Genomic DNA, 72089 nt, shown 5'->3' with positions numbered 1-72089 from the left:
GGTCACCAATTGAGTGCGTTGGGTCAGTGACAGCTCAGCTATTCGGACAAGTCGGACAAATTAACTAACTAAGCCTACCCTAGTTATACTGTTTTTCAGGTCAGTGTACCACCCCCCAATGTTGCAAGTGTAAGGATCCCCAATATCAATTGGACAAAAAAGGAGGAGAGGTCGTCACACCATACCAAATTTTAGGCTTATGCCGTCTCATATGCAAATTCCCGTTCCCGCCTATCAAATTCAGGTTCTCATGAAGTTTTATTCCATCCAACAATGGATGTTCTATTGACCAATACATTATTATAACATTGTATAATTCTGAGTTCATATGTGCACGTTCCCAGGAACATTCTAGTCAGTCAGCTCCTTGGCTATAGTCCAAAGGTCACTGTTCCAAAGACTTGAGACTTTCGCGCAGCCTCAGTTTCAACAAAGATTTAGTACAGCAGTAGAAGCCAGGCCAGTTTTCAAAGTGTAACATAAAATGGAAAAGAAACAGTTTTAGAACGCAGAATAACTGAATACACTGTATACCATGCATTTCTCCTCTATACCCATTATCTTAATGTTAACTATAGCATTAGGATTAGGCAGAACGAACAGCTTAGTAAAAGCAGCAGTGCAAGCTTCTCACATGTGAAAAACACAAAACAGCCATTTTAGCACTAGGGCGCAGATGTGACAGATTCCCTCCAAAGCAAAGAATACGCCATGTCACGTGAGTATGACAGACTCATGCGCAGTAGAAACCCTCGCGTAGCAGCAGCCATTTTAATTGCAAGCGTATTATGATTAGTAAAAACACATAAGCAAGCTTCTCTCGGACACCCGATTTTGATGTAAAATGTGCAAAATTAGTAAAACAAACATGTTGGTTACTTTATTAACGTTATTCGAGGTTCATGAATACAAGCAAGTCGCTCCATGTGCGAATCCTTGCTCCATCACAGGGGCTTTGGGGTTTGGCAAATTCTCCACTAAGGCTGCATAATACAGCCTGTGGAGAACATGCACACTGCACATAATGGGTTGGCTGACCCGAGACAGCCAGCCAAACCTTCATGCTCACTTTAGTTGCAGCCACCACTTCTCCTCTGGCCTCGACGTCAGGTGAGGTCGGCCTGCCCCGCCCTATCAACTGGGCTGCACGTCAAATGATAAAAACGGATGGCCGTTATTATAAACATTTAATTTTTACTTTGCACTGCTTTAAAACAGTGGGCCGACCCTCTTGCAACTTAGCAGAGGAGCCGCCCGTGCTAAAATAGGATAATAGTGAAAAAATGAGAACTCAGGGGTGAAAAAGAATCTTTAACAGTGAAATAAGACAGCAAGTATAGAGTGCTGAAATAAAAAGGCATGAAGTGGAATCAAGAATAGCCAGCCTCGATATTCAGCGTACGCGTAATTCAGCAGTATCCGTGACCTACTTCTCAGAAAAGCCTTAGACCTTGCATTTTTATTTACTTTTTACAAATTAAGTACTGCGTATGTGTGTATAAACAAATATACGTAGGTTTGTGAAGCCAGTTGTAGGCACTCTGACCCTCATAACGCGAGGGGAATATTATATCCCTTGCCCTGTTTGATCCTTAGTTTTTACAATGGAATAGATACAGGTCTTTTTCTTAAATCCAGCAAACTAGCTTGGCTCTCACGTGTCATCAATTAAAATAAGTTGCAGACAATTTGCTATATTTCAAAAAATTAGAAAATTTGCAATGTTTATTGGTGCTTTTCATGCAGTAAGAGGTAAGAAGATCAAATTCTGATCCATATTTCCCATACTGCTTTGGACAAGCGTGCATGCACCAAGCACCATCTGTCTCTGCACAACATGAATTTATGATTTTAAATAACATGAAACGAAATACTATTGGTACAAGTGGAGCTTCCCCTGGCTATCAATGTTGAGACAATATTTTTTTTGGACCAGATGAGGCTGAGAGCCGAAATGCTATTGTGTCCATAAATATTCAAACCCTGGGCTATATCCTGAACCTCCTGTTTCTTTTTTGATAAAGGACTTTGAATCCTGTTTACCCACGGTTAAACGCGGAGTCCCCGCAGAGAGGCAGCATGCGCTTTTTTGTTACTTTCTCAAGCTTTTGCGTTTTGTATAAAGGTCACTTTTTTGACAATGACAGCCATTTTCCTACCAAACTCCCGTGGGCAACTCTCAGATGAATGGACATACATCTGCAATTCATACTGCTACAAGTCAGAACGATAGAGATGTTTCTTTACAATAAATATTATCATGTTTTGATGTTTGTTTCTCTTCATTTATTGAAAAAGAAATTAAACTAAATTTGAACCACCACCTTTTTTAAATCTAGGTAAATTATTGCTTAGTATTTTTCGTTTGTCAAAGAAACATCAATCATATATCGCTTTATGGGCAAGCTATTACAATAGGTCAGCGTTGCCATAGCAAAATCCTTTTTTGTTTAATAGCAAATGTCTTTTTTTTATTGATGATTACTTTGTTGCCGTTTGAGGAACCTTTATGCAACTTTTCAAAAAGTGCTCTTTTTGCCTAGATTCTTCGTTGAAAGTTGAAGGGGGGCCGAGAAAAAGCGTGGTTTCAAAAGGCAAAATCCCCATGCATTTTCCATTGATTTTTTTTTAAATGTGATATTGCAAAAACTGCGTAACGGAATGACACCAAATTTTGCAGGAAGTTAGATTTTTGTCCAGAAAGTAGATTTTTGTGATTTGGGGTAAATCGGGTAAGTAGTTTTGGAGAAATTCGGGATCAAACATATTTGTGCGTCTGGGCCGTCGGGTTCAAGGAACTCTCGCTAGAGACACTCAAATCCAATTTCTTTAAAAAAGAGAGGTTTCTGATTGGCCTGTTTTTTTCTCTTGGGCCAACTTGCTCCAGTGAGAAGTAAGTCTCCAGTGGGAGTAAGTGCTCTAATTGGCTGGCTGCAATATGAGAGAAAAAGTTGCAGGCAGCCATTACAGAATTCTGGCACTTAGTCCCCTGTCCTAAGATTATTCAATAGAAATACATAAGGGGGCAGAGTAGGGATACCCTGCTGTCTTAGCCCTTGTGGTAGGGTACCAGAGGGCCACCCCCTAGGGATAAATAAAAATAAAAATGTTTTGTTAAAGCCTGTCTCCTGTTGGAATATATATATATATATATATATATATATATATATATATATATATATATATATATATAAAAAAAGAAATGGTAAGCTGGGCCTTCTATGTATAACAATGGGGGGCGTGGTCCCCTCCCTGAGCCTCGTCAAGGCCACAGGAACACAATTTCCCAGGGCCAAAATATAATAATAAAGGAGAAGGGAGCACAACTCACCTCCCTGGGATGATTATGGCCCCAAAGACCCTATCCCATGGGTCTGGCTCAATATGAAAGAAGAGGGGAAGCGAGGCCCCCTCCGCGAACTTCACTGTTGCCCCAAGGATCACATCTACCAGTGCCGATTTGAAAGTAAAAGAGAAAGGGGGCATGCGTCACCCCTTCCAGATCCTCTGAAGGCTCCGGTGACCACACCCCCCTAGGTTGACATTTGATTATAGGTAATGGTGAAGGGCCCCCTTCCCACAGCCTCTAAATGCCCCGGGGACTCCATCCACCTGGGCCGGCTCTTAAATGGTGTTCCAGGGAGCCCACTCCAGGAGCATCTTTTCTCTGCCAACAAAAGTGCAGCTTTCAAAATGGTTGGGCAGGGTTGGAGCAGGCATGTGTTTCCATGCCCGCACTCTTGTGGGCAGGGAAACTTAGATTTCTTCTGCCCAGCATGGGTAAGCTAAAACAGCTGCTCCAACTGGGCTGGAGCAATTCAGCTCCTGCTACACCCAGGATGGGTGCATGGGTAGCTGGCGGGGGCCCAGGACCCTGTGGCTCTTCTCACAGCCCCCAGCATAGTGTGCTGGGGTGCCCTGGGTTGGCACAGAGGAAGCCACTTAAGGGCCTGGTATATCCAGGGGCCACTATTAACTCAGGGAGAGAAGTGCATGTTAACATATGTTGATAACAATTTGCTTTACTTTTTGAACCCAAGAGTTTTTGTTTCCCAAAACGTTCAAGTTCAACTAGATATAAAGGATATTGGCTTTTTGGAAAAAATTAGGCATCGTCAGATATTTGTCTTTAGTCAGGGTTTGACTTTGCCAAACGTGGGGGAATCCTTCTTATGAGGAAGTGCATGACCTAAATATGTTTAAAGTTGTATCAAGACTTGATAAATGAGTTAACTTCTGAATGTGATACAATGTTGCATTGGAAAGGTGGAGGAGTCATCATGTAGGCCAAAGCTGTAACTACATGGACTTTATATAAAGGGGTGGCTGCTCCTACAACAAGTTTGCCCTTTAGTATCTCTGACATTGACCATGCCAAGTTGCCATCATTGATCTCAGAAAGCATGAAGGCAGAGGCAGGAGAAAGAAACCAACCTTCATCTAGGAAGATTTGAAATCATGCAATAAACACTTTGGTACCATTTCAGATTTGACAGGAATCTTGCATCCGTTTTGCCACAGCAACATTGCTGAAACTATAACTATCTGTAAGTATGGTATGTACGAATAACATTTTATTGTGATATGGGGAATTACTGTGAGTTACTGTACTCTGCTCCAGCAGTTATTTCTCCCTTTTGGCCCTTTCTCTTCCCAGAAATGAAATCAGGGTTCACCTTTAACATCTCTAGGGGATTTTGGGGTGTTAGAGGCAATTGGGCATATTTATAAGCCCCTATCGCCACCACAACGTCACTTTTAGTGCAGCACACATGGAAACAGGAAAATGAGAATGGTTGTTTATGTGCAGGAAGGTCTCCCTTCTCACATATAAAAAAATTATTAAAGTAAATTACATTTTTATTGCATTAAGCAGCACACATAAAAGTTACAAAACCCCATTTAAAGATTGTTTATGTGCAGGAAGGGAGACCTTGGAAACGCAGGGCTGCACCATATTCTTGGAAACATGGTGCAGCCCTGCATTTCTAAAGTGATGGAGCGTGTCATTAGCCTTCTTGCCTTAACGACACGCTTCGCCACTTTGTTGTAAATATGCCCCTATTTTTGGCCAAAATGCTCTCAGAACATGGTTCGTTAACTTTGGAGTCTATGAAGCAGTGTGGAAATTTACATTTAAAATGTGGGTTTTATTGCAAAAATAGCACGTGAAATGTGGGTTTACTTTGTTGCTGTATGTTGTTAAAGCCTCGCAAAACTAGATTAATAACTACGCAGGCTGTACAGTTATTATACACCTATTTGCAGAATGAGTATCCAGTACATATAATAATAATAATATTAATAATAATAATAATAATAATAATAATAATAATAATAACTAAAGGTAAAAAGTTAATAGGAGGATGACATTAACCCCTTGCATGCTGATGACGACCCCCAGCCGTCATGCACTACGGCACTTGTGTGCTGATGACGGCTGGGGGCCGTCATAAACCCGCCCACTTGCGATTTTGCCGCACAGGCGCAGAATCTCAGCTGCATGCAAGGGGTTAAAAAAATAATAATAATAAAAAAACAACTCTAATGTAGGATATGCATGACCACAATAATTAAAAAGTACTAAAATGTTAGTAATTTATATAAAATAATGGTGGCCACATGTTTGAATTTAAACAAAATTTCCCTCCACATTGATTTCACATACTGTACTTCTGAAATAGAGATTAACTGTGAATTTAAATACTTCTCAGAGCACAGTAATAATACTGCTATACATGCCACTCACTCTCATGGTCTGAGTCACAGAGCAGACTTGGACTGGCTGGTCCAGCAGCTAAACTCATATCGGGCAGGAAGCACGGCCACAGATTTCATTTAGCCTGATACCGCTGAACTTTAGAGGATTCAGGAAGAAAAGTGAGGTTGTGAGCAGCACAACTCAGGTGTCTGAACCAACAGGCCATGACTGTCTGTGTTATTTCCACCGGGCATTTCCCTGGTAGTTTTTTATATAGGGCACTTCTGTTGGCACCATTGCCACTTGCTCCAGCTTCTCCAGGTTATTTCAGCAAGGGCAGGGGTTAGAGGGGGAGTTCAGAAGAGAGAGAGAGAGAGAGAGAGAGAGAGAGAGAGAGAGAGAGAGAAAGAGAAAGAGATGACAGGAGAAAGGGACTGATTTTGATTACCCGCTCCGAGAATTGGACATTGTTCATGCTCAGTAGGCGTCAGAGAAGAAGCCCTTGCAATAGTGGCAGACCTGACCCCTGAGCGTGAGGTGGTCACTTGCAGTGGCATGTGCTTGTATAGCCCTCTCATGACACATAGGATTGTGTTTTACCAACTGTAATGTTGTACACATTTGCAATTTTATGACTGTATGCCTGATGTTTGCCTTGTGGCAAGGCTTACACTCAATACAGTGGGTTGGTTATGGCGACATGCCAATGATAACAGCAATATGCTTAATTGGTGTGCAGGGAAATGTCATGACAGGTACCATAGGTATTGCTTGTGCATATGGCAATTTAATACAGGCACTAGACCTGGCTTATTTATTTTGAAAAACATATGGTAAATCCAATAGGCCTCTATCAGTAAATTGCTGTCACACTATTTTTCAGTCTGTTTAAAAATATTTAGTTACATGGACTATCACAGATAACCATAACAGCCAAGGGGTTTGTTGTTGATTACCCACTCTGAGCAGAATTTCACTTACTGACTCTTCATTGGCCCTATTGAGTGTTGCATATTATTTTGCCAATTGCAATTTTGTACATATTTGTATATTTTTACAACTGTATGCATGATTGTCAGTTCATGCTCACTTCAGTAGGCCTGCGTTGTGAATAGTGTCAGGCCATTGGTAAAGACTAGAGGCCGTTTGGTTCATTGGAAAAAATGATGTCAGATTTCTTAGGTGTGATCGGCTTAAAAGGAAATGTTATAACATATCAAGTAGCTCTTACTTAATTATTGTGAAGAACATTTGTTAAAGGCGATAAGCTTTTAAGGATGAATTGTTATTACACTCAGCTAAAGCCTAGAGGCAAGTGTTTTGTTTCATGGAAACTTGCAGATTTCATTAATAGGCAAGCGCTTTGGTGTTGGTGACCCAACCCAACAAACCATTGGTATAAACGAGTTGCACTATTCTTATTAGGCTCCATTAGTAGGGATTAAAAATGTGTTTAGGCAAATGTTTTTGGTACATATTTGCAATTTGACCATGGGATACCTTTCAAGATACTTATTACCAACTTAGTAGGTTGGAGTTAGCTATGGTGTCAAGCCAAAGATAACAGCTAGAGGCCTGATTGATTCACTAGAAAAACATATTTTCACTGCCATAGATTTGATCTATTTATTATGGAAAGTTATGATAAACACAGTAGGCCTGACGTATTGTTTGTGAAACACATACGTTAAAAAGCCAATAGGCAAATTATTAAATAACACATACGTCTATATATATAAATAGATATCCATATAGGTACATAGAGGACGTTGGGTCAGCTGTATTCTGCCATTGGTCTGTCTGAGTGTCATTTACATCCATGACAGAGTCCTGCATCAGGTATTGGTTTTCTTCACATCAGTCATTGGCTTGCTTGCTCTGTGAATGAAGACACGTTCTGGTCACATGTGCATATTGATCTGAAAATGAGTGTGCTTCAGCATCAGGGCTGGTTGGTCAGTTCTTTAGTTTTTAATTGTCAGCTTTTATATTTACCCTTTCATTTCTTTGATTCTCTTTTTTTAATTTTAATATTTCTTAAGACAATACTACAGTCCTACAGGCAGAGCTAACAGGTCATTTGCTTGCCTCTCATTTCATCTGCAGTGAGCTGCCTTTCACAAGGCCACTTCCTCTAAAGCAAGAGAGATGGTATGCTACTGTTCATACTGTATCATTGTTTTACCATTCCAAGATGGCCAGCACATTGGTTTTAAATCTGGCTGCCAGGCTGGAACGTTAAAACAATGATAGGCTATTTACAATACCTCTGCAATACAGACACCCGCTGCTGCTTAGTATTGTTATTACAAGTACCTGCTTGCTGTAATTACACAGCAGCTGCATTTTTTTTAAATTTATTTCTAATTTTAATTTATTGTGCATGTGTTGTTGAATTTGTGTTTGTTTTATTGAGATTGTGTCACAGCGTTATGCAAGAAAGAGTGAGAGGATGGATGAATACATGCATGAGTAAAAAGATGAATGCTAGTAAACCTATAGAATGCTAAAACCCATCAGCGGAACAAGAGGCACCTCTATTCACGCGCCTGACCTTTTGGCATTACCAATGGTTGTTTATATTTGGAGCACTTCATGCTTATCTCTTCATAACTTGTATTCCCTAAAAGAAATCCAGTCCGAATTTGCAACCTTTTTCCCCACATGTGGGGGACTCAAAAGGTGCCAAGAATTGTAGAACAACGAGACAATAGCCAGCTCTTCAATTTTCTCAGCAGTAGTCAACATTTCCAATTTTCTGGTTTCTTTCAACTTTCAGTTTCTGCTGGCATGATGTGTCAAACCCATTAAAGTGCTTCATTTCTGAAAAATGAACACAATTCGGAATTCATGTTCATGTAGATCACTCATGTTTTTTCTAAAGAATCTTATCATTGAAAAAAAATAAAGAAAGGTATTAGGAAAAAATAGAAATAGATGACAATGATTGCATTTCTAATTTTTTCATTGATGTCCCACCTCCAGGAAATGGCATTTGGGATGCTGTGGCTCCTCCCATTCACTATGATTGGTTCATCAGCATTGGACTCCCCCACCTTTGTTATTTTGATCTCATCCTTGGTCCCCTACTTTTCCCATTACCCAACCTTTTCCATTTTACCTATTTGCTGGCGGATTGTTTAGTGGTGTGCTGCGGGTGACGTTCATCACAGTTTGTCTTTAATTGAAAGATGAAAAATTTTACTTTATGTTATTCTTATACAATAAAGGGTGAAATTGTGTATTTTATTTCTGCAAAATTTTGTAAACCACATTAACATTTTGATAAAATTCCTCTTTTTAGGCAAAATATGGTTCGCTGGTATCTCATCTGATTTTTTCACAAAAGCTTGCACTTCGGGGAAAAAAATCCATTGCCTGTGTTAGGAGATGAAAGACTACTAAGATCAACATTCCCAGAGCCCCAGGAGGTAGTCCCTGGCTATCCTGCTCAGTTGTGCAACCTGAGCACTATGAAGTGCACTAATGTTCCCCGTCAGTAAGACAGTTTTCTTTTGGGGTTTCTAGGACTTTGTTGATAATAAATTATTATTATAATATATTTGACACTAGGTTCAATGAGGTCAGGTAAGATTTGAACAGGTTCCTTTCCAAAATACTTTCTAAAGCAAATCACCAAATTTCGGTTATATGAACGGGTGATTTTGATTTGAAGCTTTGTAATTTTAGTCATACTTTGGTCTGTGCCCTAACTGCTCCAAATGGTGAAATAATTACTCACTTTTTGCATATGCTGAGGTTTTAAATAAGATCTTTACCAAACATCAATTGCTTTTTGTCTGAAACTTTTTCTTTAAACCTTGTTCGCTAGCTCCTACCTTCCATGGAAAAGCCATGACCCGCTCAATTGAATATATTATAGTCACAATCGATCTCACAGCCTTAATCAGTGACTTCTTTATTGTGAGCAATTGTGCGAGTGACTATAGTTTATTGAATATTATTTTGAATTTGGATTTAGGGAGGGCACAAGGAAAGATATGGAAGACTTGACTTTCCCAATTTTGGCATGAGATTAAAATGGCATAAAGTAAATGTCAATCAGTTCATGCAGGATCTAATACAGGGACAACAGTCAGTAATTGCTACTTGCCTGTACTTAGATATTGACCCAGAGGTGATTATGATGATGTTTGTTTCACTTTTTCTTAAGGCCTCCACTCTATGAGCTGCTAAAAAGTCTAAGCGTGCTACTGAGGCGTGTGGCTGGTAAATAATGATGTAGTGTTGCCCACTGTAACCTGAAAAGTGCACTTAAATCTACCCCAAGGTACAAGGACTAAATTACGTTGGCCATGAACCTTTTTGAAGAAACCCTAGCCTCCCAAAAGATTGATTAGAAAAATCAGAGTGGGATGAACTAGAAGCAGCAATAAGGTCAAAGGACCACTCTCGCCTCTGGGAAATTGTAAATCACCTTTTTTTTTCAGCGCGTAATTCAGTCAATATCGATTGTGTAATACCATCTGAATCCTGAGTCGCTCATTACTCCAAACGTTTTGGCCAAGAATATATTTTGGAAAGCAGCGGTGGAGAGGCCTTGAGTGCACCTATAAATGTGAGTGCCCTTGATGCACTTAGCCTCTCCATAGATAAAAAGAGTTTGTCACATAAAGTTCTGGGTCTAGTTTGAGTTCCTATGGACCTATTTAAGTCCTACCTAGAATTATGGATCCCTCTTAATACAAATGTTTTACATGCTATTGCAATTGATCCATATACCACCCTCTTGGAAGAAGTCGGACAATATCCCTATTTTTAAAAGGGGGGGGGGGCAAATCCAGCACAGGTTGCTATAGACCTATTTCTTTATTGGATACCTCTCCAAGATTTTAGGGCAGCTTCTTCTCACACCCCTAGGTAACTGGGTTGAATCTAATAATATTGTTTCACCTGGCCAATTTGGCTTCCGCCTAAGGGTGGGGACGGTGGAGCAATGTTTAAACTTGTCTCATCTAGTCAGGAAGTATGTAAAAGCCAGGGAAGGTGACTTACAATTGGCATTCATGGACCTCTCCTGTGCTGTTGATAATGTAAATTGTTCCAAGCTGTGGAACCTGATGGAATCTATGGGGTGGAGCAGGCTTTAGAGGATATCCTCAAGAGATTGCACCCGAACAACCCCATCAAAATCCGATATGGACAAATAGGGGAATGCACTGATCAAATTAAATTGAGAAGAGGAATTAGGCAAGTATGCATTTTGCTCCCCTTTCTCTTTCTTTTATATATCAGTGGTTTGGTATATACATTTGATCAAGACGTGGAAAGATAAACCTGTCGTAGGTGCATGCCCTGTGCCGTTCCATCTCTATGCAAATGGGCTCTGGTCATAGCACAAACACCAAATGGGTTACAGCAGCTTTTGGAATCCTTTATGACCTTCATGGGCAATTTGGATTTAAAAGTTAATTTTACTAAATCTTTTATGATGGTTATGGGCCCCAGGAAGATGATATCTAGGTTGCATGTGGTGGGAACTATTCACAGAGTCCCACCTTCAACTATTTGAGCATTCCTTTTGATATCTCTCAAATTAGACTCATTTACTTTGGACCGGAGTACACCAAATTCATGGTACCATTGAAGCAATTTTCCAATTTTCTTCAAGGTTGGGTGCAAAAATGGTAACTGAAAGTTCCTTCTGTCTAAAATGAAATGTATTCCGGTGGGGGTCTATGGTGCAGAAGTGTGGGCAGGGCTTTAAGTGGGCTAGATCTCACCAGTGCCGGGCACCAGCAGTTTTTTAAAGGGGGTCTCGTAATGGGTCTTTATCAGGCTCTGTTTTGTGCTCAGGCACAGGCGGTCTGTTCTGTCCGGATTGCAATGACAGAAGGCACATTGATGTGGGCGTGCTCACATTGCTCATTTCTCAGCAAAATACAAGTGGGGCAGCACACTAAGCTAAGCACAGATTTGTAGCTTACGTGTTATTAAGCCATGCCCCTTTGAGAGACCCCCTAGTTTTTTCATCCCACTTGAAACCCTGAGTGTGGGGACATGTTGATGTTGAAATCCTCCAGACCCTGGAAAATTGAGAGGACCATGATGTCATAATCGTGGGCGACTTCAATCATAGAGGCCTGGGTCTAACTTCGGAGGCACCATCAAGCAAGAAGTCAGCCCTACTGACTGAATTTCTCGCTAATTTTAAGCTGCACTCCACTCACAGAATACAAAAAAGACCCACCCTGAATGGAACACCAACCTGACCTTTAGAAATATCTCTACTGTACACTACATCTTTATCAACGAAGGGCTTGCCCACAATCTTTGCAACTTCACAGTGGACGACAGAGAGGAAAGCGATCATAGGCCCCTCCTCACCACATTCAATCTGGCGCGGGCACAAGCAGAATCACAAGTAGTTATTGGAACCACCACGGGGGAAGAACACCATAAAGTGCTTAAAAGAATAAAATGGTCAACCAATCTCCGTCATAGCCTGCTAGTTTATGTATCTAGAAGGGAGGAAGAACCTAACCCAGTCCATACTAAGAACATCATCTACCTCTGGGAAACTCTGACCTCCGACTTATTGGAATGTCTGGGCAATAACCACCATTTAAGAAGTTGCCATTTCAACTCTGGGCCTCGCTGCGCAAAATCGTGGTGCCTGTCACAGAGCAAGCGTGCTCTTAATAAGGCAATCAGGGCACAAAAGAAAGGCACTCGCTTGTCAGGGATGCACTCCATTGCTGCCTTGCGAACTGACTATAAAAGAAAGACTGGGCTCATAAAAAACTGCAGACCGAACAGAATTGGTTGACAGTGTCCTCCTTAATTAAAGGAAATGATAACAGCAAGCTTTGGCGCTTTATTAACAGTCTGACCCCCAGAGGAGCGCAAAAGGAAAACAGTGTTGCAGGGAAAGTGTGGGAACAGTATGCCACGGGGCTGTACACCTGTGAGTCAAATCGTCCCACTGCAGGAAGCCTTGCGTGGACCAAGGTGGCAGCGGAAATTATCGAACCTGAAAGTTCCACGACAGAAGTCCTAAATTCGACCTGCCCCGGAACGTTCACAGAGGTGGAGGTACTAAAATGCATCAAGGCCATTAGAACTGATGGCGCTCCAAGCCCAAATGGGATTCCGGCCCAGGTTCTGAAAACTGCCCCAGCCTTTTTTGCACCCAGACTCACCCCTTTATTCAACCATTCTTATGCCACTGCAATTTTGCCATCCTCGTGGAAAGGATCTATTCTATTCCCTATCCACAAAAAGGGGGACCACACAAACCCGGCTAATTACAGGCTTATAGCCCTCCTCGATATGGAAGCAAAGATATATGCCCGCCTTCTTCTCAGGGATTTGGAGGACTGGGTGGACAAGAACGACATTCTTCCGCCCACACAGACCGGCTTTAGGGCTCATAGCTCCACCCTCGATAAAATCTTAACCCTTTCCTACCTTGCGAAGAAGGCCAATACGAGGAACAAGCCGCCCCTGTTCTGCTGTTTCATAGACTACTCCACAGACTTTGACCGAGTGAACAGAGGCCGGCTCTGGGCAAAACTTGATTCCTGGGGGCTACCACAGGCTCTGCTAAAAGCCATAAAAGTGCTCTATGAGGGTACCTGGGTCAAGGTGAAGCTAAGTCCTACAATAACAACTGCTAGAATTGATACCAATTTGGGCCTTAAGCAGGGGTGCATCTTGGCCCCCATCCTTTTTAACTTGTATACTGCGGAAATGGGGACAGCTCTGAAAGATGCCAACTTAGTACCCCCAAAATTGGGGAAGCTCGTCTTGGGAACGCTCCAGTATGCAGATGACACGGTGATCATGGACCACACTAGGGTGGGGCTCCAAAAAGCCTTAAGTAGCTTGGCCTCATATAACAAGGCAAATGATTTACGGATCAACGTGTGTAAGACTAAAATCGTCATTTTTGGCAAATACCCCCATAAAAAAGAAGCTACATGGACTCTGGGGGAGCACCGTATTGTCATTGCCCCATCCTACAACTATCTGGGCACCTGGGTCTCTGAGAGTGCCACTGCAGTTAAACACCTGAAGGAGCTTAAACCAAAAACTGTCAAAACCATTCTGTCGTTAAGATGCCTAAGTCACCGCTTGGACAGTCCATCTGCAGAACCAATGTTGACAGTGCTTAGGGCTAAACTGATCCCTGCCATCTCGTATGGGCATATAGCCCATCCAGGGGCATTTGACAAAGTGGTCAATGCGGCCCAGGCGAAAGCCTATAAGATGGTGTTACAGGCCCCCAGATACGCAAGGAACAACAGATTAAGGCTAGAAATAGGCCTCAAGCGACCAGAGCTGGCATTACTGGGGGACCTGTTAAAATTCTTAATTAGAGTTTTGAAAGCGCCAGAACATATCCTAAAACACTCCCTAAAATCAATCTTTGATGAGGTGGGCTCTCCCTGGCACTTAAAGGTAGAACAAGCTATTGAAGTATTGAAAATCGAGAGAAGGAGTTTACCCCTGCACGAAATTCCATTTTCAGCCTGGGCCCAAGCTGTCAAGCGCCAAGTCCAGACCATTTCTTTTGGGCTTGACCTTGCATCTCTTCGGCAAAATCCACTAACTCAGGCTCTGGGCAGATCATATATCCCAGGTAAACCTCAACCTTACCTGCAAGACCCAGTATCCACTTATGCGAGAAAGAAAATTCTGTACTTTTGCCTTTTGGCCCTCAGGATCGCAGACTTCAACCCCAAATGGGCCCGTACGGATGGCACCATAGCCTGTCGTCTATGCAACTACCGTAGAGAATCCTGGCTACGCTTGTTGTGCTGCTGCACAAAGTTGGCCAATGACCGCCATTGTTTGTTGCTTCCGATCTTACGGAACACGGACTCTAGAACTTGCAGAGAGGCTTCAGACTGGTGCTTCTCAGTTCCACGACCTGTTTGACAGCCAGAGTTGGGAAATTCATACACCAGGTAAAAATGGCAATTGACTCCCTCTTAACGGCAGTGTCTGCATAGTAACTGGATTCCTTCGGCCTCAGTCATCTCTCCTGGGCTGGTTTTAAGCATCACGAGGAATCCATCTATTGTCAACCGCCCTTGGTGCACAAATTGACTTTACCGAACTTTCATGTGCCTCCCCTTACCAGTTGGGAAACATTGGTGCAACCTACACTCTACTTCTTTTAAAAGAATTCTGATTTGGACAACTAAACAGCACTAATTTGTCAGTAATTTAACTTAAAGTGATATTTACTCTCATGAGTGGATGGGACACGTGGGGGGGGGATGGGATGTTCATCAAGTTTTCTCTCTCATACTGTAAAGATTTTAAGTAATCATGCAGTTTATTATTAAATTGTCAAATTGCCTTGGAAAACAGATTTGTAAACTGTATTTTTTCCACCCCTCCCTCTTTGACCTAATTCATTGGCCATCACAAATTGTAACTACATTATCTTGAGAATGTGGTCCATCTCACCTCATTACTTTAGTGGGTTAAAATCTGGTCTTCTCCAGAAACAGCCTTTTCAAGACTAGTACTGGAAGATTGCCTAGCGTTGGATGGGACAGATAGGATTCGCTGGCTGACTTACGCAAAACATTCTTTTGAGTAATTGGGTCCTAAAGATGTTTATGTTAACCCCACAATGGCAACTCCTCATACTAAGGAAAGGGTTAAATCCCTACTTCTTGACTTTACTTCCACAAATAGGCTATTGAAAGCTTTCAACGTGCTTAAAGTGAGGGAATATCTAGACCTGGGTCTATCCAATACCTTGGAACCGTATGTTGCCTTGTTCCGCAGCACTCAATTTAGGTTTTATTCGCGTAGATTGAGGTTGAGCACTATTTGTTTTACATTTGCTTTTCTTATCCAGGGCACTTGGTTTGAATTTGCACCCAATTGCCCATGGACAACGTTGCTCCACAAAGCACTATACATTTTATGTTATTCCGTTCATTGTATGCAGCCTCTCGGAAAGGTTTTTAATACCGGTTTTAACATTGTCAAATATTAGACAATACAGAAGACCTCTAACTTTTTTAGAGCAATTAGGCTCCGTAGAGAAATGTTCTTTAGTTGTGAATTTTATTAGAAGTGCTTGTCTATCAGACGTCGATATGCACATGTTTCTGTAGTCTAGTCTTTTTAAATGCATCCATATTGAAAGATGGATGTAAATATATAGGAGATTGGAAATGTTTGGTTATGTGATTTGCATAATGAGGAATTGAAAATCATTTTGAGAATTCCACTTAATGCAAAATTCTGAAATTGTGTGAATTTCTCCAGCATTATTAACATTTCTCCCCAATCTATTTGTATGTACTTAATTGATTCTTAATTTCACTGGTCTGCCCTAGGTTGCCCCAACTATCAGAGGAGAGACAGTAAAGGCCATCCTCAAGCCGAGAACTGACGTCCCTCTGTACCAGTCCTAAGCTGTGTGTAAGTTTCCTTTTTTCGGTTTGTTTTATTTCTTCCTTTCCTATGGTGCCTGCACTAGTGAGCAAAACAAAGCTGCAGTGTAAGACTCTGTTGGAAGGGTGGGATTTACATTGAAGCTCCCTTGACAGACAGCCTAGATAGAGAAGAGGATGTGTGTGTATATGTCTCAGGCTGTCAATCAGTGGCGGCTGATAGGGAACGGGTGTAGATAGAAAGTTTTAAAAAAAAGAAAGAAAACTTACCTGCGGTCACAGCTGCTGCCTCCATCGCAGGAAGCACCCGGGTTCCTTTAGCCAATTACAATGCTGCATTGCAGCATTGTTATTGGTTCCCCTAACAAACCACGGAGATCAAGTAGATGATGGAGGGAGCTCACTTTGCCACCCCAGTTCAGAAACAGCTATATGCAAATCAGTCTTGACCCTGTGTCTCACAGGAACAGTCCTGCCCAAACTGCCAATCCATCGCTTCCTTGGGCCGGAAACAAGCATCCTGGGACTGGTTTCAGGCTAACAGCCCTCATCTGCCAGGCTAGCTTTAATCCAGTTGCAAAGTGAGTAAGGCACCCACGTCTGGGCATACCCTGCCAATTTACGGTGAGCAACGCGAACACAAGGAGATGATGGACAGAGCGCTTAAACCTTTCAGACCCTCAACCCCAGTCACAGATCTGGGTTCAATCCATCATCATTCATCATTCAAGCTCACATATCTGACGATTCAGCATTGTGATTTCTAAGAAAATGCAGGCGGTAGTCAGAAAGATAACACAAGGAGATGATGGACTGAGTGCTGGAACTTTTCAGTCACAGATCTGTGTTGAATCCGCCATCGTTCTTTAGCTCACTTTGCCACCCCAGTTGAGACACAGCTATATGCAAATCAGTCTTGACCCTGTGTCTCACAGGAACAGTCCCGCCCAAACTGCCAATCCATGTCTTCCCTGGGCCGGAAACAAGCATCCAAGGACCGGTTTCGGCTAACAGCCCTCATCAGCCAGGCTAGCTTGAATCCAGTGTCAAAGTGAGCAAGGCACCCACGTCTGGGCATACCCTGCCAACTTACGGTGAGCAAAGCGAACACAAGGAGATGATGGACGAAGCACTTAAACTTTTCAAACACTCACCCTCGGTCACAGATCTGAGTTACATCCATCATCGTTCTTTAGAGCACTTCGCCACCCCAGCTCAGACACAGGTATATGCAAATCAGTCTGGTCCCCGTGCCTCATGGAAATAGTCCAGCCCGAACTGCCAAGCCATGTTTTCCCTGGACTGGAAGCAAATATCCTGGGACCGGTTTCGGGCTAACAGCCCTCATCAGGCAGGCTAGCTTGAATCCAGTGCAAAGTGAGCAAGGGACCCACGTCTGGGCATACCCTGCCATCTTATGGCGAATAAACCAAACACAAGGAGATGATGGACCGAGCATTGAAACCTTTCAGACACTCACCCCCAGTCACAGATCTGGGCTCAATCCATCATTGTTCATCATTCAAGCTCACATATCTGACAGAAATGCAGGCGGTAGTCAGAAAGCTAACACAAGGAGATGATGGATGGAGTGCTGGAACTTTTCAGTCACAGATCTGTGTTGAATTCACCATCGTTCTTTAGCTCACTTTGCCACCCAGTTCAGACACATCCAGCACTCCGTCCATCACCTCCTTGTGTTAGCTTTCTGACTACCGCCTGCATTTTCCTAGCTTGTCTGACTCAACAATTGGGATTTAGGAATTCTGATTGGCTTGCAGCTTTTACAGGTAGCCAAAATGTCAGACTGAGATTTGTGCATTCTATTGGGGTTGTGAAGTTTTTTGAAATAACAAAAATCACCCATGGCTGCTCAGACAGTAATCTTCCTATGTTAATTTAATCCTGAAATAAGAACTTAACATAGGGGATACATTCTGCACCTGATTCACAAAGCACAACATTTTAAATTTTAGAAACTTTCTCCACAGGAATGCCTCTTATGTTCTTAGGACATTTCTGGCATTGGTGAGATTCACAAAGGATGCCAATAGTCAGGATAGCTGTTCATTTCCTTAATTGAAATACATTACGCTCATGCAAGCAGAGTATCCACTGGAAAACAAACTTTCATGCATACATCTAATGCAAGCTTGTATTAGTACATTTGCCATTTTTGTGTCTCTCTGTTGCGAGACATATTGTTAGCTTACAGTGGGGTAAGAGCCCGTCCTTTGATTACCATTGTTTGGCTTAACTGCAACTCTCTTTTGCTTGCTTGTTGAGCTTCTGTTGGCTTCCCTTCCTCTGTTTATCTCTCCCTTGTGGTATGAACACATTACTTGTGTTGTTCCCTTAAGCACACTCTGAGAGTGTGTGTTTCCCTGCTGCCTACCTCATGAACTTGTACCTCACCATATTCCTCTTTCATGTTCTTCATCAGTTGCTGTTCTTTCTTCCTCCTTGCCCTTGCCATTCTTGTTTCCCCATCACTCCATTATTTGTTTACTCCCCAAAGCCTACCCGGCAATCCTACATTATCCCTTTGCTTGCCAAGACCCTACAGCCCTTTCTCCACTCCACGTGTACTACCGTCATCACCTGCTGTCCACCCTTGATTCTCTGTATGCTCCACTTTCCCCTCTGGACCAGGCTCTGTTGTCAGTGTGCTGCCCCAGTCCTGCAAGCCTTCCACTGTCAGCTTGCTGCTCAATCGCCTCCTGACTATCCTCCTTGTCAAACTGATGCTCATCACCTCCCATCCACCTCCTGTTGTCAGCTTGTTGCCTCATCCCCTCCTGCAACCCTCTGCTGTCAGTTTGCAGCCCATGAATCATTGTCAGCTTGGTGTCCTGTCCACTCCCTCTTACCCTGCATTGTCCATTTGTCTCCTTATACCCCTTGCCCATCCTCCATTGTCTGTATGCTCCCTCCTTTAACTGCTGCTCTGGCGCTTAGCGCGAACCTTCATTAATTGTGCCTACCTTTAGTGGAACGCTGCTCTGCACTGTGCACTTTTGATTTTTGCGTATTTGCACATTTCCGGTCACTCCCGCTCTCAGCGCTCGGCCCCAGCGGTTCCCGGATGTGAGGCGGGACCGCATTGCACCGGGGTTGGCGCTCTAGTTTCCTGAATCGCCCGCCCCTATTTCACGCGTCAATGCGTCGAGCGCGCAGCGGTCGCGCGCTGCGGGCGCGCCGTCTGCGCGCCGAAGGAGCGCCAAAGGAGGGCCCGTCTGTGCCCGTCCGTGTCCCGGACGGGCCCAGGGCCCCGCCACCTCCTTACTCACCTCGATGTGTTCGTGGTGGCTCTCTGAAGTATACTTCTGAGGAGCTAGTTGCCCTCAATACTCTCAGCTGCGATGCCACTAAACACTGGGAGGTGCTTGAGACTACGCTGCATTGTTGTCCGGCATGCGGGTTCCGTTTTATACACCAACCTACCCCTGTTCCTATACCCAGGACCAATTTAGATAATATCAAAGCTGGACTGATTAATTCAAGATCTATGGTCAGCCACGCAGCCGATATCTTTGAGCTGCTCGATGGCCAGGAGCTTGATCTCCTTTTTATTACCGAAACCTGGCTCACTGAGTCATGCATGCCGGTGATCGAACTTGCTATTCCACGCGGATTTAGGATCGCGAGGATGGATCGACCATCTGGCAGGGGTGGCGGTGTGGCTGTAATCTATCGTGACCACTGGGTAGTGGTGAGTGAACCGCCAGATTTACTTGGCGATTCAGAAATGCTACACTTTGCTGTGGTTCTTTCCCCCCACTTCACTTTGGGAGGCACCCTACTCTACCGCCCCCCGTCTATGCCGGTAGCTTCGTGGGCAATATTGAAGAGGTTATTGTTCCCCGGGCCCTCAATTTTTCTCGCTATCTCCTGCTGGGTGATTTTAACATCCATATGGACACTGGGGATTTGCCTGAATCAAGGGGTTTGGCTGATGTCCTTGCGCTGGCGAACCTGACACAATGGGTGAACTTTCCCACTCATAAGGCTGGTCATTGGTTAGATTTGGTCTGCTCTAACTTTGAGATCACTATGTCACCCCCTATGAAGGTTACCTGGTCGGACCATGCCTTAATTTTGTTCACTTGGCCCTTAGGTTCTAAAGTGCTGAGGGATTTGCCTGCCCCTCAAGCTCACGCCCAGAGAATAAATGTAACCACCTTCTCAGATTCGCTTCTGGCTAACCGGCCAACGTTGCCATCTAACCTAGAGTCTGCAGTGGATCTATTCAATGCTTGGGTAAAACAAAGCGCCGTTGTGCCCTCCAATAAAGGTGGCAGTAAACGGGTCAGGTCATCGCCCTCTAAACCCTGGTTCTACCACGCTCTCAGGGAACTTAAATCCGGTTGCAAAAAACTGGAGCGAGCCTGGCGCCGTGAATTCCGCCCTGATTTGAAGAGTGATCTGCGGAAGGCGCAGAAGGTTTACTATGCCGAAATTAAAGCTGCCAAAAGTAGGTACTTCTCAGAAAGGATAGAGAAGGCGGACAACAATGGCAAAGAAGTCTTTGCCATTGTTCAAAGTTTCCTTTCTCCCTGTGCTGCCTTACCAGCTCTTCCGGCCTCCGATCTCTGGTGTGAAGAACTGGCCTGCTTTTTTGATAATAAAATCATCAAAATTCAAGAGGAGCTCCAAAATTCCAGTGGGCTTCTTCGGCCCTTGTCACCCTTTGCTTGTTCTGGGGGGAAGCAACCTACTAGCCAATTTACCACCTTTGAGCCAGCTGTGCAAGCGGACGTGCTGGCCATCTTGGAGTCACTAAAGTCGGGTTCACCCTCTGACCCTTGCCCCGCCAGGGTTCTGGGGGGAGCTGCGAGCTTGGTATATCAGGAGGCCACTCAGGTGGTCAATTTGTCTCTGTCCTCTGTCTCTGTGCCACCTTGCTGGAAACAGGCGAAATTGCTTCCCCTCCTTAAGAAGCCTGGCCTGGACCCTCTAGCCACGTCCAGCTATCGTCCGATATCGCTGCTCCCGGCACTGGCGAAGGTCTGTGAAAAGGTTGTCTATAGGCAGCTGAATAATTTTATTGAGTCCTCTCAGGCCCTGCACCCGGCTCAATCGGGTTTCAGGGCGGCTTTCAGCACCGAGACGGCTCTGGTGGAAGTTTCGGAGGCCATCAGGGAGTGTCTGGACGGAGGCGGCAGAGCGGTCCTGGTTTTGCTGGACTTATCTGCCGCCTTCGATACGGTTCCCCACGCTCTGCTGCTGAATCGGTTGGCAGAGGTGGGACTGTCAGGCGCGGTTCTGGCTTGGCTGTCCTCGTTTCTGTCGGAACGGACGCAGCAAGTTTGGATGCCTCCTTACGCCTCGTCTCCCAAGAAGCTCAGCACAGGGGTCCCCCAGGGGTCGACGTTAAGCCCCCTGTTGTTTAACGTTTATATGACCCCGCTGATCTATCTGGCTGAGCAGTGGGGAGCCAAAATAATGGCGTACGCCGACGACACTCAGCTGTTGTTTACCTGGCCTAAGAATTGCCTAGATGCTAGTGTCGTCTGCTCCTGTCTATCCAATGTCTTTCGGTGGCTCCTGTCAGCCCAACTTAAATGCAACGAGGACAAGACAGAGCTGTTGTTTTATGGCAACTTTCCGGCCAATTTTAAGGATCTCATTTGGCCGCCTGATTTTGCTTGTCCCAGCTCTCGTGGAGGCCCGGCCAAAAACTTGGGGGTCTGGTTCGGACAGGATCTTAAGTTTGAAGTACATCTAAAAAAACTTACGGCGACCTGTTTTGCGACCCTCAAGTCACTAAAAAGGTTCCTTCCACTGCTCCATAGGGAAGCAAAAGAGACGGTTCTGCGTGCTCTGATTCTATCAATAACAAAAATTCTGATGCCCCTAAAGGAATTATTCAATTAAATTCTTTTTTGATAATGTCACAGTCGTGATCAGTATTTTAGTAAAGCAGGAAAAACAGTTAACCAATTAAAACAATCAACTGTATCAAAACATAAATTTTATTCTCATGATTTCTTATTATATTATTATACTTTTTCTTTTTGGCAACAACAAAACTGAAAGGATTACATTTAGTTACAGTCTTGCAACATCACCATTTGCCAACAAAATGGATTTCTCAAATACCATAGTATGTGACACAGTCACAAATGATATAACAGTTTTTTATGTATCCAAATTATAACATAATAAGCAAAATGGCGATATTATGTCGACGTTTCGGTCCTCCCTTGGTCAGAAGATCCTTAGGACCATCATCAGGACGATGTAGTTGCACATATATATCTAATGGAAAAATATATATATATAAGCTTGTGCTTTAATAATATACCTGCACGTCAATGTTTAAAGTTGCTTCACACAGCTGAACAACAAATAAACCTTATAAACCGGGCTACCCAGTGAATGAAGACAAATCACACCACGTGAAAATATATAAATAGGTATAATAACCTATAATAAAAAGATTAAAAACGTGTCACCCGAGCTACGAGTGTAATAGGTGTATTCACCTGTGTTTGAAAAAGCTCGATCTATCTGGAGAAGGAAAACCTTGTCTCTATTCTGATTTTCGGATATCGTCTGTAACGAAATGTAAGATAAATCAGAGTCACCTTGACCTACTATTGTCTCGGGACACCCGCCATTTGTATTTACAATATGCAAAATACTTACAATGGCAGTTTGAAAACCGACCAAGACCTGCAGAGACATGAATTAAACAGAATGTTTCAATTGATAAATGCGCCAAGTGATCGTATATAAGCCAGCTCACCAGTCTAACAACACACCCAAAGTGTCAATGCAAAATAACTCACTCGATGGAAAGTGTCGACTGTCGATCACCTAAACACAAACGTAAAGGTCAGTAAAGACGATACCGCAAAACGAAGATTTAATTCTATCGTAAAAGCGTCTAAATACCAGGAGTTGCGAGTCAATTCTCACTTACTTTAGTGGATTCTCGGAAGCGTCTTGAAAATCGCTCCGCCGGCTCAGCTGTTCAAAGACCGAGTAACAAAAGTCGCGATCTCACCATGTTTAAAAAACGGACGTTCACTACTCCGATGACGTCAATGTGTAGTCTGGCGTGGCGGCCATCTTGTAGATGCTAGGTAGTAATACAAATCTACAGCTATACGCAGAAAAATAATACTAAGAGCAATGTATATAAGCATCACTAATGCATTCAACCATGTGGTACCTTATAAATTATCAAACCAATGAAATATTCATGTGTCTGGGGCCGTCGACAATGTGGTCAATAGTGTCTAATCCTTAAGTCCAACACAAAATGTCAGTACAATCTGTCCCTTGATAATTAATGTAAGGTAGCCAGAGTATGCCACTCAATAAATGAATTTAATCCTTTTTCTACCGTACCGCATGACCAGATCCATTTGTTCTCCCTCCGTGTGAGCAAATGATCTATATTCGTGCATCTTCTTGAGGTTTTTACAACTTCAATCACAAACCATTTCATTTGTGTAGGTGTATGGCTTAGTGTTTGATAGTGCTCAACTAAAGGTGCAGTCTGTACATTGCACCGTATACGAGATTGGTGCTGCAGAATACGTTTCTTTACTGCTTGTGTTGTTTTTCCAATGTAGGATAGGTCACAAGGACACTGCACACAGTAAATTACATTTCTAGTCAGACAGTTAGAATGTTCCCGTAGAATGATTTCTTTTCCATTTACATTGCACATTTTCATAGACACAGTAGTTTCACATGCAATACAATTTCCACAGGCATAGTGTCCTACTATTGGTGGTAAACCCCATATATTGTGTATTGTGGTGGGTACTGGATCTTTATATGCCCTCACTAAATAGTCACGTAAATTTCTGCCTCTTTTGAAGGCAAAACGTGGTATTTTTAATTGTGGTTCCACTTTACTTATCAGATGCCAGTTGTGTTTTATTATTTTGACTATGGCATTCGATTCAGTTCCAAAGGTAGTGACACATGTAATAGGTTGTTGCACCTGTGTACTTTCATCAGAATTATTTTCTTTATGTAGCAGTGATTGTCTGTCGTAATACCACGCACGTTTCATTGCGTGTTTAGTTAGCCTGTATGGGTATGCTCTTTTGACAAGTTTGGTTTGTAGCAGCTTTGCCTCTCTGAAATAATCCTCCCTTTTGGTACAATTCCGTCGTAATCGCAGAAACTGTCCAAAAGGGAGGTTATCCCGTAGGTTCCTGGGATGATGGCTGCTATACTTCAATAATGTATTACGAGCAGTGGGTTTGGTGTAAAGGCTCATCGAAAGATGGCCTAGGTCATGTGTAATTTTGAGATCCAGAAAACTAATTGTCTGTGAGTCACTGTCCAGTGTAAAATTCAGATGTTCATTTTGTTCATTTAGCCAAACATGAAATTTTATTAAATCAGTCTCAGAGCCTTCCCACAAGATACAGATGTCATCTATGTACCTTAGGTATTCTGTCAAATTGTGACTAAAAGGATTGTTGTTATAGATTATATCTTCTTCAAAAGCGGCCACGTACAAGTTCGCTATATCAGGTGCGAAAATCGCGCCCATGGCAACGCCTTTTATTTGGGCATAAAAATCTGTATTAAATAGGAAATAGTTCTCTTCCAACGCTATTCGGGCACAGTCAACGATAAAATTTGTAGGGACTTGATGAGGACGGGGTCTTTTTTCTAGCACATTTTTAATAACATACAGTGCTTGATCTTGAGGAATGCTTGTGTACAAGCTTTCTATGTCCATTGTGGCCAGAATATGGCACTGTGGATTGAACTCTCTCCCTTCTAATTTGTTGATTACCTCTCTACTGTCTTGTGTGTACGAGCGTGTTTTTGCCACAAAAGGTTTGATGAAAAAGTCCACATACTCAGCCAATGGTTCTAATATTGACTGGCATCCTGCCACAATTGGTCGTCCTGGTGGTTTTTGGCTGCATTTATGAATTTTTGGCAGGGTGTAAAATGCCGGAATGGTATAGTCCTTTTTGTTTAAATAATCAAATTCTTTTTTATTGAGCCATAGACCTTCTAATCCATAAGTAGTTAGTGTCAGAATGTCCTTTCTGATTCTAGACGTGGGGTCACTCAGCAGTTTTTTATAATGTGAGCGATTCTCTAGTTGTCTTAACGCTTCATGGTCGTAATCGGTTTTATTTTGTAGGATTATTCCACCCCCCTTGTCCGCCGGTTTGAAAATTAAATCATCGCGGCTTGAAAGAGATTGGAGTATATCACGTTCCTCTTTTGAAAAGTTAAACTTCACAAACTTTTTGTTCTGAAATATGTGTTCTACTTCTGTTAGGATGACATTTTCAAAAGTAATTATTTCCTTAGGCATAGTATTACTTGCTGGAAAAAAGGTTGAGGGGCATCTAAGGCCACTCGTACCCTGACTCGTTAAAGTAGGAGATATTTTTGAGAAGAAGTGTTTGAGACGTATAGTTCGGAAGAACTTGTGCATTTCAACCATAGTGATGAAAGCATCATTCCTATTTGTAGGGACAAATGACAACCCATGGCTTAATACTGCAATTTCCTTACTGCTTAATTCATGGGAGGACAGATTGAAGATTGGCACTACCTCTAGGTTTCGGTTTTCCATTGCCATCACAGGTACAGTATTTACCACTCGTAATAATTGTTGCGAGTCTGTCGAAAACCCGGAGTATACTGGTTCCTGTACCAGCCTCTCCTGGGGTTCCGAGAGCGCCCTCTCTGTGGCTGTTGGCCCCTGGATAAAAAAGGAGTAGACTGATTGCCAGATGGATTGTGGCCTCTTGCTGGTCTATAGTTTGAGCCAGCCCCCCGAGGATTATTATCTTCTGAACTGGATGAACCTGTTTCTGAGAATGTCGTATGTTTTGGGGCCCAGTTAGATTGATTACCAGATTGTTGGAAAAAGTCTTTTTTTAAAAAAGGATAGGTACGTTCCCTATGGTAGTTTTTTATGTCCTTTTGTAATTTTTCAGTTTTCTTTAGAATGTTGTTTCTCTGGAAATCAATAATCACTGTGTCTAACTTTTTGAGGAATTCATCTGTGTCAGTGGCAGTGGAATCCTCTCGGATTTGCTTTTCTAATTCTGCAATTTCAAGCTTTAACTTCTCAATATGTTTCAGTGCCGTCTCGATACTCAACACCATCCAACTCCTTGAACATTTGTTGGAAACGAAGCTAAAACCAGTTTTATAATCTTCGTCTTCTACAAAAATAAGTGGTATATTACGCACTTGGAGACCGATGGGGATGATATTGTTGTTGAGGCAGTCAGTTAAGAACTTTGCATGAAGCTCAGTCCTAATGAGTTTTTTGTGAAGTCTTTCAAGGTTACCCCTCGCTGTACTTTGTTGTGTGTTGAGATTAGATATGTTGGATTGAGGTCCTAATAAAGAGGGCCCTCCAGCTATCTTAGCTATATACTCATCTGTATAGGTTAAGGTCTCCTGTTCAGACATTCAAATACACCAGAAATCTCAGAAAACACGTATTTATATCATAAATACAACCATAAATAGTGCGTAATTCAAATAAATATATGTGTAAGTGAAGCAACAAAAAAAACGTGTATCAAACAACCGCTAAATCTTTTCAGATAGGGCCCTTGCAGAACAGCGTCTGCGCTTACAATCTAGGAAATATAGAGCCACCCAATTATCCCCCAGGGACTGGGTAATTTCAATAACAAAAATTCTGATGCCCCTAAAGGAATTATTCAATTAAATTCTTTTTTGATAATGTCACAGTCGTGATCAGTATTTTAGTAAAGCAGGAAAAACAGTTAACCAATTAAAACAATCAACTGTATCAAAACATAAATTTTATTCTCATGATTTCTTATTATATTATTATACTTTTTCTTTTTGGCAACAACAAAACTGAAAGGATTACATTTAGTTACAGTCTTGCAACATCACCATTTGCCAACAAAATGGATTTCTCAAATACCATAGTATGTGACACAGTCACAAATGATATAACAGTTTTTTATGTATCCAAATTATAACATAATAAGCAAAATGGCGATATTATGTCGACGTTTCGGTCCTCCCTTGGTCAGAAGATCCTTAGGACCATCATCAGGACGATGTAGTTGCACATATATATCTAATGGAAAAATATATATATATAAGCTTGTGCTTTAATAATATACCTGCACGTCAATGTTTAAAGTTGCTTCACACAGCTGAACAACAAATAAACCTTATAAACCGGGCTACCCAGTGAATGAAGACAAATCACACCACGTGAAAATATATAAATAGGTATAATAACCTATAATAAAAAGATTAAAAACGTGTCACCCGAGCTACGAGTGTAATAGGTGTATTCACCTGTGTTTGAAAAAGCTCGATCTATCTGGAGAAGGAAAACCTTGTCTCTATTCTGATTTTCGGATATCGTCTGTAACGAAATGTAAGATAAATCAGAGTCACCTTGACCTACTATTGTCTCGGGACACCCGCCATTTGTATTTACAATATGCAAAATACTTACAATGGCAGTTTGAAAACCGACCAAGACCTGCAGATACATGAATTAAACAGAATGTTTCAATTGATAAATGCGCCAAGTGATCGTATATAAGCCAGCTCACCAGTCTAACAACACACCCAAAGTGTCAATGCAAAATAACTCACTCGATGGAAAGTGTCGACTGTCGATCACCTAAACACAAACGTAAAGGTCAGTAAAGACGATACCGCAAAACGAAGATTTAATTCTATCGTAAAAGCGTCTAAATACCAGGAGTTGCGAGTCAATTCTCACTTACTTTAGTGGATTCTCGGAAGCGTCTTGAAAATCGCTCCGCCGGCTCAGCTGTTCAAAGACCGAGTAACAAAAGTCGCGATCTCACCATGTTTAAAAAACGGACGTTCACTACTCCGATGACGTCAATGTGTAGTCTGGCGTGGCGGCCATCTTGTAGATGCTAGGTAGTAATACAAATCTACAGCTATACGCAGAAAAATAATACTAAGAGCAATGTATATAAGCATCACTAATGCATTCAACCATGTGGTACCTTATAAATTATCAAACCAATGAAATATTCATGTGTCTGGGGCCGTCGACAATGTGGTCAATAGTGTCTAATGTTCAAGGAGTTGGATGGTGTTGAGTATCGAGACGGCACTGAAACATATTGAGAAGTTAAAGCTTGAAATTGCAGAATTAGAAAAGCAAATCCGAGAGGATTCCACTGCCACTGACACAGATGAATTCCTCAAAAAGTTAGACACAGTGATTATTGATTTCCAGAGAAACAACATTCTAAAGAAAACTGAAAAATTACAAAAGGACATAAAAAACTACCATAGGGAACGTACCTATCCTTTTTTAAAAAAAGACTTTTTCCAACAATCTGGTAATCAATCTAACTGGGCCCCAAAACATACGACATTCTCAGAAACAGGTTCATCCAGTTCAGAAGATAATAATCCTCGGGGGGCTGGCTCAAACTATAGACCAGCAAGAGGCCACAATCCATCTGGCAATCAGTCTACTCCTTTTTTATCCAGGGGCCAACAGCCACAGAGAGGGCGCTCTCGGAACCCCAGGAGAGGCTGGTACAGGAACCAGTATACTCCGGGTTTTCGACAGACTCGCAACAATTATTACGAGTGGTAAATACTGTACCTGTGATGGCAATGGAAAACCGAAACCTAGAGGTAGTGCCAATCTTCAATCTGTCCTCCCATGAATTAAGCAGTAAGGAAATTGCAGTATTAAGCCATGGGTTGTCATTTGTCCCTACAAATAGGAATGATGCTTTCATCACTATGGTTGAAATGCACAAGTTCTTCCGAACTATACGTCTCAAACACTTCTTCTCAAAAATATCTCCTACTTTAACGAGTCAGGGTACGAGTGGCCTTAGATGCCCCTCAACCTTTTTTCCAGCAAGTAATACTATGCCTAAGGAAATAATTACTTTTGAAAATGTCATCCTAACAGAAGTAGAACACATATTTCAGAACAAAAAGTTTGTGAAGTTTAACTTTTCAAAAGAGGAACGTGATATACTCCAATCTCTTTCAAGCCGCGATGATTTAATTTTCAAACCGGCGGACAAGGGGGGTGGAATAATCCTACAAAATAAAACCGATTACGACCATGAAGCGTTAAGACAACTAGAGAATCGCTCACATTATAAAAAACTGCTGAGTGACCCCACGTCTAGAATCAGAAAGGACATTCTGACACTAACTACTTATGGATTAGAAGGTCTATGGCTCAATAAAAAAGAATTTGATTATTTAAACAAAAAGGACTATACCATTCCGGCATTTTACACCCTGCCAAAAATTCATAAATGCAGCCAAAAACCACCAGGACGACCAATTGTGGCAGGATGCCAGTCAATATTAGAACCATTGGCTGAGTATGTGGACTTTTTCATCAAACCTTTTGTGGCAAAAACACGCTCGTACACACAAGACAGTAGAGAGGTAATCAACAAATTAGAAGGGAGAGAGTTCAATCCACAGTGCCATATTCTGGCCACAATGGACATAGAAAGCTTGTACACAAGCATTCCTCAAGATCAAGCACTGTATGTTATTAAAAATGTGCTAGAAAAAAGACCCCGTCCTCATCAAGTCCCTACAAATTTTATCGTTGACTGTGCCCGAATAGCGTTGGAAGAGAACTATTTCCTATTTAATACAGATTTTTATGCCCAAATAAAAGGCGTTGCCATGGGCGCGATTTTCGCACCTGATATAGCGAACTTGTACGTGGCCGCTTTTGAAGAAGATATAATCTATAACAACAATCCTTTTAGTCACAATTTGACAGAATACCTAAGGTACATAGATGACATCTGTATCTTGTGGGAAGGCTCTGAGACTGATTTAATAAAATTTCATGTTTGGCTAAATGAACAAAATGAACATCTGAATTTTACACTGGACAGTGACTCACAGACAATTAGTTTTCTGGATCTCAAAATTACACATGACCTAGGCCATCTTTCGATGAGCCTTTACACCAAACCCACTGCTCGTAATACATTATTGAAGTATAGCAGCCATCATCCCAGGAACCTACGGGATAACCTCCCTTTTGGACAGTTTCTGCGATTACGACGGAATTGTACCAAAAGGGAGGATTATTTCAGAGAGGCAAAGCTGCTACAAACCAAACTTGTCAAAAGAGCATACCCATACAGGCTAACTAAACACGCAATGAAACGTGCGTGGTATTACGACAGACAATCACTGCTACATAAAGAAAATAATTCTGATGAAAGTACACAGGTGCAACAACCTATTACATGTGTCACTACCTTTGGAACTGAATCGAATGCCATAGTCAAAATAATAAAACACAACTGGCATCTGATAAGTAAAGTGGAACCACAATTAAAAATACCACGTTTTGCCTTCAAAAGAGGCAGAAATTTACGTGACTATTTAGTGAGGGCATATAAAGATCCAGTACCCACCACAATACACAATATATGGGGTTTACCACCAATAGTAGGACACTATGCCTGTGGAAATTGTATTGCATGTGAAACTACTGTGTCTATGAAAATGTGCAATGTAAATGGAAAAGAAATCATTCTACGGGAACATTCTAACTGTCTGACTAGAAATGTAATTTACTGTGTGCAGTGTCCTTGTGACCTATCCTACATTGGAAAAACAACACAAGCAGTAAAGAAACGTATTCTGCAGCACCAATCTCGTATACGGTGCAATGTACAGACTGCACCTTTAGTTGAGCACTATCAAACACTAAGCCATACACCTACACAAATGAAATGGTTTGTGATTGAAGTTGTAAAAACCTCAAGAAGATGCACGAATATAGATCATTTGCTCACACGGAGGGAGAACAAATGGATCTGGTCATGCGGTACGGTAGAAAAAGGATTAAATTCATTTATTGAGTGGCATACTCTGGCTACCTTACATTAATTATCAAGGGACAGATTGTACTGACATTTTGTGTTGGACTTAAGGATTAGACACTATTGACCACATTGTCGACGGCCCCAGACACATGAATATTTCATTGGTTTGATAATTTATAAGGTACCACATGGTTGAATGCATTAGTGATGCTTATATACATTGCTCTTAGTATTATTTTTCTGCGTATAGCTGTAGATTTGTATTACTACCTAGCATCTACAAGATGGCCGCCACGCCAGACTACACATTGACGTCATCGGAGTAGTGAACGTCCGTTTTTTAAACATGGTGAGATCGCGACTTTTGTTACTCGGTCTTTGAACAGCTGAGCCGACGGAGCGATTTTCAAGACGCTTCCGAGAATCCACTAAAGTAAGTGAGAATTGACTCGCAACTCCTGGTATTTAGACGCTTTTACGATAGAATTAAATCTTCGTTTTGCGGTATCGTCTTTACTGACCTTTACGTTTGTGTTTAGGTGATCGACAGTCGACACTTTCCATCGAGTGAGTTATTTTGCATTGACACTTTGGGTGTGTTGTTAGACTGGTGAGCTGGCTTATATACGATCACTTGGCGCATTTATCAATTGAAACATTCTGTTTAATTCATGTCTCTGCAGGTCTTGGTCGGTTTTCAAACTGCCATTGTAAGTATTTTGCATATTGTAAATACAAATGGCGGGTGTCCCGAGACAATAGTAGGTCAAGGTGACTCTGATTTATCTTACATTTCGTTACAGACGATATCCGAAAATCAGAATAGAGACAAGGTTTTCCTTCTCCAGATAGATCGAGCTTTTTCAAACACAGGTGAATACACCTATTACACTCGTAGCTCGGGTGACACGTTTTTAATCTTTTTATTATAGGTTATTATACCTATTTATATATTTTCACGTGGTGTGATTTGTCTTCATTCACTGGGTAGCCCGGTTTATAAGGTTTATTTGTTGTTCAGCTGTGTGAAGCAACTTTAAACATTGACGTGCAGGTATATTATTAAAGCACAAGCTTATATATATATATTTTTCCATTAGATATATATGTGCAACTACATCGTCCTGATGATGGTCCTAAGGATCTTCTGACCAAGGGAGGACCGAAACGTCGACATAATATCGCCATTTTGCTTATTATGTTATAATTTGGATACATAAAAAACTGTTATATCATTTGTGACTGTGTCACATACTATGGTATTTGAGAAATCCATTTTGTTGGCAAATGGTGATGTTGCAAGACTGTAACTAAATGTAATCCTTTCAGTTTTGTTGTTGCCAAAAAGAAAAAGTATAATAATATAATAAGAAATCATGAGAATAAAATTTATGTTTTGATACAGTTGATTGTTTTAATTGGTTAACTGTTTTTCCTGCTTTACTAAAATACTGATCACGACTGTGACATTATCAAAAAAGAATTTAATTGAATAATTCCTTTAGGGGCATCAGAATTTTTGTTATTGAAATTACCCAGTCCCTGGGGGATAATTGGGTGGCTCTATATTTCCTAGATTGTAAGCGCAGACGCTGTTCTGCAAGGGCCCTATCTGAAAAGATTTAGCGGTTGTTTGATACACGTTTTTTTTGTTGCTTCACTTACACATATATTTATTTGAATTACGCACTATTTATGGTTGTATTTATGATATAAATACGTGTTTTCTGAGATTTCTGGTGTATTTGAATGTCTGAACAGGAGACCTTAACCTATACAGTTGAGTATATAGCTAAGATAGCTGGAGGGCCCTCTTTATTAGGACCTCAATCCAACATATCTAATCTCAACACACAACAAAGTACAGCGAGGGGTAACCTTGAAAGACTTCACAAAAAACTCATTAGGACTGAGCTTCATGCGAAGTTCTTAACTGACTGCCTCAACAACAATATCATCCCCATCGGTCTCCAAGTGCGTAATATACCACTTATTTTTGTAGAAGACGAAGATTATAAAACTGGTTTTAGCTTCGTTTCCAACAAATGTTCAAGGAGTTGGATGGTGTTGAGTATCGAGACGGCACTGAAACATATTGAGAAGTTAAAGCTTGAAATTGCAGAATTAGAAAAGCAAATCCGAGAGGATTCCACTGCCACTGACACAGATGAATTCCTCAAAAAGTTAGACACAGTGATTATTGATTTCCAGAGAAACAACATTCTAAAGAAAACTGAAAAATTACAAAAGGACATAAAAAACTACCATAGGGAACGTACCTATCCTTTTTTAAAAAAAGACTTTTTCCAACAATCTGGTAATCAATCTAACTGGGCCCCAAAACATACGACATTCTCAGAAACAGGTTCATCCAGTTCAGAAGATAATAATCCTCGGGGGGCTGGCTCAAACTATAGACCAGCAAGAGGCCACAATCCATCTGGCAATCAGTCTACTCCTTTTTTATCCAGGGGCCAACAGCCACAGAGAGGGCGCTCTCGGAACCCCAGGAGAGGCTGGTACAGGAACCAGTATACTCCGGGTTTTCGACAGACTCGCAACAATTATTACGAGTGGTAAATACTGTACCTGTGATGGCAATGGAAAACCGAAACCTAGAGGTAGTGCCAATCTTCAATCTGTCCTCCCATGAATTAAGCAGTAAGGAAATTGCAGTATTAAGCCATGGGTTGTCATTTGTCCCTACAAATAGGAATGATGCTTTCATCACTATGGTTGAAATGCACAAGTTCTTCCGAACTATACGTCTCAAACACTTCTTCTCAAAAATATCTCCTACTTTAACGAGTCAGGGTACGAGTGGCCTTAGATGCCCCTCAACCTTTTTTCCAGCAAGTAATACTATGCCTAAGGAAATAATTACTTTTGAAAATGTCATCCTAACAGAAGTAGAACACATATTTCAGAACAAAAAGTTTGTGAAGTTTAACTTTTCAAAAGAGGAACGTGATATACTCCAATCTCTTTCAAGCCGCGATGATTTAATTTTCAAACCGGCGGACAAGGGGGGTGGAATAATCCTACAAAATAAAACCGATTACGACCATGAAGCGTTAAGACAACTAGAGAATCGCTCACATTATAAAAAACTGCTGAGTGACCCCACGTCTAGAATCAGAAAGGACATTCTGACACTAACTACTTATGGATTAGAAGGTCTATGGCTCAATAAAAAAGAATTTGATTATTTAAACAAAAAGGACTATACCATTCCGGCATTTTACACCCTGCCAAAAATTCATAAATGCAGCCAAAAACCACCAGGACGACCAATTGTGGCAGGATGCCAGTCAATATTAGAACCATTGGCTGAGTATGTGGACTTTTTCATCAAACCTTTTGTGGCAAAAACACGCTCGTACACACAAGACAGTAGAGAGGTAATCAACAAATTAGAAGGGAGAGAGTTCAATCCACAGTGCCATATTCTGGCCACAATGGACATAGAAAGCTTGTACACAAGCATTCCTCAAGATCAAGCACTGTATGTTATTAAAAATGTGCTAGAAAAAAGACCCCGTCCTCATCAAGTCCCTACAAATTTTATCGTTGACTGTGCCCGAATAGCGTTGGAAGAGAACTATTTCCTATTTAATACAGATTTTTATGCCCAAATTAAAGGCGTTGCCATGGGCGCGATTTTCGCACCTGATATAGCGAACTTGTACGTGGCCGCTTTTGAAGAAGATATAATCTATAACAACAATCCTTTTAGTCACAATTTGACAGAATACCTAAGGTACATAGATGACATCTGTATCTTGTGGGAAGGCTCTGAGACTGATTTAATAAAATTTCATGTTTGGCTAAATGAACAAAATGAACATCTGAATTTTACACTGGACAGTGACTCACAGACAATTAGTTTTCTGGATCTCAAAATTACACATGACCTAGGCCATCTTTCGATGAGCCTTTACACCAAACCCACTGCTCGTAATACATTATTGAAGTATAGCAGCCATCATCCCAGGAACCTACGGGATAACCTCCCTTTTGGACAGTTTCTGCGATTACGACGGAATTGTACCAAAAGGGAGGATTATTTCAGAGAGGCAAAGCTGCTACAAACCAAACTTGTCAAAAGAGCATACCCATACAGGCTAACTAAACACGCAATGAAACGTGCGTGGTATTACGACAGACAATCACTGCTACATAAAGAAAATAATTCTGATGAAAGTACACAGGTGCAACAACCTATTACATGTGTCACTACCTTTGGAACTGAATCGAATGCCATAGTCAAAATAATAAAACACAACTGGCATCTGATAAGTAAAGTGGAACCACAATTAAAAATACCACGTTTTGCCTTCAAAAGAGGCAGAAATTTACGTGACTATTTAGTGAGGGCATATAAAGATCCAGTACCCACCACAATACACAATATATGGGGTTTACCACCAATAGTAGGACACTATGCCTGTGGAAATTGTATTGCATGTGAAACTACTGTGTCTATGAAAATGTGCAATGTAAATGGAAAAGAAATCATTCTACGGGAACATTCTAACTGTCTGACTAGAAATGTAATTTACTGTGTGCAGTGTCCTTGTGACCTATCCTACATTGGAAAAACAACACAAGCAGTAAAGAAACGTATTCTGCAGCACCAATCTCGTATACGGTGCAATGTACAGACTGCACCTTTAGTTGAGCACTATCAAACACTAAGCCATACACCTACACAAATGAAATGGTTTGTGATTGAAGTTGTAAAAACCTCAAGAAGATGCACGAATATAGATCATTTGCTCACACGGAGGGAGAACAAATGGATCTGGTCATGCGGTACGGTAGAAAAAGGATTAAATTCATTTATTGAGTGGCATACTCTGGCTACCTTACATTAATTATCAAGGGACAGATTGTACTGACATTTTGTGTTGGACTTAAGGATTAGACACTATTGACCACATTGTCGACGGCCCCAGACACATGAATATTTCATTGGTTTGATAATTTATAAGGTACCACATGGTTGAATGCATTAGTGATGCTTATATACATTGCTCTTAGTATTATTTTTCTGCGTATAGCTGTAGATTTGTATTACTACCTAGCATCTACAAGATGGCCGCCACGCCAGACTACACATTGACGTCATCGGAGTAGTGAACGTCCGTTTTTTAAACATGGTGAGATCGCGACTTTTGTTACTCGGTCTTTGAACAGCTGAGCCGGCGGAGCGATTTTCAAGACGCTTCCGAGAATCCACTAAAGTAAGTGAGAATTGACTCGCAACTCCTGGTATTTAGACGCTTTTACGATAGAATTAAATCTTCGTTTTGCGGTATCGTCTTTACTGACCTTTACGTTTGTGTTTAGGTGATCGACAGTCGACACTTTCCATCGAGTGAGTTATTTTGCATTGACACTTTGGGTGTGTTGTTAGACTGGTGAGCTGGCTTATATACGATCACTTGGCGCATTTATCAATTGAAACATTCTGTTTAATTCATGTCTCTGCAGGTCTTGGTCGGTTTTCAAACTGCCATTGTAAGTATTTTGCATATTGTAAATACAAATGGCGGGTGTCCCGAGACAATAGTAGGTCAAGGTGACTCTGATTTATCTTACATTTCGTTACAGACGATATCCGAAAATCAGAATAGAGACAAGGTTTTCCTTCTCCAGATAGATCGAGCTTTTTCAAACACAGGTGAATACACCTATTACACTCGTAGCTCGGGTGACACGTTTTTAATCTTTTTATTATAGGTTATTATACCTATTTATATATTTTCACGTGGTGTGATTTGTCTTCATTCACTGGGTAGCCCGGTTTATAAGGTTTATTTGTTGTTCAGCTGTGTGAAGCAACTTTAAACATTGACGTGCAGGTATATTATTAAAGCACAAGCTTATATATATATATTTTTCCATTAGATATATATGTGCAACTACATCGTCCTGATGATGGTCCTAAGGATCTTCTGACCAAGGGAGGACCGAAACGTCGACATAATATCGCCATTTTGCTTATTATGTTATAATTTGGATACATAAAAAACTGTTATATCATTTGTGACTGTGTCACATACTATGGTATTTGAGAAATCCATTTTGTTGGCAAATGGTGATGTTGCAAGACTGTAACTAAATGTAATCCTTTCAGTTTTGTTGTTGCCAAAAAGAAAAAGTATAATAATATAATAAGAAATCATGAGAATAAAATTTATGTTTTGATACAGTTGATTGTTTTAATTGGTTAACTGTTTTTCCTGCTTTACTAAAATACTGATCACGACTGTGACATTATCAAAAAAGAATTTAATTGAATAATTCCTTTAGGGGCATCAGAATTTTTGTTATTGAAATTACCCAGTCCCTGGGGGATAATTGGGTGGCTCTATATTTCCTGATTCTATCAAGGCTGGATTATTCCAATGCCCTCTTTAGCGGTCTTCCTAAATATCTCATCAACCGAATGCAGATTATTCAGAATGCAGCGGTCCGACTTTTATTCCATCTCCCGAGAAGAACTAGCGCTTCTGCTCATCTCCGAAAGCTCCATTGGCTTCCAGTGGCCCATCGTATTGTGTTCAAATCTCTGGTCCTGGCCTTCCGTGCCCTGCATCAACACGGACCACAATATTTGCACAAGAGGTTCACGTTTTATTCCCCTCGCCGTGCACTCCGATCAGCTAATCTCCTTCTGATGTTTACGCCTAAAATCAGATATGTGAGATTGGGTGGTCAATCTATTTCTGTCCAAGCAGCTCGATCCTGGAATGCCCTGCCGCTCTCTTTGCGTGCGTCAGCCACACTGGCAGAATTTAAGAAGGGGTTAAAAACTCACCTTTTTAATCTCAGTATCTAGTTGCTTCCCTTCTTCCTTGGTTCGGCTCTGTTCTAGTTCACATATCGCGCCAGGATACTCTGTAGTAGCAGAGCGCGTAATAAAATCTTTTATACTTATACTTATACTTATACTTATACTCATTGTTTCTTGAGTGTCCTCTCCCTATCCCTCCACCTGCTTCCTTCTCTCCTGCCCGTCATCCCTCTGTTACCTCATCTCCGACCCACCCCTCTGTGTATTTATATTTTTTTATTAAAAAAGCATACTGGAGCTTGCCACGTCATCGAGCTTTTATTACATTATTTTTAGCCATGTTGCACAGCTCCCACCCTGCTGTACATCAGGGCTAAAAATAATTGCCAAAGTCAGTAGCTCTCATGGACGTGATCTATTGGCTTTGCCAGTGCTTGCTGTTTGTGGCTTTTTTATTGAGAAATAAAGAACCCACTTACCCTATATAGCAATTAAAAATGATGGTGTTCACTCCCAATTCACCTCTTGTGTGCAACCAGCCTTCTAAATTAGAAGCTTTTAATTGGTTAAAGTAATATATGTATCCCAAAACTGAAAAGTGTGTTTCAGAGATGAAAACGTGTGTATTTTCAGAACCCATAATTTCCAAAAGATATTTACAGCTGACATTTGAATGATAAATCATGCAGCATTGGGGGGCTTATTACTAATATTATTACCTTGGTGCCAAAGACATTGCAGCTGTGGTTGGTATAAATTACCCTTAACCCTTTCGCTGCGGTGGCAATTCTGCCGCAGCGCTAAGGGGGTGGGGCAGCCACGCGGCGCTCCGACGCTTATGACGGAACCGCTCCGTCATGGCCCTCAGGTGGGCTGTGCTTGTGACGGAGCGGTTCCGTCATGGCCTCGCCCGTTCTTTAGAATGTCAGCGCAGGCGCGAAATCAGCGCCGCGCAGGCACGGCGAGCGGACCATGACGGAACCGCTCCGTCACCAGCACAGCCCACCCGAGGGCCATGACGGAGCGGTTCCGTCATAAGCGTGGGAGGGGTTAAAGAGGCATTCCAAATTCACGGAGCCTTTTTACATTACTGCTGGCAAACCTGCACTGAAGTGAGGATGGCTGGTAATCCCGCATAGGATGTCCTCTAATACAATCTTGCCTAATGTTTCTCACACAAATATTATCAGTAGCACAACATGGTTTTAATTTAACATAAATAGTTCTTATGAATGAAAAGATTTGAGACCCCTGACTTTATATGTGCAGAAACGACCTCATACTGCTGGATTTTCTGCATCCTCAAATGCACTTTGCAGAAGTAAAATGTGTCATTCCTTATGCTACAAATCTGGATTGGGAACTGACATGACATTTCCCTTTGTTCAACTAAGGCGTGCAAACTGATTTGTGAATTTGGCCCTCTGAGTTTTACCATAAATACATGTCTAAATGCATATAATCTCTATAACCACTCCTCTTTTCCAGCTTGTGGGGTTAACCATTGGCATTAAAATTGTATCCAGAAGGAACTTCATGTAGATATTAAGCTAGCACTAGCACATATGTCGGAAAAGGTAAGTAAGAGAAGCCTTTTTGTGCAAGAGCAATTGTTACACCTGGTTGTTGGTGCACATGTGTGTACATTCATGTGCCTGGCATATGTTCCAAACATGAGGACCAAGATTTACAAACACTTTGCCTTGAATTCACATGACTTTTTTACGCAGACCTGAAACAAAATAGTGGATCGGAATTTACAATCCAATGGAAATCGCAATCTGCATTAAAATGTAACCCAAACTAATGTAGTGCAATGCGCTACCTTGCGTTACATTGCTTCAATAGGCGTTCCATGGGTGGTACATGAGCTTTCCCATGCCTCAAACCATGGATTTTGACACAAATCCCTATCTACAAAGAGTTGTATGCATGGACTTACAGGAATATCCTGCGCCCTCCTGGGGCTAGCGAAACCAGCAGAAATATAGGAAATTAATTGCATTCCAGCATAGTTTTTGTGCATGATGCGGCCCTTTTCTGAATAAACACTATGCTGACCACAACACAGACACCCTTCCACTACGGTGTCAGTGTGTCTGCGCTTGTGCATAGCAGCATAAAGTGCACTAGCTCAGGGAGAGGTCAGAAGAGCACTGCTTCTTTGTAGATATGGCGCTGTTCTGCTCTCTCCCGTTCACGCAACATAGTGCAGCTGCATTGCGTGATTTCCTTGTAAATCTAGGCCAAGGTTTGTGTTTTCACTTCAAGTCCCAAGTCTATCCATATGAGCCTGCAAAACGTCAAGTCAACCTGAGTTTATGGTCCAGAAGAACACTTAATGAAGCGAAGGGGGAGTGATCAGAAGATATTGCGTGACAAGTTTCCCTTACTCTGTAATCATCCACTGTGGTTTCTTTTCTGCCAAAACCACTCTAGAAATAACAAAAATATCAATTTGAAGAGTAATTTACAATGCACACAGATCTGTTAACATCAATTTGGCTTTTTTTTAAATTCCCCAAATAATTTCTAGTTTCCGATTGATTTGCTTTTGGTTGCATGCATGAAGAAAAATATTTTTACTTCACAATGGGGAGCTCAGTGGTCTTATTCAGTTCCCTGATCCATCCAGACGTAGGGCTCTCTGGGAATATATTTTTCAAAAGGGGTCTTTGAGAGTTCAATTCTAGGCATGTCGCCTCTTACAGGGGAGCATAAGGGATGATTCTGCATTCTCAACTTGTGCAACTGCAAGCATATTTGTACTTTTTTCAGGTTTTTTTAAATTCAGGTTCCTTTTCCTGTAATTTTTGAACATGTGGTTCACATTAACAGACAATGATCACAGCTTCCATACCCACCAAAACTACACTATGCCTGTAAATTGCTTTCAGAAAAGTTTAATAAACTTGATCAGTGTTTATTCAGTGTTTTGCGAAGACTGTTGTATTGTAAATATTGCCAGGGTCGAACTCTTCTTATGACTAAGTATTCTATTCATATTAATTTAATCAATGTGCTGGCATGTGGCTCTTTAAAAATTGGAAGTTGCTATTTACCCAGCCGCCCACCAAATAGTACGTAATCTCTGCTATTTACCCAGAAGTTGACCAAATAGTACATAATCACTTCTGTTTAGCTGACCACAAGCTAAATAGTAAGAGATGATGTACAATTTGACTGGTGGCTGGATAAATAGTGCGAAGGAGGTCTTCACTGATGAGAATACATTGTGTTTTTTTAATGTTCATGTTCTTCAGTTTGATGTTTTCAGAAGGCTTTGTGCTAGCTTTAGACTTCATTTTAAGGGGGGGGGGGTTGTGCTTGCTTAGCATTTTAAAACTGGCAAACACAGCAATAGTCGAAAAGCAGCAGCAAACAAGACATGTCGAACAATAGGTGGTATCTGGGCACTAGAGTCAGAGACATGTACAATAGTAAATTGGTGCTTGGGGGAACATTGCTTTGGAACACTTGCAGGAGGTAAATAAAGTGATACCCGTCAATGAACCTGATGCACACCCCAATCTTCCCTTTGACCCTGGTCTGGAATTTTATGTACATAGTGCTGAAGGCAGGCATGCGGGGAAAAAGTAAAGGGAGAGAAACAACAAAGGTACCAGAAACACTTAGAGCAGATCAAGAGAGTCTGAATGATGAAAAATTATATCGTGAGGCTTGACAGCGTTTCACCATATGAAGCTGTGTGGAGTTGAAGGAGGCTAGAGATTGGAGGTAAGCAACTGAAACAGAAACACTGAATGGCAGAGATTCTTACAAAAAGAACCAAAACAGGGGACACCAAAAAAGTAAAAAAGAGTGACTGTGTTAGGAAAGGAAGACCAGGTGTAAAGTAAGCATTAGTGGGGAGATATAACAAAGTAACCCGTCAAGGCGCACTTGAAGTTGATGTCTAAAGAATTGATTCATCCACCTGTGACTGCAGAAGCAGAAATTCAAAAGTGAATGTATAAATCACTGTTCCTATGCATTTTGTCACCTTCAACCTATACTGTCAGCAATCAGTGTTCCGTACCTCTAAAGCCCCCTTATCAGAGTGCTGCTGCATACCGCATCGCAATTACTGGCAGACGGTCAAGATTGATCCTTGACTTACATGCCAGCATGCTATGATCTCTCAGTTCAACTTAGCTAACTATACTAAACCATTGTTTCCATTTTTGGATGAACACAGTGGACAATGCCACCTAAAGTAAGCACTGGAAGATCTAATTTAAGACATGGTCTCAGTCACAATTGTTGGATGACTACCAACATAAACATTTGAAAAAGAAGAAGTCCAGTATTTTACAAAATGAGACAGTGTAAGTTACTGGAACCTGAAAAGAAATGTGCTACTTTTTCTGCAATATAGCAGTATTGGTTCATAAAAGAAAACTAACATTTCCAAAGTAAGGTTGTAAAACCCCAAGGGTACCCAAGAAAATATAATAAAGGCAAGTTAACCACAGAGGTTGTTGCAAACTGCAGTGATAGGAAAATGTTAGTTCAACAATGTTCTATCAGTTTATTGATTCTTTTACCCTGCCCTCATTGCTCCGGAAGAGCCAAAAGTATGAAAGGTGTAATGCACATGCACTCATGACCTTAGTCACTCTGCTATAGTGAACGAGCCCCCAGTCCACAAAAGCTTCCATGCCCTGCCTTACAACTGTCTCTGTTGCCTGATGCCCACAAGCACTGATGTGAGCAGGCGCAACCTTTGCTCCAATGAAGTGGGTGCTCTACCTGGTTAGATGTGTGTGCATGTACATTGCTGTTCTCCAAATTTTCCCAGAAATCCATATGATTATGGCGCTGCATTAATTCCTCAGTAATCTTTTTATACTTTTGTTTGCAGCTTTTGTCTATCATTGCAAATACGGGTAACTTAAAATCACCTCCAATAGTATATGTCAGAGAAAATTCACCAAGTTCCTCCTTAAATACTTGTATCCCAGGCCAGAATTAACAATTGGATCAAAAATGCAGAATGTTGGTAGCTCCAGCCTATTAACTATCGATGCAGTGGTCTAATTTCAGTATTTATCTCTTTTCAATTGCATTATTCGTATCAGTTGTGTGACTTTTGCCAAGATAGCTACCACTTTGGTGCATCCCATTTGAGTAGTGTAAGAATGCCCTGGGACCTTCAAGATGGCGGAATTAATTTCCCTGTCTTTATATCAGTGATATGTGTGTCCTGCAAAAACCAGATATCAGCCCTAGAATAGAGGCACAGCTCCTCCGTAATAGTGGAGAAGCATTGCCCCACTCCCAGCAGATGAAAAATAAAATGATAATAAAACTATTTTTTATCATTTTATTTATCACTGCTTGAGCAGCCTGACTGAGCGATGGAGTCTTAGGCAGGGCGGGGCTGGGTCATGGCAGGGAGGAGAGGTGGGCACGTATAATTGTGCATGTCAGTTTATGTCTTAGACTGGCCAACAGACATGCGCACTTATATTTCTTCAACCCAGCTGTGCTGCACAGCCTGGTTGGAGAAAAGCCACGGGCTCCCTGTGCCTGAGTGCGCGTCAGATCTGCCCTCTCAGGCCAATCCAGGAGATTCTCTCATGCAAGGTATAGCATAAGAGCAGCATCTGCATTGGTTCGGGAGTCTATGAAGTGGTCCATTGTCTGCCAGGAGGAGAGCTGGAGAGGAGCACCGAGGCTGTGGATAAGTCTTTTTTTAATGTATTATTATTCCCCTAACCCCCCACACCCTCACCGTCTTACGCCCCTCCACTTTAGATTGGTAGTTGCCGCCACTGCTAGAATATTACAAAGCTTACAGTACTGCTCATCAAGGATAGAATGCCAATGTCACTCATCTCAGCATTTTTAATTCCTATCTTTGACTTATCTCAAATAATGCAACGTTATCATCCACCTTGAGCCTTACTGCTTTGTATTTCATGTCTTCAAATAAAAGTGCCAAAAAGGAAATTGTAAAGTAAGGACCGTGTGGTATTGTGTAAGCCCTAGGCTTGGAATGTCATGAGGCCTCTGGAGCATGGCATTCTCTTTGTAGTCAGTTGCTCCATTGCCCCTTCATGGATAGATGTGTAAGCTCCAGGCTTGGACTGTCACGAGGTCTCTGGAGCATGGCATTCTCTTTGTAGTCAGTTGCTCCGTGACCCCTTCATGGATAGATGTGTAAGCTCCAGGCTTGGACTATCACGAGGTCCCTGGAGCATGGCATTCTCTTTGTAGTCAGTTGCTCCAGTGCCCCTTCATGGATAGATGTGTAAGCTCCAGGCTTGGACTGTCACGAGGTCTCTGGAGCATGGCATTCTCTGTGTAGTCAGTTGCTCCAGTGCCCCTTCATGGATAGATGTGTAAGCTCCAGGCTTGGACTGTCACAAGGTCTCTGGAGCATGGCATTCTCTGTGTAGTCAGTTGCTCCAGTGCCCCTTCATGGATAGATGTGTAAGCTCCAGGCTTGGACTGTCACGAGGTTTCTGGAGCATGGCATACTCTGTGTAGTCAGTTGCTCCAGTGCCCCTTCATGGATAGATGTGTAAGCTCCAGGCTTGGACTGTCACAAGGTCTCTGGAGCATGGCATTCTCTGTGTAGTCAGTTGCTCCAGTGCCCCTTCATGGATAGATGTGTAAGCTCCAGGCTTGGACTGTCACGAGGTCTCTGGAGCATGGCATTCTCTTTGTAGTCAGTTGCTCCAGTGCCCCTTCATGGATAGATGTGCAAGCTCCAGGCTTGGACTGTCACGAGGTCTCTGGAGCATGGCATTCTCTTTGTAGTCAGTTGCTCCAGTGCCCCTTCATGGATAGATGTGTAAGCTCCAGGCTTGGACTGTCACGAGGTCCCTGGAGCATGGCATTCTCTTTGTAGTCAGTTGCTCCAGTGCCCCTTCATGGATAGATGTGTAAGCTCCAGGCTTGGACTGTCACGAGGTCTCTGGAGCATGGCATTCTCTGTGTAGTCAGTTGCTCCAGTGCCCCTTCATGGATAGATGTAGATGTGTAAGCTTCAGGCTTGGACTGTCACGAGGTCTCTGGAGCATGGCATTTTCGTTGTAGTCAGTTGCTCCAGTGCCCCTTCATGGATAGATGTGTAAGCTCCAGGCTTGGACTGTCACGAGGTCTCTGGAGCATGGCATTCTCTTTGTAGTCAGTTGCTCCAGTGCCCCTTCATGGATAGATGTGTAAGCTCCAGGCTTGGACTGTCACGAGGTCCCTGGAGCATGGCATTCTCTTTGTAGTCAGTTGCTCCAGTGCCCCTTCATGGATAGATGTGTAAGCTCCAGGCTTGGACTGTCACGAGGTCTCTGGAGCATGGCATTCTCTGTGTAGTCAGTTGCTCCAGTGCCCCTTCATGGATAGATGTCCAGGCTTGGACTGTCACGAGGTCTCTGGAGCATGGCATTCTCTTTGTAGTCAGTTGCTCCAGTGCCCCTTCATGGATTGATGTGTAAGCTCCAGGTTTGTACTGTCACGAGGTCTCTGGAGCATGGCATTCTCTGTGTAGTCAGTTGCTCCAGTGCCCCTTCATGGATAGATGTGTAAGCTCCAGGCTTGGACTGTCACGAGGTCTCTGGAGCATGGCATTCTCTGTGTAGTCAGTTGCTCCAGTGCCCCTACATGGATAGATGTGTAAGCGCCAGGCTTGGACTGTCACGAGGTCTCTGGAGCATGGCATTCTCTGTGTAGTCAGTTGCTCCAGTGCCCCTTCATGGATAGATGTGTAAGCTCCAGGCTTGGACTGTCACGAGGTCTCTGGAGCATGGCATTCTCGTTGTAGTCAGTTGCTCCAGTGCCCCTTCATGGATAGATGTGTAAGCTCCAGGCTTGGACTGTCACGAGGTCTCTGGAGCATGGCATTCTCGTTGTAGTCAGTTGCTCCAGTGCCCCTTCATGGATAGATGTGTAAGCTCCAGGCTTGGACTGTCACGAGGTCTCTGGAGCATGGCATTCTCTGTGTAGTCAGTTGCTCCAGTACCCCTTCATGGATAGATGTGTAAGCTCCAGGCTTGGACTGTCACGAGGTCTCTGGAGCATGGCATTCTCTTTGTAGTCAGTTGCTCCAGTGCCCCTTCATGGATAGATGTGTAAGTTCCAGGCTTGGACTGTCATGAGGTCCCATGAGCATGGCATTTGTCACGGCTGCTGATCCTCAGGGTCAGAATGATGCTCAAATGGGGTCCACCTCCAGACGTCCCCGCACTCTAATTAAAACCTTCAGAGTGCAAGGCAGTCAGGCGAGGGAAAAATTAGGTAGAAAACAGGAACATCCAGGACAGGGATCTGAAATGATAAAAGGAACTCGTTAACCTACGGTTCCCTAATATCCTAATTCTAATCTCTCAAGTACTTGTAAGGACCCTCACCTGATAATGCTCAGGATACGACCCTTCCCTTGTTTGTATCCCTTCTTGGGCTAAAGACAAGAAAACAAAACAACAGTCAAGGCCCTCCTGTAATCCCCTATGTCTCATTTGTAATGTCCCCTATTAACACAACACACAATCACTCACCAGCTGCCATAAGAAGGAGAGTATTAAGGAGTGCACAGACGGACTAAGGAAAGATCAGTCTCTTCCCCCAGCTCCGAACCGATGGATGTTAATTTCCAATGTTCCTGATCAAAACGATAGAAAAAGCCAAACTTAAATGCAGCCAACCGGCTTTTCGTACTTGACAGTAAATGTTCCAAGCAGAAACAAAACACGAACCACAGGAGGGTGCAGTCCCCGCGTCTCCTGTTCGTTGTACAATATTAACACAGTCTCGATGTGTAGTGAAGGGGGAAATCCGAGCGTCTTCACATACACACCCCAATGATGCAACAAAAACAACACGAAGGCGCGGAGGGGGCAATCCTGCGTCTCACGCGCTTAAAAGAAACAAAACACCAGCCGGTGTCAATAACGCGGTTCTTTAATGCTTGTGTGAGTGAACCGAAGGGGGCAATCCGGCGTCTCCTAATTCACTCACTCCTCTATCACTGTGATATCGCAAGAGCGCTGAGGGAGCAATCCGGCGTCTCACGCGTCTCGCGTGTAATCACCGCAAGAACGATGAAGAAGGTCTCAGTCTTCACTCGTCCTACTCCAACTTGCTCCACCGCCGCAGAGCAAAGACGAACCACGCCTTCCCAGCAGAACCGCGGGGACAAGGCGTTCGCCAACAACAGCAGTCTATTGGACAAAATCACGAGCACCAATTAAAAGCTGCCACAGGACTTTATGCTCTCTGAAGGCAACCCAATGTGCAAGGCATGCTGGTAAATGTAGTCTATCGTCTAGGCAGTCACCTTTGTCAGACCCTGACAGTATGCCCCCCTGCCCTGTGCCTCCTAGCACCAGGCTTCCGCGGATTACGGACATAGAACGAGCGGATCAACCGTGGGGCATGGACTTCCTGACTAGGCTCCCAGGAGTCATCCTCCGAGCCGTATCCCTTCCAGGAGACGAGGAACCACAACTTCCCACGGCGGAACCTTGCGTCCAGTATGCGACGCACTTCATACTCCAGTTGACCGTCTCTCAGAACCGGCGGTGCGGCCTTGCTTCGTATGGAACCAGCCGGCTTCAACAGGCTGCTGTGGAACACAGGATGTATCCTCATAGACATAGGCAACTTTTCCAGAGCAGTGGCTATGTGTTTTATCTGAGCCAAGGCAATTGTATGTGATGATGGCGTACTCATACAAGCTCGCTGACACTCCTCTGACTGAAAGCTTACAGTTTTTTCCCTCCAATCAATGGAAGGGTTGTGTTTTTCTAGCCATGGAATACCCAATATTAGCTCATATTGTGGAGCCTCAATGATGTTCAGAACAATACTCTCAACGTGTTTGACAATGCTGTTCTCCAAAACTAACACCACTTCTTCGGTACGTTCAATGATAGGACCGGATTTCAGGGGAGTACCATCCACTGCCAACACTGTTTCTGGGTTGTCCGTAGTCACTCTTCCCAACCCCAAACAACGCACAAGGCCTTCATCCACAAAATTCGCAGTAGCCCCTGAGTCTATCATGCTCCACACAACATGTTCTTTGCCCTGGCTCTGTAACAGGGAAGATAAGGCAACGTGCGTCACAGGGGCTTTGCCCTCAACCGAAGCCAACGAAGTCAGTCTCCATTCTTTTGTCTCCGACCTGTCACTCAAGGAAGTGTTCTCAACACTGGTCTCGGGATCAACAGTGGTAAGAGCCACTTTCTTAGCAGAGTAAAAGGTTTTTGACCTTTTGGGTTTGGAGGGGCACTCCTTAACGTAGTGTCCCTTCTTCCCACAATACATGCACAGCCCCTGCGAGCGACGACTCTCTCTTTCGGTCTTAATAAGAGGGGACCGGATGGCCCCAACATCCATTGGTTCCGTAGTACTGTCTCCAGTCCGTGGAACCGGCGGAAGCACATGTCCCACCGAGTCAGAGGTCCTATCATGTTTCCTTCGGTCGCCTCCCCGCTCTCCTAATCGATGGTCCAGGCGCAGTGTGAGATTAATTAAATCAATACATGTTGTGGGTTGGGGGTCGATCTGTACTATAATATCTTTTAGCTCATCGGACAGGCCCTGATAATACAAGGCCATTCTTTTGTCTTCTGGCCAGCCTGTCTCAGTCACAAGACGATTAAAGGTAGTCATGTAGGACACTAGATCCTTCTTCCCTTGTCGGAGCCCCAACAATTCCCTGTCTGCACTTAGTGTTGTCGCTCTCCGATCAAACACCCGTTCGAACTCTCTGCGGAACGCTGTCCAATCATTCAATATGGGGTCATCATTCCTAACAAAGGGAACCGCCCAATTCGCTGCATCCCCAGACAAATAAGAAATGGCGAATGCCACTCGGGACATATTATTGGGGAATGATGCCGGTCTACACGAGAAATGAAGGGTGATTTGAGTTAGAAAGGCTTGAATTTTCTGAGGGTCACCAGAGTATCTCTCTGGACTGGCTAAAGGTATTGGCGGAGGTACCGTTACTTGAATATTGCGGCCTCCTGCGGCCGCATCAAAAGGATTGGCCTGTTGACGGTGTGACCTTTCTTTTAAGGCAGTGGTCTCTGCCTTGGATGCTGCCAGTTCTTGCTGTACTAACAGCAAGGCCTGAAGCACATCGTCCATGGATGCCATAATTTGAACTTCCTTCTGACCAGGAGGAGATAGTAACGTGGGCTCGTGATTCTGTCACGGCTGCTGATCCTCAGGGTCAGAATGATGCTCAAATGGGGTCCACCTCCAGACGTCCCCGCACTCTAATTAAAACCTTCAGAGTGCAAGGCAGTCAGGCGAGGGAAAAATTAGGTAGAAAACAGGAACATCCAGGACAGGGATCTGAAATGATAAAAGGAACACGTTAACCTACGGTTCCCTAATATCCTAATTCTAATCTCTCAAGTACTTGTAAGGACCCTCACCTGATAATGCTCAGGATACGACCCTTCCCTTGTTTGTATCCCTTCTTGGGCTAAAGACAAGAAAACAAAACAACAGTCAAGGCCCTCCTGTAATCCCCTATGTCTCATGTGTAATGTCCCCTATTAATACAACACACAATCACTCACCAGCTGCCATAAGAAGGAGAGTATTAAGGAGTGCACAGACGGACTAAGGAAAGATCAGTCTCTTCCCCCAGCTCCGAACCGATGGATGTTAATTTCCAATGTTCCTGATCAAAACGATAGAAAAAGCCAAACTTAAATGCAGCCAACCGGCTTTTGGTACTTGACAGTAAATGTTCCAAGCAGAAACAAAACACGAACCACAGGAGGGTGCAATCCCCGCGTCTCCTGTTGGTTGTACAATATTAACACAGTCTCGATGTGTAGTGAAGGGGGAAATCCGAGCGTCTTCACATACACACCCCAATGATGCAACAAAAACAACACGAAGGCGCGGAGGGGGCAATCCTGCGTCTCACGCGCTTAAAAGAAACAAAACACCAGCCGGTGTCAATAACGCGGTTCTTTAATGCTTGTGTGAGTGAACCGAAGGGGGCAATCCGGCGTCTCCTAATTCACTCACTCCTCTATCACTGTGATATCGCAAGAGCGCTGAGGGAGCAATCCGGCGTCTCAGGCGTCTCGCGTGTAATCACCGCAAGAACGATGAAGAAGGTCTCAGTCTTCACTCGTCCTACTCCAACTTGCTCCACCGCCGCAGAGCAAAGATGAACCACGCCTTCCCAGCAGAACCGCGGGGACAAGGCGTTCGCCAACAACAGCAGTCTATTAGACAAAATCACGAGCACCAATTACAAGCTGCCACAGGACTTTATGCTCTCTGAAGGTAACCCAATGTGCAAGGCATGCTGGTAAATGTAGTCTACCGTCTAGGCAGGCACCTTTGTCAGACCCTGACAGCATTCTCTTTGTAGTCAGTTGCTCCAGTGCCCCTTCATGGATAGATGCGTAAACTCCAGGCTTGGACTGTCATGAGGTCCCTGGAGCATGCATTCTCTGTGTAGACAGTTGCTCCAGTGCCCCTTCATGGATAGATGTGTAAGCTCCAGGCTTGGACTATCATGAGGTCCCTGGAGCATAGCATTCTCTGTGTAGTCAGTTGCTCCAGTGCCCCTTCATGGATAGATGTCCAGGCTTGGACTGTCACGCGGTCTCTGGAGCATGGCATTCTCTTTGTAGTCAGTTGCTCCAGTGCCCCTTCATGGATAGATGTGTAAGGTCCAGGCTTGGACTGTCACGAGGTCTCTGGAGCATGGCATTCTCTGTGTAGTCAGTTGCTCCAGTGCCCCTTCATGGATAGATGTGTAAGCTCCAGGCTTGGACTGTCACGAGGTCTCTGGAGCATGGCATTCTCTTTGTAGTCAGTTGCTTCAGTGCCCCTTCATGGATAGATGTCCAGGCTTGGACTGTCACGAGGTCTCTGGAGCATGGCATTCTCTTTGTAGTCAGTTGCTCCAGTGCCCCTTCATGGATAGATGCGTAAGCTCCAGGCTTGGACTGTCATGAGGTCCCTGGAGCATGCATTCTCTGTGTAGTCAGTTGCTCCAGTGCCCCTTCATGGATAGATGTCCAGGCTTGGACTGTCACGAGGTCTCTGGAGCATGGCATTCTCTTTGTAGTCAGTTGCTCCAGTGCCCCTTCATGGATTGATGTGTAAGCTCCAGGTTTGTACTGTCACGAGGTCTCTGGAGCATGGCATTCTCTGTGTAGTCAGTTGCTCCAGTGCCCCTTCATGGATAGATGTGTAAGCTCCAGGCTTGGACTGTCACGAGGTCTCTGGAGCATGGCATTCTCTGTGTAGTCAGTTGCTCCAGTGCCCCTTCATGGATAGATGTGTAAGCGCCAGGCTTGGACTGTCACGAGGTCTCTGGAGCATGGCATTCTCTGTGTAGTCAGTTGCTCCAGTGCCCCTTCATGGATAGATGTGTAAGCTCCAGGCTTGGACTGTCACGAGGTCTCTGGAGCATGGCATTCTCGTTGTAGTCAGTTGCTCCAGTGCCCCTTCATGGATAGATGTGTAAGCTCCAGGCTTGGACTGTCACGAGGTCTCTGGAGCATGGCATTCTCGTTGTAGTCAGTTGCTCCAGTGCCCCTTCATGGATAGATGTGTAAGCTCCAGGCTTAGACTGTCACGAGGTCTCTTGAGCATGGCATTCTCTGTGTAGTCAGTTGCTCCAGTGCCCCTTCATGGATAGATGTGTAAGATCCAGGCTTGGACTGTCAGGAGGTCTCTGGAGCATGGCATTCTCTTTGTAGTCAGTTGCTCCAGTGCCCCTTCATGGATAGATGTGTAAGCTCCAGGCTTGGACTGTCACGAGGGCTCTGGAGCATGGTATTCTCTTTGTAGTCAGTTGCTCCAGTGCCCCTTCATGGATAGATGCGTAAGTTCCACGCTTGGACTGTCATGAGGTCCCTGGAGCTTGCATTCTCTGTGTAGTCAGTTGCTCCAGTGCCCCTTCATGGATAGATGTGTAAGCTCCAGGCTTGGACTGTCATGAGGTCCCTTGAGCATGGCATTCTCTGTGTAGTCAGTTGCTCCAGTGCCCCTTCATGGATAGATGTCCAGGCTTGGACTGTCACGAGGGCTCTGGAGCATGGCATTCTCTTTGTAGTCAGTTGCTCCAGTGCCCCTTCATGGATAGATGTGTAAGCTCCAGGCTTGGACTGTCATGAGGTCCCTGGAGCATGGCATTCTCTGTTTAGTCAGTTGCTCCAGTGCCCCTTCATGGATAGATGCCCAGGCTTGGACTGTCACAAGGTCTCTGGAGCATGGCATTCTCTTTGTAGTCAGTTGCTCCAGTGCCCCTTCATGGATTGATGTGTAAGCTCCAGGCTTGGACTGTCACGAGGTCTCTGGAGCATGGCATTCTCTTTGTAGTCAGTTGCTCCAGTGCCCCTTCATGGATAGATGTGTAAGCTCCAGGCTGGGACTGTGACGAGGTCTCTGGAGCATGGCATTCTCTGTGTAGTCAGTTGCTCCAGTGCCCCTTCATGGATAGATGTGTAAGCTCCAGGCTTGGACTGTCACGAGGTCTCTGGAGCATGACATTCTCTGTGTAGTCAGTTGCTCCAGTGCCCCTTCATGGATAGATGTGTAAGCTCCAGGCTTGGACTGTCACGAGGTCTCTGGAGCACGGTATTCTCTTTGTAGTCAGTTGCTCCAGTGCCCCTTCGTGGATAGATGTGAAAGCTCCAGGCTTGGACTGTCACGAGGTCCCAGGAGCATGGCATTCTCTTTGTAGTCAGTTGCTCCATTGCCCCTTCATGGATAGATGTGTAAGCTCCAGGCTTGGACTGTCATGAGGTCCCTGGAGCATGGCATTCTCTGTGTAGTCAGTTGCTCCAGTGCCCCTTCATGGATTGATGTGTAAGCTCCAGGCTTGTACTGTCACGAGGTCTCTGGAGCATGGCATTCTCTGTGTAGTCAGTTGCTCCAGTGCCCTTTCATGGATAGATGTGTAAGCTCCAGGCTTAGACTGTCACGAGGTCTCTGGAGCATGGCATTCTCTGTGTAGTCAGTTGCTCCAGTGCCCCTTCATGGATAGATGTGTAAGCGCCAGGCTTGGACTGTCACGAGGTCTCTGGAGCATGGCATTCTCTGTGTAGTCAGTTGCTCCAGTGCCCCTTCATGGATAGATGTGTAAGCGCCAGGCTTGGACTGTCATGAGGTCTCTGGAGCATGGCATTCTCTGTGTAGTCAGTTGCTCCAGTGCCCCTTCATGGATAGATGTGTAAGCTCCAGGCTTGGACTGTCACGAGGTCTCTGGAGCATGGCATTCTCGTTGTAGTCAGTTGCTCCAGTGCCCCTTCATGGATAGATGTGTAAGCTCCAGGCTTGGACTGTCACGAGGTCTCTGGAGCATGGCATTCTCGTTGTAGTCAGTTGCTCCAGTGCCCCTTCATGGATAGATGTGTAAGCTCCAGGCTTGGACTGTCACGAGGTCTCTTGAGCATGGCATTCTCTGTGTAGTCAGTTGCTCCAGTGCCCCTTCATGGATAGATGTGTAAGCTCCAGGCTTGGACTGTCACGAGGTCTCTGGAGCATGGCATTCTCTTTGTAGTCAGTTGCTCCAGTGCCCCTTCATGGATAGATGCGTAAGCTCCAGGCTTGGACTGTCATGAGGTCCCTGGAGCTTGCATTCTCTGTGTAGTCAGTTGCTCCAGTGCCCCTTCATGGATAGATGTGTAAGCTCCAGGCTTGGACTGTCATGAGGTCCCTGGAGCATGGCATTCTCTGTGTAGTCAGTTGCTCCAGTGCCCCTTCATGGATAGATGTCCAGGCTTGGACTGTCACGAGGTCTCTGGAGCATGGCATTCTCTTTGTAGTCAGTTGCTCCAGTGCCCCTTCATGGATAGATGTGTAAGCTCCAGGCTTGGACTGTCATGAGGTCCCTGGAGCATGGCATTCTCTGTGTAGTCAGTTGCTCCAGTGCCCCTTCATGGATAGATGTCCAGGCTTGGACTGTCACGAGGTCTCTGGAGCATGGCATTCTCTTTGTAGTCAGTTGCTCCAGTGCCCCTTCATGGATTGATGTGTAAGCTCCAGGCTTGGACTGTCACGAGGTCTCTGGAGCATGGCATTCTCTTTGTAGTCAGTTGCTCCAGTGCCCCTTCATGGATAGATGTGTAAGCTCCAGGCTGGGACTGTGACGAGGTCTCTGGAGCATGGCATTCTCTGTGTAGTCAGTTGCTCCAGTGCCCCTTCATGGATAGATGTGTAAGCTCCAGGCTTGGACTGTCACGAGGTCTCTGGAGCATGGCATTCTCTGTGTAGTCAGTTGCTCCAGTGCCCCTTCATGGATAGATGTGTAAGCTCCAGGCTTGGACTGTCACGAGGTCTCTGGAGCATGGCATTCTCTTTGTAGTCAGTTGCTCCAGTGCCCCTTCATGGATAGATGTGTAAGCTCCAGGCTTGGACTGTCACGAGGTCCCTGGAGCATGGCATTCTCTTTGTAGTCAGTTGCTCCAGTGCCCCTTCATGGATAGATGTGTAAGCTCCAGGCTTGGACTGTCACGAGGTCTCTGGAGCATGGCATTCTCTGGTTAGTCAGTTGCTCCAGTGCCCCTTCATGGATAGATGTCCAGGCTTGGACTGTCACGAGGTCTCTGGAGCATGGCATTCTCTTTGTAGTCAGTTGCTCCAGTGCCCCTTCATGGATTGATGTGTAAGCTCCAGGTTTGTACTGTCACGAGGTCTCTGGAGCATGGCATTCTCTGTGTAGTCAGTTGCTCCAGTGCCCCTTCATGGATAGATGTGTAAGCTCCAGGCTTGGACTGTCACGAGGTCTCTGGAGCATGGCATTCTCTGTGTAGTCAGTTGCTCCAGTGCCCCTACATGGATAGATGTGTAAGCGCCAGGCTTGGACTGTCACGAGGTCTCTGGAGCATGGCATTCTCGTTGTAGTCAGTTGCTCCAGTGCCCCTTCATGGATAGATGTGTAAGCTCCAGGCTTGGACTGTCACGAGGTCTCTGGAGCATGGCATTCTCGTTGTAGTCAGTTGCTCCAGTGCCCCTTCATGGATAGATGTGTAAGCTCCAGGCTTGGACTGTCACGAGGTCTCTGGAGCATGGCATTCTCTGTGTAGTCAGTTGCTCCAGTACCCCTTCATGGATAGATGTGTAAGCTCCAGGCTTGGACTGTCACGAGGTCTCTGGAGCATGGCATTCTCTTTGTAGTCAGTTGCTCCAGTGCCCCTTCATGGATAGATGTGTAAGTTCCAGGCTTGGACTGTCATGAGGTCCCATGAGCATGGCATTTGTCACGGCTGCTGATCCTCAGGGTCAGAATGATGCTCAAATGGGGTCCACCTCCAGACGTCCCCGCACTCTAATTAAAACCTTCAGAGTGCAAGGCAGTCAGGCGAGGGAAAAATTAGGTAGAAAACAGGAACATCCAGGACAGGGATCTGAAATGATAAAAGGAACTCGTTAACCTACGGTTCCCTAATATCCTAATTCTAATCTCTCAAGTACTTGTAAGGACCCTCACCTGATAATGCTCAGGATACGACCCTTCCCTTGTTTGTATCCCTTCTTGGGCTAAAGACAAGAAAACAAAACAACAGTCAAGGCCCTCCTGTAATCCCCTATGTCTCATTTGTAATGTCCCCTATTAATACAACACACAATCACTCACCAGCTGCCATAAGAAGGAGAGTATTAAGGAGTGCACAGACGGACTAAGGAAAGATCAGTCTCTTCCCCCAGCTCCGAACCGATGGATGTTAATTTCCAATGTTCCTGATCAAAACGATAGAAAAAGCCAAACTTAAATGCAGCCAACCGGCTTTTCGTACTTGACAGTAAATGTTCCAAGCAGAAACAAAACACGAACCACAGGAGGGTGCAGTCCCCGCGTCTCCTGTTCGTTGTACAATATTAACACAGTCTCGATGTGTAGTGAAGGGGGAAATCCGAGCGTCTTCACATACACACCCCAATGATGCAACAAAAACAACACGAAGGCGCGGAGGGGGCAATCCTGCGTCTCACGCGCTTAAAAGAAACAAAACACCAGCCGGTGTCAATAACGCGGTTCTTTAATGCTTGTGTGAGTGAACCGAAGGGGGCAATCCGGCGTCTCCTAATTCACTCACTCCTCTATCACTGTGATATCGCAAGAGCGCTGAGGGAGCAATCCGGCGTCTCACGCGTCTCGCGTGTAATCACCGCAAGAACGATGAAGAAGGTCTCAGTCTTCACTCGTCCTACTCCAACTTGCTCCACCGCCGCAGAGCAAAGACGAACCACGCCTTCCCAGCAGAACCGCGGGGACAAGGCGTTCGCCAACAACAGCAGTCTATTGGACAAAATCACGAGCACCAATTAAAAGCTGCCACAGGACTTTATGCTCTCTGAAGGCAACCCAATGTGCAAGGCATGCTGGTAAATGTAGTCTATCGTCTAGGCAGTCACCTTTGTCAGACCCTGACAGTATGCCCCCCTGCCCTGTGCCTCCTAGCACCAGGCTTCCGCGGATTACGGACATAGAACGAGCGGATCAACCGTGGGGCATGGACTTCCTGACTAGGCTCCCAGGAGTCATCCTCCGAGCCGTATCCCTTCCAGGAGACGAGGAACCACAACTTCCCACGGCGGAACCTTGCGTCCAGTATGCGACGCACTTCATACTCCAGTTGACCGTCTCTCAGAACCGGCGGTGCGGCCTTGCTTCGTATGGAACCAGCCGGCTTCAACAGGCTGCTGTGGAACACAGGATGTATCCTCATAGACATAGGCAACTTTTCCAGAGCAGTGGCTATGTGTTTTATCTGAGCCAAGGCAATTGTATGTGATGATGGCGTACTCATACAAGCTCGCTGACACTCCTCTGACTGAAAGCTTACAGTTTTTTCCCTCCAATCAATGGAAGGGTTGTGTTTTTCTAGCCATGGAATACCCAATATTAGCTCATATTGTGGAGCCTCAATGATGTTCAGAACAATACTCTCAACGTGTTTGACAATGCTGTTCTCCAAAACTAACACCACTTCTTCGGTACGTTCAATGATAGGACCGGATTTCAGGGGAGTACCATCCACTGCCAACACTGTTTCTGGGTTGTCCGTAGTCACTCTTCCCAACCCCAAACGACGCACAAGGCCTTCATCCACAAAATTCGCAGTAGCCCCTGAGTCTATCATGCTCCACACAACATGTTCTTTGCCCTGGCTCTGTAACAGGGAAGATAAGGCAACGTGCGTCACAGGGGCTTTGCCCTCAACCGAAGCCAACGAAGTCAGTCTCCATTCTTTTGTCTCCGACCTGTCACTCAAGGAAGTGTTCTCAACACTGGTCTCGGGATCAACAGTGGTAAGAGCCACTTTCTTAGCAGAGTAAAAGGTTTTTGACCTTTTGGGTTTGGAGGGGCACTCCTTAACGTAGTGTCCCTTCTTCCCACAATACATGCACAGCCCCTGCGAGCGACGACTCTCTCTTTCGGTCTTAATAAGAGGGGACCGGATGGCCCCAACATCCATTGGTTCCGTAGTACTGTCTCCAGTCCGTGGAACCGGCGGAAGCACATGTCCCACCGAGTCAGAGGTCCTATCATGTTTCCTTCGGTCGCCTCCCCGCTCTCCTAATCGATGGTCCAGGCGCAGTGTGAGATTAATTAAATCAATACATGTTGTGGGTTGGGGGTCGATCTGTACTATAATATCTTTTAGCTCATCGGACAGGCCCTGATAATACAAGGCCATTCTTTTGTCTTCTGGCCAGCCTGTCTCAGTCACAAGACGATTAAAGGTAGTCATGTAGGACACTAGATCCTTCTTCCCTTGTCGGAGCCCCAACAATTCCCTGTCTGCACTTAGTGTTGTCGCTCTCCGATCAAACACCCGTTCGAACTCTCTGCGGAACGCTGTCCAATCATTCAATATGGGGTCATCATTCCTAACAAAGGGAACCGCCCAATTCGCTGCATCCCCAGACAAATAAGAAATGGCGAATGCCACTCGGGACATATTATTGGGGAATGATGCCGGTCTACACGAGAAATGAAGGGTGATTTGAGTTAGAAAGGCTTGAATTTTCTGAGGGTCACCAGAGTATCTCTCTGGACTGGCTAAAGGTATTGGCGGAGGTACCGTTACTTGAATATTGCGGCCTCCTGCGGCCGCATCAAAAGGATTGGCCTGTTGACGGTGTGACCTTTCTTTTAAGGCAGTGGTCTCTGCCTTGGATGCTGCCAGTTCTTGCTGTACTAACAGCAAGGCCTGAAGCACATCGTCCATGGATGCCATAATTTGAACTTCCTTCTGACCAGGAGGAGATAGTAACGTGGGCTCGTGATTCTGTCACGGCTGCTGATCCTCAGGGTCAGAATGATGCTCAAATGGGGTCCACCTCCAGACGTCCCCGCACTCTAATTAAAACCTTCAGAGTGCAAGGCAGTCAGGCGAGGGAAAAATTAGGTAGAAAACAGGAACATCCAGGACAGGGATCTGAAATGATAAAAGGAACACGTTAACCTACGGTTCCCTAATATCCTAATTCTAATCTCTCAAGTACTTGTAAGGACCCTCACCTGATAATGCTCAGGATACGACCCTTCCCTTGTTTGTATCCCTTCTTGGGCTAAAGACAAGAAAACAAAACAACAGTCAAGGCCCTCCTGTAATCCCCTATGTCTCATGTGTAATGTCCCCTATTAATACAACACACAATCACTCACCAGCTGCCATAAGAAGGAGAGTATTAAGGAGTGCACAGACGGACTAAGGAAAGATCAGTCTCTTCCCCCAGCTCCGAACCGATGGATGTTAATTTCCAATGTTCCTGATCAAAACGATAGAAAAAGCCAAACTTAAATGCAGCCAACCGGCTTTTGGTACTTGACAGTAAATGTTCCAAGCAGAAACAAAACACGAACCACAGGAGGGTGCAATCCCCGCGTCTCCTGTTGGTTGTACAATATTAACACAGTCTCGATGTGTAGTGAAGGGGGAAATCCGAGCGTCTTCACATACACACCCCAATGATGCAACAAAAACAACACGAAGGCGCGGAGGGGGCAATCCTGCGTCTCACGCGCTTAAAAGAAACAAAACACCAGCCGGTGTCAATAACGCGGTTCTTTAATGCTTGTGTGAGTGAACCGAAGGGGGCAATCCGGCGTCTCCTAATTCACTCACTCCTCTATCACTGTGATATCGCAAGAGCGCTGAGGGAGCAATCCGGCGTCTCAGGCGTCTCGCGTGTAATCACCGCAAGAACGATGAAGAAGGTCTCAGTCTTCACTCGTCCTACTCCAACTTGCTCCACCGCCGCAGAGCAAAGACGAACCACGCCTTCCCAGCAGAACCGCGGGGACAAGGCGTTCGCCAACAACAGCAGTCTATTGGACAAAATCACGAGCACCAATTACAAGCTGCCACAGGACTTTATGCTCTCTGAAGGTAACCCAATGTGCAAGGCATGCTGGTAAATGTAGTCTACCGTCTAGGCAGGCACCTTTGTCAGACCCTGACAGCATTCTCTTTGTAGTCAGTTGCTCCAGTGCCCCTTCATGGATAGATGCGTAAACTCCAGGCTTGGACTGTCATGAGGTCCCTGGAGCATGCATTCTCTGTGTAGACAGTTGCTCCAGTGCCCCTTCATGGATAGATGTGTAAGCTCCAGGCTTGGACTATCATGAGGTCCCTGGAGCATAGCATTCTCTGTGTAGTCAGTTGCTCCAGTGCCCCTTCATGGATAGATGTCCAGGCTTGGACTGTCACGAGGTCTCTGGAGCATGGCATTCTCTGTGTAGTCAGTTGCTCCAGTGCCCCTTCATGGATAGATGTGTAAGCTCCAGGCTTGGACTGTCACGAGGTCTCTGGAGCATGGCATTCTCTTTGTAGTCAGTTGCTTCAGTGCCCCTTCATGGATAGATGTCCAGGCTTGGACTGTCACGAGGTCTCTGGAGCATGGCATTCTCTTTGTAGTCAGTTGCTCCAGTGCCCCTTCATGGATAGATGTCCAGGCTTGGACTGTCATGAGGTCCCTGGAGCATGCATTCTCTGTGTAGTCAGTTGCTCCAGTGCCCCTTCATGGATAGATGTCCAGGCTTGGACTGTCACGAGGTCTCTGGAGCATGGCATTCTCTTTGTAGTCAGTTGCTCCAGTGCCCCTTCATGGATTGATGTGTAAGCTCCAGGTTTGTACTGTCACGAGGTCTCTGGAGCATGGCATTCTCTGTGTAGTCAGTTGCTCCAGTGCCCCTTCATGGATAGATGTGTAAGCTCCAGGCTTGGACTGTCACGAGGTCTCTGGAGCATGGCATTCTCTGTGTAGTCAGTTGCTCCAGTGCCCCTTCATGGATAGATGTGTAAGCGCCAGGCTTGGACTGTCACGAGGTCTCTGGAGCATGGCATTCTCTGTGTAGTCAGTTGCTCCAGTGCCCCTTCATGGATAGATGTGTAAGCTCCAGGCTTGGACTGTCACGAGGTCTCTGGAGCATGGCATTCTCGTTGTAGTCAGTTGCTCCAGTGCCCCTTCATGGATAGATGTGTAAGCTCCAGGCTTGGACTGTCACGAGGTCTCTGGAGCATGGCATTCTCGTTGTAGTCAGTTGCTCCAGTGCCCCTTCATGGATAGATGTGTAAGCTCCAGGCTTAGACTGTCACGAGGTCTCTTGAGCATGGCATTCTCTGTGTAGTCAGTTGCTCCAGTGCCCCTTCATGGATAGATGTGTAAGATCCAGGCTTGGACTGTCAGGAGGTCTCTGGAGCATGGCATTCTCTTTGTAGTCAGTTGCTCCAGTGCCCCTTCATGGATAGATGTGTAAGCTCCAGGCTTGGACTGTCACGAGGGCTCTGGAGCATGGTATTCTCTTTGTAGTCAGTTGCTCCAGTGCCCCTTCATGGATAGATGCGTAAGTTCCACGCTTGGACTGTCATGAGGTCCCTGGAGCTTGCATTCTCTGTGTAGTCAGTTGCTCCAGTGCCCCTTCATGGATAGATGTGTAAGCTCCAGGCTTGGACTGTCATGAGGTCCCTTGAGCATGGCATTCTCTGTGTAGTCAGTTGCTCCAGTGCCCCTTCATGGATAGATGTCCAGGCTTGGACTGTCACGAGGGCTCTGGAGCATGGCATTCTCTTTGTAGTCAGTTGCTCCAGTGCCCCTTCATGGATAGATGTGTAAGCTCCAGGCTTGGACTGTCATGAGGTCCCTGGAGCATGGCATTCTCTGTTTAGTCAGTTGCTCCAGTGCCCCTTCATGGATAGATGCCCAGGCTTGGACTGTCACAAGGTCTCTGGAGCATGGCATTCTCTTTGTAGTCAGTTGCTCCAGTGCCCCTTCATGGATTGATGTGTAAGCTCCAGGCTTGGACTGTCACGAGGTCTCTGGAGCATGGCATTCTCTTTGTAGTCAGTTGCTCCAGTGCCCCTTCATGGATAGATGTGTAAGCTCCAGGCTGGGACTGTGACGAGGTCTCTGGAGCATGGCATTCTCTGTGTAGTCAGTTGCTCCAGTGCCCCTTCATGGATAGATGTGTAAGCTCCAGGCTTGGACTGTCACGAGGTCTCTGGAGCATGACATTCTCTGTGTAGTCAGTTGCTCCAGTGCCCCTTCATGGATAGATGTGTAAGCTCCAGGCTTGGACTGTCACGAGGTCTCTGGAGCACGGTATTCTCTTTGTAGTCAGTTGCTCCAGTGCCCCTTCGTGGATAGATGTGAAAGCTCCAGGCTTGGACTGTCACGAGGTCCCAGGAGCATGGCATTCTCTTTGTAGTCAGTTGCTCCATTGCCCCTTCATGGATAGATGTGTAAGCTCCAGGCTTGGACTGTCATGAGGTCCCTGGAGCATGGCATTCTCTGTGTAGTCAGTTGCTCCAGTGCCCCTTCATGGATTGATGTGTAAGCTCCAGGCTTGTACTGTCACGAGGTCTCTGGAGCATGGCATTCTCTGTGTAGTCAGTTGCTCCAGTGCCCTTTCATGGATAGATGTGTAAGCTCCAGGCTTAGACTGTCACGAGGTCTCTGGAGCATGGCATTCTCTGTGTAGTCAGTTGCTCCAGTGCCCCTTCATGGATAGATGTGTAAGCGCCAGGCTTGGACTGTCACGAGGTCTCTGGAGCATGGCATTCTCTGTGTAGTCAGTTGCTCCAGTGCCCCTTCATGGATAGATGTGTAAGCGCCAGGCTTGGACTGTCATGAGGTCTCTGGAGCATGGCATTCTCTGTGTAGTCAGTTGCTCCAGTGCCCCTTCATGGATAGATGTGTAAGCTCCAGGCTTGGACTGTCACGAGGTCTCTGGAGCATGGCATTCTCGTTGTAGTCAGTTGCTCCAGTGCCCCTTCATGGATAGATGTGTAAGCTCCAGGCTTGGACTGTCACGAGGTCTCTGGAGCATGGCATTCTCGTTGTAGTCAGTTGCTCCAGTGCCCCTTCATGGATAGATGTGTAAGCTCCAGGCTTGGACTGTCACGAGGTCTCTTGAGCATGGCATTCTCTGTGTAGTCAGTTGCTCCAGTGCCCCTTCATGGATAGATGTGTAAGCTCCAGGCTTGGACTGTCACGAGGTCTCTGGAGCATGGCATTCTCTTTGTAGTCAGTTGCTCCAGTGCCCCTTCATGGATAGATGCGTAAGCTCCAGGCTTGGACTGTCATGAGGTCCCTGGAGCTTGCATTCTCTGTGTAGTCAGTTGCTCCAGTGCCCCTTCATGGATAGATGTGTAAGCTCCAGGCTTGGACTGTCATGAGGTCCCTGGAGCATGGCATTCTCTGTGTAGTCAGTTGCTCCAGTGCCCCTTCATGGATAGATGTCCAGGCTTGGACTGTCACGAGGTCTCTGGAGCATGGCATTCTCTTTGTAGTCAGTTGCTCCAGTGCCCCTTCATGGATAGATGTGTAAGCTCCAGGCTTGGACTGTCATGAGGTCCCTGGAGCATGGCATTCTCTTTGTAGTCAGTTGCTCCAGTGCCCCTTCATGGATAGATGTCCAGGCTTGGACTGTCACGAGGTCTCTGGAGCATGGCATTCTCTTTGTAGTCAGTTGCTCCAGTGCCCCTTCATGGATTGATGTGTAAGCTCCAGGCTTGGACTGTCACGAGGTCTCTGGAGCATGGCATTCTCTTTGTAGTCAGTTGCTCCAGTGCCCCTTCATGGATAGATGTGTAAGCTCCAGGCTGGGACTGTGACGAGGTCTCTGGAGCATGGCATTCTCTGTGTAGTCAGTTGCTCCAGTGCCCCTTCATGGATAGATGTGTAAGCTCCAGGCTTGGACTGTCACGAGGTCTCTGGAGCATGGCATTCTCTGTGTAGTCAGTTGCTCCAGTGCCCCTTCATGGATAGATGTGTAAGCTCCAGGCTTGGACTGTCACGAGGTCTCTGGAGCATGGCATTCTCTTTGTAGTCTGTTGCTCCAGTGCCCCTTCGTGGATAGATGTGAAAGCTCCAGGCTTGGACTGTCATGAGGTCCCAGGAGCATGGCATTCTCTTTGTAGTCAGTTGCTCCATTGCCCCTTCATGGATAGATGTGTAAGCTCCAGGCTTGGACTGTCATGAGGTCCCTGGAGCATGGCATTCTCCGTGTAGTCAGTTGCTCCAGTGCCCCTTCATGGATAGATGTCCAGGCTTGGACTGTCACGAGGTCTCTGGAGCATGGCACTCTCTTTGTAGTCAGTTGCTCCAGTGCCCCTTCATGGATTGATGTGTAAGCTACAGGCTTGTACTGTCACGAGGTCTCTGGAGCATGGCATTCTCTGTGTAGTCAGTTGCTCCAGTGCCCTTTCATGGATAGATGTGTAAGCTCCAGGCTTAGACTGTCACGAGGTCTCTGGAGCATGGCATTCTCTGTGTAGTCAGTTGCTCCAGTGCCCCTTCATGGATAGATGTGTAAGCGCCAGGCTTGGACTGTCACGAGGTCTCTGGAGCATGGCATTCTCTGTGTAGTCAGTTGCTCCAGTGCCCCTTCATGGATAGAGGTGTTAGCTCCAGGCTTGGACTGTCACGAGGTCTCTGGATCATGGCATTCTCGTTGTAGTCAGTTGCTCCAGTGCCCCTTCATGGATAGATGTGTAAGCTCCAGGCTAGGACTGTCACAAGGTCTCTGGAGCATGGCATTCTCTTTGTAGTCAGTTGCTCCAGTGCCCCTTCATTGATAGATGTGTAAGCTCCAGGCTTGGACTGTCACGAGGTCTCTGGAGCATGGTATTCTCTTTGTAGTCAGTTGCTCCAGTGCCCCTTCATGGATAGATGTGTAAGCTCCAGGCTTGGACTGTCATGAGGTCCCTGGAGCATGCATTCTCTGTGTAGTCAGTTGCTCCAGTGCCCCTTCATGGATAGATGTGTAAGCTCCAGGCTTGGACTGTCATGAGGTTCCTGGAGCATGGCATTCTCTGTGTAGTCAGTTGCTCCAGTGCCCCTTCATGGATAGATGTCCAAGCTTGGACTGTCACGAGGTCTCTGGAGCATGGCATTCTCTTTGTAGTCAGTTGCACCAGTGCCCCTTCATGGATTGATGTGTAAGCTCCAGGCTTGGATTGTCACGAGGTCTCTGGAGCATGGCATTCTCTTTGTAGTCAGTTGCTCCAGTGCCCCTTCATGGATAGATGTGTAAGCTCCAGGCTTGGACTGTGACGAGGTCTCTGGAGCATGGCATTCTCTGTGTAGTCAGTTGCTCCAGTGCCCCTTCATGGATAGATGTGTAAGCTCCAGGCTTGGACTGTCACGAGGTCTCTGGAGCATGGCATTCTCTTTGTAGTCAGTTGCTCCAGTGCCCCTTCATGGATAGATGTGTAAGCTCCAGGCTTGGACTGTCATGAGGTCCCTGGATTATGGCATTCTCTTTGTAGTCAGTTGCTCCAGTGCCCCTTCATGGATAGATGTGTAAGCTCCAGGCTTGGACTGTCATGAGGTCCCTGGAGCATGGCATTCTCTGTGTAGTCAGTTGCTCCAGTGTCCCTTCATGGATAGATGTCCAGGCTTGGACTGTCACGAGGTCTCTGGAGCATGGCATTCTCAGTGTAGTCAGTTGCTCCAGTGTCCCTTCATCGATAGATGTGTAAGCTCCAGGCTTGGACTGTCATGAGGTCCCTGGAGCATGGCATTCTCTTTGTAGTCAGTTGCTCCAGTGCCCCTTCATGTATGGATGTGTAAGCTCCAGGCTTGGACTGTCATGAGGTCCCAGGAGCATGGCATTCTCTTTGTAGTCAGTTGCTCCAGTGCCCCTTCATGGATAGATGTGTAAGCTCCAGGCTTGGACTGTCACGAGGTCTCTGGAGCATGGCATTCTCTTTGTAGTCAGTTGCTCCATTGCCCCTTCATGGATAGATGTGTAAGCTCCAGGCTTGGACTGTCATGAGGTCCCTGGAGCATGGCATTCTCTGTGTGGTCAGTTGCTCCAGTGCCCCTTCATGGATAGATGTCCAGGCTTGGACTGTCACGAGGTCTCTGGAGCATGGCATTCTCTTTGTAGTCAGTTGCTCCAGTGCCCCTTCATGGATAGATGTGTAAGCTCCAGGCTTGGACTGTCATGAGGTCCCTGGAGCATGGCATTCTCTGTGTAGTCAGTTGCTCCATTGCCCCTTCATGAATAGATGTCCAGGCTTGGACTGTCACGAGGTCTGTGGAGCATGTCATTCTCTGTGTAGTCAGTTGCTCCAGTGCCCCTTCATGGATAGATGTCCAGGCTTGGACTGTCACGAGGTCTCTGGAGCATGGCATTCTCTTTGTAGTCAGTTGCTCCAGTGCCCCTTCATGGATTGATGTGTAAGCTCCAGGCTTGGACTGTCACGAGGTCTCTGGAGCATGGCATTCTCTTTGTAGTCAGTTGCTCCAGTGCCCCTTCATGGATAGATGTGTAAGCTCCAGGCTTGGACTGTGACGAGGTCTCTGGAGCATGGCATTCTTTGTGTAGTCAGTTGCTCCAGTGCCCCTTCATGGATAGATGTGTAAGCTCCAGGCTTGGACTTTCACGAGGTCTCTGGAGCATGGCATTCTCTGTGTAGTCAGTTGCTCCAGTGCCCCTTCATGGACAGATGTGTAAGCTCCAGGCTTGGACTGTCACGAGGTCTCTGGAGCATGGCATTCTCTTTGTAGTCAGTTGCTCCAGTGCCCCTTCATGGATAGATGTGTAAGCTCCAGGCTTGGACTGTCATGAGGTCCCTGGAGCATGGCATTCTCTTTGTAGTCAGTTGCTCCAGTGCCCCTTCATGTATGGATGTGTAAGCTCCAGGCTTGGACTGTCATGAGGTCCCAGGAGCATGGCATTCTCTTTGTAGTCAGCTGCTTCAGTGCCCCTTCATGGATAGACTTATCTTTTGGATTAAACCCACTTCACCCACTACAAGCTGCGTAGTGTCATCTTTACAGACCGCTCATCCATTCCTCTACCTCTGTGTGTTTGGGTGGAGAAGCAGAGATTCACATGTCTATGAAAGAAAGAACATTATATTTGTCTTTACTATTGTCTATTCTATATAATGTCCACCTCTTTTCCTGTTCCATTGCTTCGAGCTACTTGCAAGAATTTGTGTTTTTTTGTGCTGCTTCTTCATCCAGGCTTTCCTCCACAAAACTCCTATGATCACACCGAGTGCTTGAAATGTAAAAATAAAAATGCAGGTACCATGTATCAGTGCACCTTCTTGCTTCAGAGAAGTGTTGGTAATCTCATTTTAAAAGTGTTGCACCTCTGCCGAGAAGTGCCGGAACTCTCATCTCTCAGAATAAAGATGTACAGGTACTCCGTACCTGACAGTACCTATCCATTTAAAGCACTAATAACACCTAAAGTATTAATTTCTTTATTTCTAACAATTTCACATCTTCCCTGCAAAGCAAAGTGAAAATTAGTTACGCAGGGGATTATCTTTACAGAATATCGAAGAAAGGCCTGTAATTCATATTTTTTGTTAATCCATCCATGTGTCATCTTTGTTATGATTTTCTTTGATCTGTGATAGAGAATATATCAGTTCTTATGAAGATTTTCTCTCCTTCTAAATCGAATTTATTTGATATTTATCAATCCTTAAATATGTTTCTATTTTAACATAATCACTAGAATTCAATAAAATCTGGCAGGTTTTCTAATTGGGAGCTTCCTTACTGGGTTCCTACAAACCCATTGGATCATACTTTCACCGATACACCTCTGCCCAAAAAGCTTTCTTGAGCAAGTTTGCAACAAATTCTTACACCGATTGCCCCTATTTTTCCCTCCAGAACTCCTACCATTCTAATGTTATTTCACCTTGTCTTATAATTTTTTTTGTGATTTCAAGAAACGTCAGCTCATTGTGGCTATTCCCAAATATTTTGCTCTATTGAAGTGGACTGGAGGAAATCCTTAGACACCGGTCTGCGATAAAACGTCTCTGGATTAAATTTGTCAACGATTCCCTAATTGGGCGGGGCCTATCTAACCTTTGGTATGACCCTGTGGGCTGTTGCACTTAAATCACAGCAAAGAGGCTAAAAACTCAATTTAAAAACTATAAATATAGTATTTTCTTAATGCACGCACACAGCACTTCTATCTCTTTTTTGGTGGTAAAGGACAATTACCGGTGCGGTGGCATACTCTCATTTGTCTATGGGAGCTTGTGCTATGGCCGTAAACCGGCCATAGCACAAGCTCCCATAGACAAATGGGAGAATCTGTTCATCCCTGCACCACGTGGCAGGCCCCTCAAGGTGTCAGTAACATGGTGCAGGGATTAACAGGGGTCACCATAGGTGCCCCCTCAGCCCCCAACTGGAGGCTGCAGGATGAAGGGGGCCCTGCTAAGGGCCCCAAATGTCACTTTCTGACAGGCTTTCCATGTTGGAAAGCCCGACATGGAAAGCCTGTCGAAATCCGACATCATAATCCCTATGGCCGAAACGCCGTCTAAGGGAGTACGTGCTGGTCTCCAACTGGCCGACGGACTCCATGAACCTGTCAATCCAGCCAGAATGACCGCCCAGTTTCAGTTTTGACCACCTGCATTGTAATACGGCGCTCAAAACTAAAACTGCGATGAGGCTTGTAAAGCCTGTGACCTGCGGTCAGAGCCTTTCCAACCCTCATCGTAATGAGGGCCTATATGTTCACTTTCAATATGGAAACTTACACTCAAATGGTTTTATGTCGAAATGGTCAGGACTTCTGATTAAGTGTGTAAGAGGGATGCGTGATGTGTGGTTACAAGAAAGAGGATGTACCCCATTTGTAATTTTTTTCTCCTGTGTTTAGAGGGGCTCAAGTAGAATGTTTGATTCCTGTCTGTAGAAAGCTTGGTACAGCTAGGAATGAGGATGCCTATAGGATCCTCCAAACTGACACAGCTTCATGTCTGGTATTTGCTGTATCTAGATATTTATTACATGTAGGGCTGTTAAGGAATTAACAGGTAGTAGAAACTAATTGAAGAGGCTTCTCTTAACTGACTTTATAAAATATGTTGTTACTTCTTATCTTACACTTATTTTAATCCTTGGTTTTTTAATTTTTAATTTATGGATTTCAAAAGGACTACTCACTATTTACAGACTGTTTTTTCTGTATTATAAATGAGGTTGATGCTCATTCTTATTTTTTTAAACATGATGATTCATTTTAAACTATGATAATTATTGTATTTTGGTACAGTGCACCTCTTTTATGGTATATCAGTGAAATAAAGAGTATCATGAAGTAATTGAACATCCACACAATTTTTATATGTACACTGTTCCTAGCCCCATGGTGCTATTTTGCGGTGTACTCTTTACATCAGAGGAACTTTTATCATAACTTAACGTGATAGGAATTTCACATTCCCTAAAGGAATATATGTTTTTACCACGATTACAAGTTCCACGCATGGCATTACCATGCGAATTTTAGTTCGCAAGTGGCTTTACCACGCTGGAATTTAATACGAAGAATTATACCACGCGTAGAAACGTCCATTAATCACAAAATTACTTAATTACTACAAATTACCTTAGATTTATTTATTCTTTTATTTTACTGTGCGCTTAAATATATATATGTTTTTATTAAAGATTATTTTCTTACCTGACACCTTCCCGTCTTTCTCCAGCAGCCCTTACTTCCATCCACCTTGGAAACAAGCGTCAAAACACGTCTACCAAAATTAAAAAAGGACTGCTATTTTACTTCAGTGGTACTGCAGTGCGTTTTTTTAATTTAAGTAACCCAGTCCTCTGTTTTTTTTTTTTTTGGAGGGAGACCCCCACAGCCCCCCCCCCCCCCCCCCAGCCCCCTCCAGCTCCCCCAAGCCCACGCAGAACGACTGGAAGGAATACCACGTCTCCCCCCAGCCCACGCAGAACGTACTTGCGTGGTAAAGACGGTCGTAGATGGCACCCACGTTGAAAAGACGTTTGCGTGGTAAGTGAGCCGTGGTAAACGTTATTAGTGGTAATGCCTTCGTAGTAAATGATGTTTCCCCCCTAAAGGGAACATAGACTGCAAGATGTAAGCATTGTTCAACAGAAGCGTTTCCGTCCTACTCGAGCTCACAGTAAAGTACAGTAAGGACAGGCAACATAAGGAAATGCGGAAAACAACACTCTGGGTGGTAATGTCGTAGGAGTAGGGGGAGAAATGAGCTGATCAAACTGGACTGATTCTCCTTACCTGTGTGAAGAAAATCACATGTATTCCGTATAAGTTTACACAGAACATAGGGACATACACTGAAAAAAAGATTAGTCAGTTGTGCGCTGGTTTGTGGAATAGGCAGCTATAAGCTCAGAAGTTGGCCTTCACCCAAGACGGCCTTATATATTAGTGGTGCGTGTGCCATTTGTGTATCTCCTATCGCCTATATCATGCAAAAAAATGTACCCAACAATAATGTGCATCAAGATTGCAATTGCAACCTTTGCTACAAGTTCATCGTTAGAAATCATGGTTTTTAAATAGCATTGCTATGAGAGTCATTAAAATGGTCATGAATACAAATTGATATCCGATTACCTTACTCTGAAATGATAGTGTTAGTGCCCTTGAGGAAATACAAGCATGGATCTTGAAATCCAAAATATTGCTGAATTACACCAGAACATTTCAATTTATTTTATTGGACTTTTGTAAAATTAACAACATATTTCTCCATTTTCTTTTACCAAAATAAAACAATGACTTCTACACGAATATAATCACATTAGACATACATGTAATAAATGTAAGGTAAATTTGTAAAAAGAGAAAGGTGATGTCAAAATTAAGTGCTGAATATTTCAAACAAGCTCTCTGCATCAAGCACATAGTGTAATTCAAAGCATAGATGCATAGATTCACTGTAGTATCTATCTATCTATCTATCTATCTATCTATCTATCTATCTATCTATCTATCTATCTATCTATCTATCTATCTATCTATCTATCTATCTATCTATCTATCTACCTGCCCGTGAGTCTATCTACATTTGCATACATATATATATATATATATATATTTTTTTTTTTTATTGAAAAAAGCAACTTTTAAAGTGAAGCTGTATTTAAGTGTTAGAATGAGAAATTAACTTATGTAAAAAAAATCCTAAAACATCTGAAATCGACAGTTATAATTTAGTGAACTGCTACAACAATTTAAATCGATGGTTGGACTCTTTTGTCGGTAATCTTTTGAAAGGTGCAAAATAAATTAGATATTTCAGGAGTAAATCAATTATGATGTTTGTCATTGACTTTTTACTAGTATTCACACACAGAATGGGTGAAACTGGAGGAAGTTTACTTGCGGAGAGCTGGCCACTGAAATTATTGAACAATAGAATTTTTGGTGGACCTTTGCTGTGAGGGGCTGACGGCTGAGCAAGTAGGGTGTTAAGTGGTCATGTGGTGGGTGGCATGGGGGAGCAGGGCCTGGTGACAGACCGAGCCCTATGTCAACGTTATCCTGCGTATGGCTAAAAATGGTGTGCAATGGAGATTTGATGCTTGAGGAGCGTTGGGTGTAGGGCTTTGGCGAAGCCTGTGTGCTGAGTTCCAGTCCTGATGCAGATTGGATACAGGGTCAGGACGGATGCTAAGACAGACAAGTAATGAAGCCCCCTTAGATTGTTATTTAAAAAAAAATCAGAATGCAGGGACCATGCCCCTGCATCCTGTAATGGCTGTCAGAACATCTTGTTCATGTTTTGGCCAGCCAACCAGGATGAATGTATGCTTTTTTTAATGCACTTACAGGGAACTATGCAATTTTTATTGAAAAATATCCACTGTATGTCAAATATCTAAATAAAGGTGTACATATTTTATTTGTGAAATTATATATGGAATATTAAAAAATAAAACAACGTTATGAAAAGACTATGCAAATGAAAAATGTTTACATATTGGAAAACAATTTGATAAAATACAAAATATCACACATATTAAAAAGAGGGAAAACATGGCGGCCCCAACTCCCTTGGGCTCTTCAACGGTCTCTGCTGGAAAGGGCAGCGGGAAATGATTTAATTAAGAAATCCACTCTGCTCCTACCTTGAGGTGCCGTGCCTTTTCTTTCCGCGTTTTTGGTCTGAGCCATTTCCTCTGTGTTCTACCGGCTCGGCGTGCTGCGGTTTTCGCCTGGCCCTGGGCTTCAGAGGTGGCTCACCGGCATTACGAACGTCGCGGTGGAAGGACGCAATGTGCGAGTAGCAGTGCACCGGTACTGCCTGCTTCTAGTTCTGGACTACTGGAGGCAGAGTCAGTACCGATGACTATACAAGCGTCAAGACCAGCGGTGGAAGTGAAGTTGAAGGGAATGCAGAATTTGTTGTTCAGGTAGGGTGTATTGACTGCAATTTGTGCGACAAGTCTGCTGTAGTAACCTGAAGAGGAGGTACGGGCAAGCTTGGGTTATTGAAGGACTGTTCTATCGACTGTGTGTCTTTGTGCCACAAAGAGAAGACCTTTGTGATTTCCTGGTTGCCCAATAAGGAAGAGGCGTGTTCTAACTGTTCTAACTGTATGGAGATAAGTGAGGTTCAGAATGTAGGCATTGTACCTCTTAAAGCGAGCAGATACACCCTGCGAGCTAGGGCAGCTCACTCCTCCTCTAATACTGTTATCACTCAGTCCATTCTTTGCTCTCGAGTTTCCCTCCCTGTTTCAGAAGTTAGAGTCTCAACTAGACACTTTAAACATAAGGGGGAGAACGTAGAGCCTGGTATTGCTAAAAAGGGGAAGGGGGTAGGGGAAGGGGCAAGAAAGCACTGTCTTTAAAAGTGAAGATAACCCCCTCATTAAAAACATTCTACAAGGTGATGTTTACTTCAACTTGGGACCCTAAAAAGGGAGGCCTCCAAGAAAGTTCTCAGGAGGGTACATGTAGCACTAGTAGGCTGCAAGTAGAAAATCCTTCGGATTCTACCCGGAGTAAGTCCCCTGTTATGCCCGCTATGCCAACCATTTCACAAAGCAACTTGCAGCCATCCAACCCTCCGAAGGATCAGACGTAGAGCTCTGAGGGCACATTATCTGGTATTTATCCCGCAGTCGGATTATCTAAT

This window comes from Lissotriton vulgaris, chromosome 6 (genome assembly GCF_964263255.1).
Source record: "Lissotriton vulgaris chromosome 6, aLisVul1.2, whole genome shotgun sequence".
In the NCBI taxonomy this organism is placed as follows: Eukaryota; Metazoa; Chordata; class Amphibia; order Caudata; family Salamandridae; genus Lissotriton; species Lissotriton vulgaris.
The sequence above is the reverse complement of the archived record's forward strand: the minus strand, read 5'-3'. Positions refer to the sequence as shown.